Here is a 70,040-nt window from a genome sequence, read left to right as displayed (position 1 = left end):
TCACTGACTTAAAGGGTGGTCTTCCATCCCGTAAGGCTCACCTCTCCCCATTGTTCTTTTCATTAAAATATTTTTATATCCTTTAGTTATAAGGTGTAAAATAAGTTTTACGATCACTATAAGCTCGTCAAGGAGTCCCTTTGGGGTTGTTACCATGTTAGAGGAAGCCCTTTGCCCCTGCTGTGCCCTCGGCCAGGAAAACCAGTGTCAATCTTCAAACCTCTCGGGCTCTTGAGAAGGTCAGCTCCTCAGTAGGGCCTCTGTCCCCCACCTGGCGTGCCCTCTGTTTACCTCCTTCCTACCCTAAACCAGTGGTCGGCAAACTGCGGCTCGCGAGCCACCTGCGGCTCTTTGGCCCCTTGAGTGTGGCCACGAAGTTTCAATCGTACTGTACGTGCCCGCCCGCACGTGGTATTTTGTGGAAGAGCCGCACTCAAGGGCCTTCAGTTTGCTGACCACTGTCCTAAACCAAGCTGTCACTACATTCTTACATCTTTGTCACTTACAAAGACGTAGGGGTGGGAAGCCCGGGGTGCTGGGCAGGGTCTGACCTGTCTCCCAGGGCCTCCCGGGGCCTCACCCAGTAGATGCCCCATAAGTAGATGGACAGAGCAGTGAGAATTTATGAGCATTTCATCCCACCCACCCCAAAGTGGACAAAGCCTCCACTGGCTGAAATCTTCCTGTAAAGCTAGTAATGCAATTAGAAAGTCTCCTTTTATTGGGCCACACACATTGCGAATTGCCTGCTCCTAACGTTACGATGAGGATTGCGATTGTGGGTAGGGTCTGTTTGTTCCGCTCCATTTTCTGGCTGGGTGAGGGAGTGGGTAAGCGGGAGGGGGGGGGGGGCCTGTGTGAGCATGGCCCCCCAGGATGCACCATGCCTTCCCCTCCACCCATTAGCTCCTCATTCCTGGCTGCCCTAACAGCCTGGACCCTCGGGCATGCTCTACAAATGGCCCTTCTCTGTGGCCCTGTGGGCAGCTGGATGCCTGGTCGATTAGGGCTTCAACTCCAGGCTCCGTGCTGCCCAGCTGTGTGGCCTCCCTGTGCCTCAGTTTCCCGCTCTGTCAATAAGCTTCTGTGAGGACGAGTTAGCACTTAAGAGTGGCACCCAGACCGTGCTAGTTAGCTAGGACTCGCTGACATACCCCTACCAGAATTAAATAATGACCCCAGGTCCCCCCGACCAGTAAAGCAGATGTCCAGTCCTGCCCCCAGCGGCCAGCAGTGTCCTGAGTAGTAAGGGACGCAGAAAAACGGCCACTTGTGGATTCTGGCTCTGGTCTGAGCACCTGCCTCAGTCCTGGAACCGGCTGTGGATCCAGGTCCTGGCCTTGCTCAGGGTAACGGGGAAGTGACCCTGGTCACGGAGGGCCGAGTCAGCTACTGTCCCCTCTGGTCAGATGTCCAGGAACAGGGACTCGCCGACCCCCACAACACACAGACGAGTGACGAGGGCCCTCAAGAAGCAGTCCTCCCCATCCGTGTGCTGGCTGCTCAGGGCAGGCTGTCTCCTCAAGCTTCAAGCCTTGCCCATGGGGCTGCATTGGCCAGTTGCCCTGGGCAAAGGCGACTTCACTCTGTGATGCTAAACCTTCTGGAGCCCTGGACTGATCCACAGCTGCCCCTAGGAGCCAGGCTCAGACGCGGGGTCCCGGAACCATGAGGAGCTCGGGCCAGCTCCCCCTCAGCTGGAACTGGCTCTTTCTGTGACTTACACCTTGACCGTCATTTTCGCCAGTGCTGCCGTGTGCATACCAGATGGCAAAGCTTGAGAACCACAGCACCAGGTGAGCTGGACGGCTCCTGTGTCTGAGAGGAGATAAGCCAGGCCTCTCCACCCAGCAGCCAGGAGGTGCCAAGAGGCTCCAGAGCTCATCCATCCCCCCATGATAAGCCCGTGCCCTGTGCCAAGCCCAGCCTGTGCCTGCAGCCAGTGAGGGATCTTAACTCCGTGTGCAGACACGGGTGGTGGGTGTGCACGCATGCTCGCCAGGGAAGCCTCACTGACAGTGGGAGCAAAGTGAAAACTAAACATTCTTGTCCCGTGAGAACATCTGACTGGAAAAAATGCAACTGCGGGGGGCGAAGGTCGGCTTTGAAATGTGCAGCGTCGGCACGTTTGACGGCAAAACAGCTTCACGAACTTGGAGTCAGAGCCTCCTTGTTGTGGTTACGAACATATGGCCGTTCCCCTTTGAAACAAACAGCTGTTTTATTCCTGACTTAACTGTTCTTACATTTGTTTAGTGTTTTATTTTGCGATAATTTCAAACAAAGTAAATGAATGAAAAGGTACAAGAGTAGAGAGGGAACTTTCTGGATCGCCTACTCTGACTTAACTGATTTTCTACATTTTGGGCCATTTCCTTCATCTCTCTTCCTCTCCCTGTCTCTGAAGTGTTTTTAGAATTAATGGAAAGTAGGGGGCAGACATCCTGTCCCTTTACCCCTAAATACTTCAGGGTGCATCTCCTAGGGCAGTGATGGCGAACCTTTTGAGCTCGGCGTGTCAGCATTTTGAAAAACCCTAACTTAACTCTGGTGCCCTGTCACATATAGAATTTTTTTGATATTTGCAACCATAGTAAAACAAAGATTTATATTTTGATATTTATTTTATATATTTAAATGCCATTTAACAAAGAAAACTCAACCCAAAAAAATGAGTTTGCGTGTCACCTCTGACATGCGTGTCATAGGTTCGCCATCACTGTCCTAGGGGCACAGACATTCTCCTACAAATCCTTGTACAATTGTCAAGCGATATAATGCAATCATCTAACTGACCGTTCACATTCAGTTGTTGCCAAAATTGAAGGCCAAGGTAGGTGTAAGCCACAGAAAGAGCTAATGTTCCCTCCTGTCGAGGGTGCTGTCCAGGAATACACACTAAATGGAATCACCACATCCCCTTTAATACCCTGGTCCTTCTGTCCCTTTGGACTGCAACAGTCTCCTCTAGCACCCACTGGAGAGTGTAAACGTGCAGAGTGTGAGAGGGAGCTGCAAAGTAGAAATGTTTGCAATCTCAGCATCTCCAACCCAGAGCTGAGAAGAGAGGGCAGGTCTGGTGAAAGGTGCCTCTTAGTACCAGGCTCGCTGCACCTTGTAGGCCTCTGGTTTCCTAGTCTTGCCTTATTGCATTGACCACAGTCCCTAGCACTGTGTTGAACAGATGCGATTCGAGCAGACGGCCTACCTCGTTCCCAAACATAGGGGGTAAACAAACACACCTTATTTCATCATGAAATGTGATTTTGGCTGTAGACGGCTCGTGGATGGCCCATGCCAGAAGATGAATTCTCATTTTATTCTTAGTCTGTATCATAAATGGGTGCTGAATTTTTGTTGAATGACTTTTCTGCATTTATTGAAGTGATTGTACGTTTTATTCCTTTATTCTGCTAATATGGTGAATTGTACTGATTGATCAAATATTAAATAAACCAGTGGCCTGGTGCATGAAAATTGTGCACGGGGGGGGGGGGGCGGGGGGGGCGGGGGCGGATCCCTCAGTCTGGCCTGTGCCCTCTGGCAGTCCAGGACCCCTTGGGGGATGTCCACCTGCCTGCTTAGGCCCTCTTGCAGTCCGGGGCTTTCACAGTCCTGGACCCCTTGCTCCTTACCGCCTGCCTGCTGGGCTCCTTACCACCAGGGGACAGCTCCTGCATTGAGCATCTGCCCCTGGTGGTCAGTGTGCATCATAGCAACCGGTCTTTCCACTGTTCGGTCCACTTGCATATTAGGGTTTTATTATATAGGATCTTTCATTTTAGGGCTAAGCAGTGCTTGGTCACATGACATAACTTACCCTTTTTATATATTGTTGCATTTGATTGGTTAACCCTTTGTTAGGTGTTTCGTGTCCATGCTCATGTAGTACTACTGTCTAAATTCCTTTTGTTGCACTGTCATTGGTCAGTTGTTGTATCAGAGTTACACCAGCCTCACAGAATGAGTTGGGGATTGTTACCTCTTTGTCTTCTGAATGAGTTTGTGTCAGATTGGTAATATTTCTTTCCTACGTCTTTGATACAACTCAGTAGTAAAACCATCCAGGCATTTTATTTCTACAAAGAGTTTTGATGGTGAATTCAATTTTTCAAACTAGACATAGAGCTATTCATATTTTATATTAATTTTTGTTAGTTTTGGTAACTTGTGTTTTTCAAAAAAGTCAGGTACATGTGCTGTGCTTGTGTGTGTAAACTGCCCAACTCTACGTATAAAGGTTACAAGGTGAAGAAACAGCACCAACCGGGAGAACTCTGGGGCCAGGCAGAACTCTGGGTGCCCCCCCCAGGTGTTGCCCTCACTCACCCCTCCTGGAGGGGGCTTTCCCTTGGGGCACGGCTGTGGGTCACCCACCTACAGGTCTGCAGGGAGGCCCCACGGCAGGAGCCTGATGGTGATGCAGAGGCTCTGACGATGCTGCGATGCTGCCTGTGGTGAGCTGGAGGCCCACCCGGCATTAGGACAGAGCTGTGGAGCCGAGAGCCAGAGGCTGGGGAGAGGGGCCGAGTGGCAGGAGGAGCCCCGGGGGCACAGAGAGCAGGACAGCGGGACCATCGTGCAGGGTCTGGACGGCTGTCCAGTCTCAGGGGCCGGCCTCTTCTCCCACGAGGTTCTGGTGTGTTCATTTCTGGCATCTCCCCTGCAACAGCCCCTTCTACTTTGGCTCCCCAGTGTTTGTGGCCCCAGCACGGTGGTGGCCACTTTGGGGAGAAAGCAGTCCTGGCCTTGGGGGTTTCTGTGTGGGCTGATGGCGAGGGGCTTCCAGACCAGCCAGCTGGCCCCGACCCAGGGTGTGCAGTCTGGGACCAGCAGGAAATAGGTCCCAGATGCTGTGAGCGGGACCAGGCATGGGCCTCCCAATGGATGGAAAGAGGTCAGCATTGGAGCTGGTCAGACTTTCCAGGCTTTGCCCCCAGGTCACCTGTGTGGGAGGAAGGGAGTCCTCCTGGGAGGGGTCGATGAGCCCTCCTCCCCCACAGGAAGGGTGGGCCACACCCACTCATCTGAACCCTTCTTTCCCCGGAAATCTCGGCCCCGGGTGACCCCAGGCACCTGTAGGGCGGGGTGGGGGGGTCACTGGCTTGTGAAGGCCACACACAGGCCTCCCACTTAGGCCCCTGGTCCAGGGAAGAGAATAGGGATCCCCTTTGTGTCTCCAGTCCTGTCCCTCCAGCCTGTGGGCCACGCAGGGAGGCGGGAGGCGGGGAGCTGGCCCTGAGCCCAGCTGAGTGCACACCCAGCCTCAGGCTAGAGGTCTTTAACCTTCACCCAGAGAAGTTTGCTGAGTTTCTTTCTTCTTCAGCAGCAAAGCTTTCCTCAAAGTTTTGTTTTTTAAAAAATATATTTTGATTGATTTTGGAGAGGAAGGGAGAGGGAGAAATAGAAACAGCAATGATGAGAGAGAATCGTTGATTGGCTGCCTCCTACACGCCCCACACTGGGGCTCGAACCCACAACCTGGGCATGTGCCTGGACCGGGAATTGAACCGTGACCTCCTGGTTCCTAGGTCGATGCTCAACCCCTGCGCCAGCCACGCTGGGCTTTTCTCTGAGTTTGAAAGGCTGGGAGCAGAGCTGCCCTGAGGTGAGTGCTCCTGCCAGTTTTGTCCCCTGGCCCCGCCTGGGCCGCCTGCCCTGGTCCCGCAGTGGAAGGTTGTCTCAGCTTTTCCTGTTCCTTTATGTGTCCTACACGAACTTCACAATCAGCTGGGCCATTTCCCCACGGCACGTGCGCGCGCGCACACACACATGCACACGCCCCCCCCCCCACACACACACACACACATATACATTTGCTGGGATTGCCTTAAATCGACAGATACGGTTTTATGTCTTTATAATGTTTGTCTTTTAATCCACAATATGTTATCTCCCTGCATTTAATGAAGTCTTCCTTAATCCACCTTAATAAACACTGTGTAGTGGTCAGAATCCTGTTAAATGTATTACTTACTGGGCAGCTGAGACTTTTGAGGCTACCGCAAACGCTGTCATTTTAAAATTCTTATTGCCTAATTATTTGTTGCAGGTCTAGGTAAATACAGTTGACTTTTGTATATTATTGTGTCTCCAGTGTCCCTGCTAAGTTCACTTTTTAAAAGTAATAGCTTTATGGGGATATACTTTATGAGCCACACAGCTCACCTACTTAAAGTGTAAAATTTGTTTATCTGCAGATTCTTTTGGATTTCCTGTGTACACAACTAAATTCCTGCTGTGCTTGCTGTTAAGAAACCTCCAAGAAGGCATAAATAGAAAGTTGAATAAAACACACATCTGCTGGTGATAAAAAACAAACGGTGCTTAAAGCTGGAAGAGGGAGAGGCTGTTTGCCGATGCGCCGCGTGAGTGTGGAACAGCCAGCTCGAAGCGGGTGCCACCGTGTGTGCACACGTGTGCGTGTGCTCCAGGCGGCTCGCTGAGGTGTGCACTCTGATCTTAGGTGTGAGCTGAGAACCAGTCGGATGCCAACAGCACTGGGAGATTTTGGGGGATCCCAGTTTAAGCTCCCAAGGACCCCGCCTGCACCTTCAAATGCATCTCTTTCCCTCCCCAAATATTAAATGTGCCAAGTCCCTGGGGCAGGTTAAGAGGTGGGGTGGCCCTAGCTCAGTGGTCGGCAAACTGCAGCTCACGAGCCACATGCGGCTCTTTGGCCCCTTGCGTGTGGCCACAAAGTTTCAATCGCACTGTACGTGCGCGCCCGCACGTGGTGTTTTGTGGAAGAGCCACACCCAAGGGGCCGCAGTTTGCCGACCACTGGCCGAGCTGGTCTGGCTCAGTGGATAGAGCGTCGGCCTGCAGACTGAAGGGCCCCAGGTTGGATTCTGGTCAAGGGCACATACCTCAGTTGCAGGCTCCTCTCCCTGGTCCGGGGCGTGCAGGAGGCAACCAATCCATGTGTCTCTCTCACATCGCTGTTTCTCTCTGTCGCTCCCTCTCCTTTCCACTCTCTCTAAAAATCAATGGAAAAAATGTCCTTGAATAAGGATTAAAAGAAGAAAAAGAAAAAAAAGAGGTGGGGTGAATGTGACCAAACCTATCCCCTCACCTGTGCTGCTGGCAGGTTAAAGGTCCCCGGGCAAACCTTAGCATCTAGGGCAGTGGTTCTCCACCTCGGCTGCACATGAGAATCACCTGGGAATCTTTTTAAAATCCTGATTTCTGGGCCTCACCCTCCTGAAATTCTGTTTCTTTGTTATGGGGTGGGGCCACAACATGAGTAACAAAGAAACAATTTCCGGAGGATGAGGCCCAGAAATCAGGATTTTAAGAAGATTCCCAGGTGATTCTCATGTGCAGCCAAGGAGGAGAACCACTGCTCTAGTGGCTGTGCTCTGGGGCAATGCCGGGTGAGGGGCGGCCAGGTGTCATTCGCAGGAGTCCTCGGACAGCAGAAGCATCTGCCCTCCGGCACAAGGGCTGCTCCAGGTTAAGAGGAAAGAATCCTTCCTGTGGCCGCGATGTTCTCTGTGTCAGCCTCAGGTGCACTGGGGGAGGAAGGCGGAGAGAATTTCTGTGTGAATAAGGTACACAGCGTGTCACAGGGCATGTGACTGTCGGGGGAAATATTGTCAATTACAATGTGGGAATTTGCACCTACATGACTTCGCACATTTTATAATTTTGGTATTCACAACCCTACAAAATGTCAGCTTTGAAGAGCTGAAATTAAATTTCCAGGGACAGCTGAGCACACAGTCCCTGCCATGAAGGCAACTCCGACTGTGGGTCTCTCCCTTCCCTTCCCTCCTCCTCCCGCTCCTTTGTCCTGGAGCCTCAGAAACCAAGGGCGGTGGGGGTGGGGGTGTTGACTGGGGTCTGAGAAGTGCAATGAGCTCATCTCGACTTTGGTTTGTTTCAACAAAGCGGGTGATTTCTAGGAGGAAGAGATGACCTTGGAACCTCCGTTTGAGAGACTGATGGACTCCTGACAGAAACACGAACAACCGAGTGAACAAATGGGTAAATGAGTGGCTGAATATTTATAAAGGAAGAGATTATAAGTTCCACCCGCTTCCATACGCATCCCAACGAGTAAAACGAAAACATTCCCATGAAACTGAGCTGTCCTTTGAATCAAAGCTTCTGTGCTGAGTGTAAGCTTACACGCAGAAGAAAGAAGCCCAGCTTCTGAGCTACGCGTCTGGAAGTTGGCAGCACGCCGAGAAATAGATAAGATAACAGGCTCCTGGGTCTTCGCCGAAACGCAGAGCAGTGGCTAGTGATTGAAACGTTTCCTTCCAGGGCCAATATTTCCAGAAGGAACACGATGAGAAAAGTGATGGCCGCCACACGTTCACCTCGGGGAGGCCCCATTTGTTTTTAACCTGATAAGAAGGAGCCGAATTGGTGGACACGTGTCATTGCCCATTTGTCAAAACCCACAGAATGGTTGGCACGGAGTGAACCCTGCTGTAAACCGCGGGTTTTAGTTTATAATAATGTATTGAGCCCCGGCCGGTGTGGCTCAGTTGGTTGAGCGTCGTCCCATGCACCAAGAGGTTGCCGGTTCGATTCCTGGCCTGGGCACATGGCGGGGTTTGGGGCTTGACCCCCAGTAGGGGGCGTGCTGGAGGCAGCTGATGTTTCTCTCTCTCTCTCTCTCTAAAAATAAATAAAAAATAATTAAAAAATAAAGTGTCGATATGGCTTTCAGTGGCAGCAATGTAGCCCACAAATGCACCGATGTTAGTGAGTGGGAGCGAATGCGTGGGCCAGGGGCACCCGGGAACATTGCACTTGCCACTCAGCTTTTCCGTAAACCTGAAAGTGCTCCCAAACCGAAGTCTACAAATTTAAAAATATTTTAAAGAGAGTCCAACCACAGCCCCCGTTTTTGCTAAACTCTATGTGTTTTCCCTAATCATAATATGATCAATTGAGATGTCAAATTTGGAGTCTTTATCAACTTTTGAAGTGTGTGTGACATAAAAAGACTGGCATTTTAGTAATTTTCTGTTTGGTTGTTTCATTAACTGATCCTACACCTTAAACACTTGTAAATGACTTGTAACACGCACAACTGTTCTCTTTTATTTAGTTTATTAATACAAATCTATAGGCGTGCAGGTGATATTGTAATAGTATAAAGACCTATAACATGGCTTCCCCTGAGTTATCTCACTCTGTGTGGGCTGTTATAACAAAATACCGCACACGGGAGGTTTATAAAGAACAGAAATTTATTGCTATGGCTCAGGAGACCAGAAGTCCAAGAGCAAGGTGTTGGCACGGTGGGTGAGGACCCTCTCAACGAGTCCTCTCTGGGGAAGGGGCAGGGAGCTCACTGGTCTCTGCTTCGGGCACTAATCTCATTCTGGAGTCGCCTCTCCAAGCACCCCTCCCCCCCAAAGCCCTGCCGCCGCCCCCCCCCCCCAACGCCATCGCCTTGGGGGTTAGGATTCAACATAGGAATGTGGGGGGGAGGGACACAGACTTTCGGTCCATGACATGAACGTTCAGGGCAAAGTGCACAGGTAAATTCTCTAGTGATGTTCATGAGACCTGCACTGCTTTTTTAATCTGATGTCCTTATGATCTGTGACATTCTCGGGTGGCTTTGTACACACACAACATTAAAAAATAAATACCGGAGTTTCTTTAAAAAATCAGACGTTAACACCAACTTGTGGGCTATTTTAAAAAAATCAAAGACAAATTCCAGACACATCCCGGGCTGCCGGTCGGGCCGCTGTGTTGATCTTTTACATTCTATCGGACACAGGACCCGCCTGGCCCTTCTGAAGATAAAGGCTCTGCTCTTCAGAGGGCCGTGTTGTTCCAAATCCCACTTGCAGGGACCACCATCTCCCGCCATCTACTCGGCCTCTAATCCCAAGATATTTGGGCAAAATGCAGGGAAAGGGCTGGGCGCTGCCGCACGGTCCAGAGGGGACCACATCTCAATCTTCTGTCTGCACATCAGCCCCGGGGCCTTTTCCGAAAGTCAGAGCAAAGTGGCCTCGGGATCCGTGTCTACGGTGTCGTCCGTAAATGTGCTTACACCGGACATGGTTATGTTTTAAACCAGTGGTCGGCAAACTCACTAGTTAACGGAGCCAAATATCATCAACAGTACAACGACCGAAATTTCTTTTTTAAACTTAAACTACATAGGTAGGTACATTGTTATTCACTTAATTAGGGTCCTCCTAAGGCTTAGGAAGAGCCACACTCAAGGGCCAAAGAGCCGCATGTGGCTCGCGAGCCGCAGTGTGCCGACCACGGTTTTAAACTGGGGCGTGTGGACCACGTTTTGGTCTCATTTAAACGTGCTGTGTGTCCATACGTGCATGACGCGTAGAAGCCCTCGGGGGGGTTCCAGGCCGGGGAGAGGGCCTCTGACCTCGGTGTCTCCATCTGTGAAATGCAGGTGATGACGCCGGGCTCGCTAGCTTTCTCTAAGGACGATGTGGTTAAACGTGGCATGAGATACTGTTTCCGAGAGCCTGTGGGCTCACAGCAGGTTCCTCCTTGTTAGCGCCTTCCCCAACCCCCTCCACAGGCCACCGCACGTCATGTCCACATCTTGCACTGAGCCCTCAAGCCCTCGAGGCTGCAGCCGGCCCCTGTGTCCCTGAGACCCCGGCCGCCGGCGAGGCTCCCTGCGCTGCGGGCACTGACACCGTCAGGTGACCAGTGGCCCCTCAGGCCCAGCGAGCAGCGCAGACCGCCTGCGTGTGGCCGGGCCCAGGAGAGTTGGATTTGGAGAGATGGTGCGTCTTTGAGAAACAGGGAATCGAGAAGCATGTTTTGCCAAAATACAAAGACCCCATTGGTTTAAAGCATCGACGGTGACGTGTGAACCCAGCCCACAGAGGCATTGTGCTCCTTGAGGGACATTCCTGACGTCAGAGAAAAAAGTTACTCCCGGTGGCAGGGACTTCAGTGCTGACGAAGAATCACCTCATTGTTATGAAAGGCCAGGGAGTAGGAAATGTCCTCAGGTCCAATTGGCCGAGTCATGGCTCACAGCCCTTTCAAATGCGGATCTGAAACAGCCTCAGTCCACGGATGAGCCAGGACGTCACTTCAGCGTCACTGTCCCCATTGAGCAGGAACAAGTTAACTAAGAAGAGATCGTTTCCCTAAACATGGGCTGTTTGAGTTTTTAAAATCCTCACCCAAGGATATGTGGGTGTTTGTTTTTATTGACTTTAGGGAGAGAGTAAGGTGGGGAGGGGGGATGAGGGGGGAGAGAGAGAGAGAGAGAGAGAGAGAGAGAGAGAGAGAGAGAGACATTGATTGGTTGCTTCCAGTATGTGCCCTCAACCTGGGATCGAACCCCAAGCCTTGGTATGTGCCCTGACCAGGAATCGAACCTGAAATCGTTTGGTGTGTGGGTTGATGCTCCAAACAAGAGCTACCCGGTCAGCACAAAATGTTGTTTTTTTAAAACTTTTTACTTTGAAACAGTTTCAGCCTCACAGAAGAGCTTCCAGGGAGTTCCCGTCCACCCTCACCCCTCCCACGTAGGGACATCTACGTGACAGCACAGTGATGGGTGGCCCCCCAGGGAGCCCGGGAGGACCCCACGCCCCGCCCCTCGGCCCTGAGGAGGTGGGTCTTGGTGGGTCTCAGGGGCCCCACGCTGGGCGTCCAGGAGGCAGGCCCGCCCCCAGGGCTGAGGTCAGGCCCTGCCTCAGACCTTCAGGTCAGAAACCTGGAACTTTAGCACAGATACCTCCCCCGAGGGGCGGGGGAGCAGCAAGTGTCCTCTGGGCAGCCTTACATCTGTGCCTTGTCAGGGTTTCCTGGCAAGGAATCTGCTTGCCTCCCTTCGAGGCACCAAGTTTAGAAGGTTTCATGGTTGGTTTGCTTTTTAAAGATATCTTTATTGATTTCAGAGAGAAAGGGGGAGGGAGATAGGAATATCAACGATGAGAAACATTGATTGGCTGCCTCCTGCATGTCCCCCATGGGGGGATGGAGCCCGCAACCTGGACATGGGCCCTGACCGGGAATCAAACCGTGACCGCCTGGTTCACGTCAATCACGGAGCCGCACCTGCTGGGCGGTTTCGTGGTTTTCGCACCTGGGAAGGAAGCTGAACGGTCTCCCAGGTGTTTTCACTGTTCGTTCCGAAGAAGGAGCGCTGCCTGGCCACAGGTATGTCTGGAAACCCCGCGCCTGCACAGACGCCTGTGGAATCCGCCAGGAATGCTCCCCGGGGACAGGAGGCGGCCTGCTCCTCTCCCCAGAGGCTGCAGCAGAGCGAGAGCTGAGCTCACCGCCCTCGTGGGCGGAAACCCAGCCAGAAGGCAGACCTGGGCCAGCCCGAGGCGCAGGGAGGCCAGGAGGCCTCCCACCAACCACCAGCCCCAACCTGCCAGCCCCGGGCGTGAGTCACCTGGAATCCTGCACCCGGTTAACCCTGGGTGACATGCCCAGGGACAACCTCCTGCCACCTCGGGGCCAGGAGCACCCAGCCCAGGGGCTGTGCGGACGGGGAAGGGGAGGACAGGTGTTGTAAGGCGGCAACTTTGTCCGCAGCAGGAGAGAACTAGTGGACCACTGATGGGTGAGGTCTCCCCACCCCCGGGCTCAGCCCTCGCAGGTACGTTTAGTGGGAGGTTGCGTGACGTCTGCCAAAAAGATCTGCCGGAACCCCAGCCCCTGTGACCCCTGTGAATGTGAGCTCCTAGGGCACAGAGCCTGGCAGATGTAACCACGTGGGGGTTACCAATGGTGGACGGGGCAGATGTAACCACGCTGGGGTGACCAATGGAGGACAGGGCAGATGTAACCACGCTGGGGTGACCAATGGAGGACAGGGCAGATGTAACCATGCTGGGGTGACCAATGGAGGACGGGGCAGATGTAACCACGCTGGGGTGACCAATGGAGGACAGGGCAGATGTAACCATGCTGGGGTGACCAATGGAGGACGGGGCAGATGTAACCACGCTGGGGTGACCAATGGAGGACGGGGCAGATGTAACCACGCTGGGGTGACCAATGGAGGACGGGGCAGATGTAACCACACTGGGGTGACCAATGGAGGACGGGGGAGATGTAACCACGCTGGGGTGACCAATGGTGGTGGCAAGCAGGGGCCAAGGAGCTGTGTCTATTCCTTCTCCCTTTGTTTTAATATAAAAGCCTTTAAATTTATTGCTCTGACTTTTCTGATTAATCAGCCTGTTCTTCTCAGCCCCCTTGAACTGCTCACAGGCCCAGACACCCCACTGGACGTGCATAGAACAGATGCCCCATCTTTCCCCAGATCCTCTCCTGGGGGGGGGGGGTTCCTGAACTTCCACAGCCCAGACCTGGAGCCCCAGGCATGGCAGACACCCTTCTGAGGACACACCTTGGGCCCTTCCTGTGTTTCTCCCTAAGGACCCACTTTATCCACAGACACTTCTTCCCACCTCAGGACAGTTCCTAGATCCCCCTCCCCGCCTTCCTCTTGCTTTACCCCGGCCCCAAGGTCTCACCTGAGCATTCTCATGCTGACCTGTCACCTAGCCCCCCACCTCCATCTCCCTCAGTGCCCCAGGGAGCACCCCTCATGGTCTCATTGAGTAACTCCCCGGGCCTCTCAATTGGGTAGCGTCCGCCGTCTGCCCCATCTATGTGGCCTGTTGGAGAGGGCAGCTTCGTGTGCTCCCCACCCTTACCCATCCTCACCCATGGAATGCCAGGTGAAATGGGGGGACAGGGCTCCAACATGGCTGGTGGACTCCTACATCTTCCATCTTCCATCGAACCTCGATAGGGAGGATTCCTTTTCTTCCAGGCAGTCAGCGAGGCTTCCTGGAAGAAGTGACATGCAAATCGGGCTTTGAAGGACGAACTTATTTTATTTTTTATATGTTTTTATTGATTTCAGAGAGGAAGGGACAGGGAGAGATAGAAAGATCAATGATGAGAGAGAATCATTGACTGGCTGCCTCCTGCTTGCCCCCTAATGGTGATGGAGCCTGCAACCCTGCATGTGCCCTTGGTCAGAATCAAACCCGGGACCCTTCAGTCTGCAGGCCAATGCTCCAGCCACGGAGTCGAACCGGCTAGGGCAGACAAACTTATTTTGCCAAACCACAAAGTGTAAGGAAGCCCTCTTGAACAGCACCCACACAATCTTCAGCCAACTATTGCCGGGGGGCAGGGGGGAGAAACGAAGAGAGGGGGGCGAGCAGGCCCAGCTGGGACCTCGGTGCCCAGACGGAGTGTGGGACTGTCCCTAGCAGTGGGAGTCATCAGAGATGACTAAGAGAGGACGTGACCTGCATTTGGGCCAGTGTGGGCTGTGGACCAGGGTTCTGGGGACCCGGGGCCCTGAAAATGGCAGCTGTGACATTTCTGAGCAGAACTGATGGAACCATGTGTGGCCAGGGGCAGCGGTGACCTGGGGTTCAGGCGTGATGAGCGGGCCCGCCTGCTGATTTTTAGCTCTGCTTTTATTGCAAAGTGAGCATGTTCCTTGAAGAAGAATTAGAAATACTGACAACTGGGAAGTAAAAGAGGTGTAAGAGAAAGAGAAAGAAATGAAACCCTGACTCCTCCTCCGCCCCGCCTGCTTGGGGGGTGCAGGGGTGGGGGAGGGTGGCAGGGGGTGTGGGGCGCCTCTGACCTCCTCCCGCGGGCTCTCTGAGCCATCCATGCACGTGTTCTGTGCCATGTCTTGTCTTGGTCCCTCACCCGCTGACGGGCTGTGAGTCTGTGTGGAGAGTCAGACAGGCTCGGCCTCCACGCGGGGCTCTGGGGAAGGGGCGGGCAGGCCGACCTCCGGTGGTGACTCTGGGAGGCCCACTGGCCTGTACTTGGTCCTGAGAGGCGCGCCCTGTCCTGCCAGACAGCCCGTGGGCCCCGGCTGAAGGGGGGTCTTCCTGGGCCCCGGCTGGAGAACAAAGTCCCTTGTGTGCCCTTCTGGGGCCTAGGCCCCGTGGAGGACAGAGCCCCTTTCACCACCAGCCCAGCCCTTCCAAGTTCAAGGCCAGCGTGGCCTCCTGGCTCCTGGGGGCAGCTGACGTGGTGTCCACCACAGAGTCGCTCAAAAATAGCCCAAAAGGACAGCCATGACCGGTGGCCATCTTAGGGGATGGTCTCCGCTTTATCTAATCTCAGCTCCGCCTCCAGCTACCCACGCTCCATCCTCTCCCCCTCCACTCTCACCTCCTCCTCCCTCTACACCAGTCACTCTATCAGCAGTCCCTGGGGTGGAAGTCTCCCAAATCTTCCCAGAGTCTGACTGCCCCACCCCCACCACCCAGGTCCGGGCCCCCAGGACCTCTCCCCTGAGCCAGTCTCCCCCACCAGCTTCATGCTCCCCCCTCCCTTGCTCTCCTGTTTCCCCACCGGGCAGCCCTGTGAGCCTTCATTTAGAGCTGTTAAGGCAGAAAACCGGTTAAGGCAGGGACATCTCAGCTCTGCTCAAAGCCCCCCACAGTCCCCTCCCCTCAGTGGGAACCGCCAGAATCTGTGCCTTTCCTGTCCAGTGTAAGCTGTGACCCAAAGTAAGGCTGTTCCCCACTCATCCATCCAGTGTCTGCCCGCCCCCCCCCCCCCCCCCCGCCATGTCACCTTCTCTGGGAGTCCCTGCATAGGAAGGTGTCCAACTCCACGCTCTCCCCTGCCAGTACTCCTTGTCACCTGGACAGTCTGACCCCTGCATGCGGGCTCCCTGCTCTCTGCCTCTCCGCCCACTGGCCAAGGTTGGCCTGCAGGAGGTCAGAGCTCAGTGGTGGTGGTGAAGCAATGAGCCAAGTGCAGTAAGAGCAGGTCTGGAGGGAGCCCGCAGCCCGGGCATGTGCCCTGATCGGGAATCAAACTGTGACCTCCTGGTTCCTAGGTTGACACTCAACCACTGAGCCGCGCCAGCCGGGCCCAAGAGTCACCATTACTGGGGAGCCGGCACTGGACATGTCAAAGGTGCTGATTGAAAGGGGACTTCAGCAGAAGGTGAGTAAAGGGGTGGGAGGCCTGTTTCAGATGAGTGGAGGGTAGGAGGGCAGGGAGGCCCTGGCAAGGATGGAGGAAGCAGACCCTGGGAGCCTCAAGGCCCCGGAGACTGGCCGGATGGGGTGGGAGACATGCAGGCCCCGCACCAGGGCCCAACGCGTGGTCAGGGAAAGAACGAGTGGATATTCCTACAAAGAGCAGGTGAGAAGGCACCGCAGCCCAGGGACCCAGCCAATGCAGCCTCCAGGGAATGAAGCGAGGGCAGCGGAGATGCGGAAACAGAGGTGACTGAATACTCCCGAGCGTCCTCAGCCCTGCTGCCTGGCCAGGCCACCCGGGGCCCTGCCAGAGCCCTCTCGGCTGGCTTGGGGTTCCTCCAGGGCAGTAACTCAGGATCTCGGCTTGCAGGTGACCTCCCTGACGTGGGGGCTGGTCTGGCAGATGCTGGGGGACTGCCCACCCTATGTCTTCCCTCTGGTCATCCAGAAAGAAGTGGACATGTGCCAGGCCAGCCTCTAGCCTCTCCCCACGCTGCCCCGGCCGCTGCTGGTATCTGGGCTGGGCACTGCCACCTGCAGGACTGCAGACCGGATGCTGCCACCTGGAGCTGCAGCTGTGGGTTTCCTGAGATGCAGGCTGTGGCCTGTCCGCTCCATTAGACACAACACGCAAGAATGTGCAGTAGCTGGAAGGGCATCTCAAAGGCCAAGACCTTTGGAGCATTATTTACTGAGCTGAGGGGTTTGACAGGGAAGGCCCGGGGCAGGAGGGCGAGTCACACAGGAGGAGGGGCTGCCAGGATCCCCAGGCCCTGTGGGTCAGACAGGCCGGTCTGGTGAGGGAAGTCAGTGTTTGCAGTCGCATCAAAGATGGCACCACGGCGTTCAGGCACTTGTGAGGGTTTGCAGAGCCCTCTGCTGCGGGCCTCTGGCCTCTGACACGGCCGTGGGGAGGCGTCAGGAGCGAGGCAGACATGGTCCCCACCATACCAGCACTGGTTCCACGGGGAGCGAACAATGAGTGGCATTTCGTAAGGAGGTGACGCCTGCCGTGTGTTCAAGGTGACAGGTGCTGTAGAAAAGAGAATTGCAGGTAAGGGATCAGAGTGTGAGGGACCCATTAGGTCAGGATGGGCCCTGTCCAGAGGGTAACAGCTGAGCAGAAGGGAGCCAAGTAGGGATCTAGAGGGAGAGCATCCCAGCAGAGGTACCACTGGGAGAAGGCAGGAGGATGGCCATTGAAGGAGCATCGAGGGATGCAGGCTGGGTGGGCAGAGAGGCAGGGGGAGTGGGAGGTGGGTCAGCTATGCAGGTGGGACATAAATGAGGACAGAGAGGGCAGGACCCCAGGGAGCTCGGGGGAAACTCCAGGTGTGCTGGAGGCTTCCAGGTGTTCCCGAGTCACCATTCACTGGGGACCCGGCACTGGTGCTGGTCCAAAGGGGACTTCAGCAGAAGGTGAGCGAGGACGGGCCTGTAGAAGGGGGCTGGGCAGGCAGGTGCCCAGCTGAGCCTTGGAGGGTAGAGCCTTGCCAGAAAGAGGAGCAAGCGCTGCCTGGTCCAGAGGCCACGTTTCTGATGGCTCCTGGGATGCCCCGTGATCAGCCAGGCACCACAGGGCTCAGCCTAAAATTGGGGGCTGGTGCTTTTCATAGTGACAAAGGGGGGGACAACTCTTCCTTGTCACCGACTGCGTTCTGGGGACTTCCTAGCAATTCCTGCCTCAGTGAGTCCTTGTGAAAACACTTCGGGGGCGTCTGGGGAGGGGGTATGACTTTCCCTTCGTAGAGGGTAGGTCTGGTCTGGCCAAGCCATACGCCTGGGCAGCCAGCACAGCCTGCTGCCCCTCGGCCACTGAGGGACCCTGCTGGGTGACATGGGACGCTGGAGTGGAGCTGCTTACTCACCAGGAGGGTTTGAACATGGCCCGCTCGGTCATTCATCTACTCGCTCCTCACCCAGCGCCATCAGGGCGCCCTCGGGTTCCAGGTCCAATGCCAGGGGCCCGGGGTCCAACTATAAACCCCCTCGGGGAAGACGATTAAAATCTGCTCCCGGTTTCACTGCTCATTCTCCTGATTCCTGGTGGAAAGAACGGAAAGGATGGGGCTGCTGGGTACAGGTGTGTGTCCTCCTGGGGACACATCTGGATGGAGCCGGGTCCGCCCGGTGCCGGGACCGCTGGGTGAGGAGGAGGCTTAGCCCGTTCGTCTCAGGAAACGCCTCGTTGAGCTCACCCATTGTCCCCGCTTTGGATGACTTGGAACAGCGTTATTTGATTTTTTTTTTTTTTGAACCACTAAAATGCTTGTATTATTTGGGCCCAACCCAGGTGTTCCGGTAAAAGCCTCTAAAAATAAGCCAAATCACTGGCTCCCACGGCCCCGCCTCTCAACGCCGTGACTCAGCCAGGACCAGGCGCTTTATCATATAAGGATGTGGAAGCCAGCCCGCAGCTCCGCTCCCCACGTCTGTCCCAAGTCCCCCCAAAGCCGAGAGGTCGGTTACGTCGTGTGAATCTCAGGAGAACATCATGGGAGACAGGAGAGAGTCTGGACCCCGGGAGGAGGCGGGCTGAGGGCAGGGGGCCGCTGCAGGCCGGTGGCAGGGCAGACCGGGGGTTCCGTGGCATCATGCTGCTGGACAGAGCCTTATAAGGAGCTCCCTGCGCCTCTGCACCAGCTCCCAGAATAGCCTCCGGGTTGGCCTGAGCAGGGCGCCAGGGCCACCAGGGCCGCCAGGGCAGCCAGGGCAGCCAGGCCAGAGGCTGGCCAGGCCCACTGGGACAGGCTTCCTTCCTCCGGCGCCTTCAGGAAAGGGGAGAAGGGGAGGCATTGGCCTCTCGCGGGTGCAGCCCAAGCTATTGTCTTTTCATGGCTTCATAGCTCATTTGTTTGTTTGTTTTTTAAAAAATATATTTTTATTGATTTCAGAGAGGAAGGGAGAGGAAGAGAGAGCTAGAAACATCAATGATGAGTAATTGATCAGCTGCCTCCTGCACGCCCCCTACTGGGGATTGGGCCTGCTCCGGGGGCATGCGCCTCATCTGGATGGAATCATGACCTCCTTCGTGGTCGATGCTCAACCACTGAGTCACGGCAGCCAGGCATCACTCATTTCTTTTTATCAGCAAATAATATTTCATTGTCTAGACCAGTGGTTCTCAACCTTGGCTGCACATGAGAATCACCTGGGAATCTTCTTAAAATCCTGATTTCTGGGCCTCATCCTCCGGAAAGTCTGTTTCTTTGTTACTCATGTTGTGGCCCCACCCCATAACAAAGAAACAGAATTTCCAGAGGATGAGGCCCAGAAATCAGGATTTTAAAAAGATTCCCAGGTGATTCTAATGTGCAGCCAAGGTGGAGCACCACTGGTCGACGGACCAGTTTACTTACTCACTCACCTACGGAAGGACATTGTGGTGGCTTCCAAGTTGGGCAGTTGTGAATAAAGCTGCTGGATCCATCCATGTGCAGGCGCTTGAGTGGACATGATTTTCAACTCCTTTGGGTAAACACCAGGGAGTGTGATTGCTGGATAAGACAGATGGGGCAAATGTGGGCTTACAGTTGTTCCCATGGAAAACAATACAATAATTACTACCCAATAAGACAAGGATAAACTCCATGTTTTGCGTGCTCACCACTGTAAGCCTGCCTTTGCCTGTGTGGTCAGAGTATTTTCGTTTTGTCAGAAGCCACTGAACGGTGTCCCACGGGGGCTGCACTGTGTGCCGCCACCAGCAGCGCGAGCTCCTGCTGCTCCCGCCCTCACCCACACGCGGTGGTGTCCGTGTTCTGGATTGTGGCCATTCTGATAGGTGTGCGGTGGCTTCTCATTGTTGTTTTTATTTGCATTTCTCTGGAGCATTTTTTTAATGTGCTTATTTGTCATCAGTATATCTTCTTTGGTGAGGTGTCTGATAAGGTCTTCGGTCCATGTTTTAAATTGTCCATTTTCTCATTGTTGAGTTTTAAGCGTTCTCGTATATTTTGGACAACAGTCCTTTATCAGACACATGTGCTGCCCATATTCTGTCCCGATTGGTGGCTTGTCTTCTCATTCTCTTGACAGCGCCTTTTGCAGAGAAGTTTTAAATGTCGATGAAATTGAATGAAGCCCAGTTTATCAGTTCCTTCAGGGAGCCTCTCCATATCCAAGACCGCGTAGGTTTCCTCCCGTGTTATCTTCCTGAAGTTCCATCGTTTTGCCTTTTACGCTTACGTCTGTGATCCATTTCGAGTTCATTTCTGTGGCCGTTGTGAGGTCTGTGTCTACATTTTTTTTGTCCCACCGTTTGGGGAAGAGGCCGTCTTTGCTCCATCGAGTAGCCTTTGCTCCTTGGTCAGAGGTCAGCCACTGCCGCTTGTGGGCCTGTTCCTGGGCTCTGCTCTGTTCCGTTGGCCTCCTAGTCTGTTCTGCCGCCGGCACCACGGGGCCTGGATCGCTGTGGCTTTAGGGTAAGTCGGCATCAGGCAGTGCCAGCCTCCAGCGTCGTTCTCCGTCACCGCGTGGCAGTACCTCGGCTGTCTTCCAGAACTGCCCTGGCTCTTCTTTACACTGACTGCTTCCTAGCGTCCGGTTCCATCAGAAATCGGTGGGGATTTGGCTAAGGCTGCTTCTGACATGTGTCAATGTGGGGGAACAGACATCTTCACATTCGTGCGAAGGGAGGTGTATCTGAGAGCCTGCTGTCTGACCGCCCCTCCAATGAAGGAAACAGCACGCGGAGGGGGTCATGCAGAGCCGTCTTTGGGGGAGGACGCGGGGCTCGTGCTCTGAGCTCACAGGGCCATTCCGCATTCTCCCCCCTTTGGCTGTTCTGCCTCTGTCTCTGAGCCGACCCGTGTTTCTATGGGCGACAGAGCAGCTGATCGACATCTATTTATTTTGGCCGAAAGGGTTTTTCGGGAAATGAGAAGTGGATGATGTTGTTTAGTCTTCCATCTCTCTGCTGGCTCTGGGAAACGCCGGGGTGCCCGGCCACGAATCGGGAGTCGGGGGGCTGCTGGAAAGGGCGTTCCCAGCGTGTGGGGACCACCATCTGGACTCAGGGCTGGTCTTTCCCCTACAGTCTCTTAGCCAGCCCCTCCCTACCCGCCCCCTCCCGCCGGCCGGCAGCACCCAGGGAGTCCTGTGCCCTTCTCTCTCAGCCTGGGATGCCCTCGCCACTCCCTCCCATCTGTGGGCACACTGACTGTGCTGCACCTGCAGGCGTGTGGAGGTGTGTGAGTGCCAGCACGTGTGCAGGTGTGGCTGTGGGTGAGCACGTGTGCTTGTATGTGTGCATATGCAGAGGTGCATGTGTGTTCCTGGAGTAACTCCGTCACCCAGGCCAGTGCTGGGCATGGGAGGCCAGTCCCATCTCTAAGGAGGGGCAGCCCCTCCAGTCCGTGCTCAGGGCTGACGTCACTGGTGGCCGGGACATGATGGGGTGCAGGCGGCCCTACAGGTGGGAAGTGGCTGGTTTCCCTGGAGCAGCTGTTTGGCCTCAGCCAGGTTGTTGCCCCACTTCAGGACCCATTTTCTCCCAGCGTCAGGGCAAGCAGGTGTGGGTGTGGTGCTGCCCGGGCAGGGACTCAGTGAGCCCGGGGTCTGCAGCCCGGGTTTACGGTGAGCTGGGGCTCCCTGGCCCAGCCGCAGGGTCTGTGAGGAGGTAGGCGTCACAGGTCGGTCCTGGCGCCCGGCACCCGGCTCCCAATCCCCGGCCCTCCTCCAGCGCTGGCCCCACCAGAGCGGAGCGGTGGCTGCGGCTGCTCACGCCTGGCGGTTTTAATTTTCTGATCAGTGCACAGAGGATTAAACGTCCAGGGAAAACAGATATTTCTGGAACTTTCAAGTCATGACTCATTATCTGCAATTAATTTTCTTGCAAAAGAGTCAGGTGAACCTCTCTCTGGGCAGCCTGATTGTGCCCAGGCCTGCCCCCTTCCTTGTAGAGCAGCGGCTCTCAGCCTGTGGGTCGCGACTTCTTTGGCGGTCGAACGACCCTTTCACAGGGGTCGCCTAAGACCATCCTGCATATCAGGTATTTACATGACGATTCATAACAGTAGCGACATTACAGTTATGAAGTAGCAACGAAAATAATTTTATGGTTGGGTCACAACATGAGGAACTGTATTTAAAGGGCCAGAAGGTTGAGAACCACTGTTTTAGAGGAACGTGAACAAGGGGCCCTGCGGTTCTGAGGGGTCCACCAATGTCCCAAGGTGGCCGCGACGAAGGACCACAGACTGGGGCTTGACCAACAGAAATGTATTCCCCAGAGTTCAGGGGCTGGAAGCTCCCGCTGAGGACCCAGGGGAGGCGCCTCCCTGGCACTCAGTTCCTGGAGTGCATATGCACACGTGCACACATACAAGCACACAGGCTCACACACAGCCACACCTGCACACGTGCTGGCACTCACACACCTCCACACGCCTGCAGGTGCAGCACAGTCAGTGTTCCCACAGACGGAAGGAGTGGCGAGGGCATCCCAGGCTGAGAGAAGGCACAGGACTCCCTGGGTGCTGCTGGCCGAGGGGGAGCTGCATTCCTGGGCTGGTGGCCACGCTGCTCATTCTGTGTTTGTGGTCACATGGCCCCCGCCCTGTGTCTGTCCTCTCTTCTCTCTTTGCGCGTTAAGGGCCCACCCAGCTAATCCGGATGGTCTCCTCTCCAGGAGTCTTAACCAGATCACAGATGCCCTTTCCTTATTAGGCCACATTCACGGGTTCCACGGACTGAACATGGATACGGTGTGTGTGTGTGTGTGTGTGCGTGTGTGCGCGCGCACACCTGTATCCATGTGGCCTTGATGCTGGTAGGTTACAAGCTTCTCATGAAAAGGGAAAGGAGAGGCCTGGCCAAGGCCACCTGAGGGAGGGGTCTCGGCTGGAAGCTAGGTCTCGGCCTCTCTGCCCACTAGGCTTCTCTCTTGGCCCCCTGGCCGCAGAGCAGTGGCCGGTGTGTCTGCAGATGACAGCAGCCCCGTCAGCGTCCCGAGGGCCACCCACCAGCCTGCCTGCAGAGAGGCTGCCCCAAAAGGCTCAGGTCCCCAGGGCCCTTGCACGCCATGTGACACCCACTCCACATTTTGGACTCCAAGGACATGTTGCAATTCTGCAGTGTTTACAAGAGCCTCTTTCCGTTCCCCCGCCACTGTAAACACGCAGGCCAGCTCCGGGCCCCATAATTGCGGTTTGGGTGGACAGTTCCAACAATGCGCTCCAGGCTCATGGTTATCCTCGAGGGCGCCAAGATCAGCACGGAGGGGAGCACAGCCCTTCACCGAGCTCCGCCTCTCAGCCTCCTCTGGGGGCTGTGGGACGGTCCTTCCTGGCCCTGGGCAGTCAGCAGCAGGAAGGGATGGGGACATCAAGCCCTGATTCCACTGAGAGTGCAGCTCAGCTGGGGCTGGTGGGGTCCAATGTGTGCTTGTGAGTGTGCAGATGTGTGTGTGCCAGTGTCCTTAGGGAATAGACGGTGCACTCCTCACCACTGTATAGAAGGTGTTTCTGCTGTGTGTGCATGCAGGCATGTGTGTGCTGCTGTGTACATGCAGCATGTGTTCTTGCTGTGTGTGTTCCTGCTGTGCGTGTGCATGTGTTCCTGCTGTATGTGGGTACATGTGTTCCTGCTGTGTGTGTGCATGTGTTCCTGCTGTGTGCGCGTACATGTGTTCCTGCTGTGTGTGCATGTGTTCCTGCTGGTGCGTGTGCATGTGTTCCTGCTGTACATGTGCATGTGTTCCTGCTGTGTGGGTACATGTGTTCCTGCTGTGTGTGCATGTGTTCCTGCTGTGCGTGTGCATGTGTTCCTGCTGTGTGTGCATGTGTTCCTGCTGTGTGTGGGTACATGTGTTCCTGCTGTGTGTGCATGTGTTCCTGCTGTATGTGGGTACATGTGTTTCTGCTGTTCGTGTGCATGTGTTCCTGCTGTGTGTGGGTACATGTGTTCCTGCTGTGTGTGCATGTGTTCCTGCTGTGTGTGGGTACATGTGTTCCTGCTGTGTGTGCATGTGTTCCTGCTGTATGTGGGTACATGTGTTTCTGCTGTGCGTGTGCATGTGTTCCTGCTGTGCGTGTGCATGTGTTCCTGCTGTGTGTGGGTACATGTGTTCCTGCTGGTGCGTGTGCATGTGTTCCTGCTGTGTGCGCGTACATGTGTTCCTGCTGTGTGTGCATGTGTTCCTGCTGTATGTGGGTACATGTGTTCCTGCTGGTATGTGTGCATGTGTTCCTGCTGTATGTGGGTACGTGTGTTCCTGCTGTATGTGGGTACATGTGTTCCTGCTGGTGCGTGTGCATGTGTTCCTGCTGTACATGTGCATGTGTTCCTGCTGTGTGGGTACATGTGTTCCTGCTGTGTGTGCATGTGTTCCTGCTGTGCGTGTGCATGTGTTCCTGCTGGTGCGTGTGCATGTGTTCCTGCTGTACATGTGCATGTGTTCCTGCTGTGTGGGTACATGTGTTCCTGCTGTGTGTGCATGTGTTCCTGCTGTGCGTGTGCATGTGTTCCTGCTGTGTGTGGGTACATGTGTTCCTGCTGTGTGTGCATGTGTTCCTGCTGTGTGTGGGTACATGTGTTCCTGCTGTGTGTGCATGTGTTCCTGCTGTATGTGGGTACATGTGTTTCTGCTGTGCGTGTGCATGTGTTCCTGCTGTGCGTGTGCATGTGTTCCTGCTGTGTGTGGGTACATGTGTTCCTGCTGGTGTGTGTGCATGTGTTCCTGCTGTGTGTGGGTACATGTGTTCCTGCTGGTGTGTGTGCATGTGTTCCTGCTGTGTGTGGGTACATGTGTTCCTGCTGGTATGTGTGCATGTGTTCTGCTGTGTGTGGGTACATGTGTTCCTGCTGTGTGGGTTCATGCAAGCATGTGTGAACTTGTGCCCCCGCTTTGGGACTCACCCCCTCTGGAGCACGGGGGGCGGTGGCAGTGGCAGACTCCACCTGTAGCAGGAGGGGCACAGAGCCATGTCCTCTCTGCCCCCGCCCGCCCTGAGGCCATAGGGGACCCCCACACAGATCCCCACTGGCCTGCATTTCCTCACCTTTCATTTCCAACTCAGAGCTTGGGACTCAGCCCCAGCCACAGCTAATTTAAAGTATCTACTTCCAATTGTCCTAGCAGCTCCGAGCAGCCATCAGAATTACCATATATTTATGACTATCTTGGCCTGGGAATTTTCTGCTGGGAAGAAAGTGGCCCTTGACTGCCACCAGTGTCCTGGGCTCCCCTGCAGGTCCAGGGACAGGGCTCGGCCTGAGGCCTGACGAGGCCTCAGACACTGATGTGACAAGGGGGTAGAACTCTCATCCCTGGGGCAGCCAGGCGGCCAGACGCCTGTCCATTCAGCCTCGCTGCTTGGCTGCAGCTGCCCCAGCGCACAAAGGGGCCTTGTTCGCACCCACCATGTGCTCCCAGCCTCGCTCCCGACCCCTCTCTGGACATGATTAGGTGTGGGAACTATTTCCCCTGGGGCTGCCTTTGACCTTTGCCATTCATCTCAGAGGAGGCATCTGGACTGAAGGGGCCTCCCCCACCTCCCCCCAACTGGCTCCCTGCAGCGGGATCAGGAGCAGGCGGCCCTGGCGCCCCTGCTAGCCGAGCAGGTTGTGGGTCGGCCTTCCTTCCACGTCAGAACGGGCAGGGCTGGTCTGGGGGTGGGGAGTGAGAGAGCAGGAGGAACAGGGAGCCTCCGGCCTCCCCTCCTCTGTTGCTGAGCCTGACCATGGGCTGCCCCAGGACCAGCAGAACTTGCCCCCTTGAACCCAGAGATGGTGTAGAGTGAGGCCCCCATCTTCCACATGAGGGTGTCTAGTTAGAAGACACCCGCCCTCCTTCCCACACAAGCAGATGAGAGAAGGGGGTGTTGCTGAGTAACTGGCAAATGTTTGGGGACTAAAGGCAGCCCAGTGTCTGGTAGTCTCGGCAGAGGTGGGAAGTCCGTACATCAAAGAGGGGCCTGAATGTACTGAGGGTTGGGTGTGGAGCATAGCAGGGGTGGGGGGTGGGGAGGAGAGCGGGGGAGGCGTAAGGTCATGAAATGCTTGAAAACATTGGTGCTTATTGAAGAGACACAAAACCAGCCAGAAGGGCTCCCGCTGTACAAATTCGAGCATCAACATAAACTAAATAAGGGCATAAACTGGGACTGTGTGAGGCTCTATTGACATAAAGAAATGTAAGTGATAAATGGGGAAAAGAGAGCGCTCTTCCTCACATAGAACTCCAACCGATAAGTCATGGGAATAGAAGTCATTATGTACTTGTCAGCCATCACAGTGACCATTAACTGAGGCAATGAGACCCCAGGAAATGCTAGCTAGTGAAAGGGGAACGGAACCCCATAAAATGTGTACAAACTGCAACTAGCACTGACATTCCAGGGGAGACCCCTGCAGACCCTCTTTCATCAGATGGCCAAGGTCAGCTCCTCCAGGGGTGGACTCGGGGACAGGCCATGTCCGACGAGTGGCAATTCCCGGTCAGGGCATCTGGGTCTAATCAGACAAACCCAAACTGGGCACATTTCACTCTTCGATGTCGCAGTCACGACAGTCAGGAAAGACAGGAATGTTCCAGGCTTCGGGGGATATGGAGACACGGCGACGGGTGGCATGTGACCCTAGATTGCATATCTTGCTGTCAAGGACATGATCGGACAATTGGCAAAACTCGCATAGGCCCCTGGCTGACGCATATGCGGGTATTCTCTGTGCTCTTTACTCTTGCAACTTTTCAAAGTTTGAAAATCGTTTGAAATAAAAAAATTTTTAAAAAGCAATTCCTCGTGTGACTGGTTTCCGCTCTCTCCTTGCAGCTGCTGTCATCTGGGGGTGCTGGCTGGGACCTGCCTGTCGTCAGGGCCCCCAGGGAGGTGGGGCTGGGACCCCACCCCAGGCCTCTGCCGACCTGGCACAGTCAGAGCCACAGCTTGGGACCCTAGATCTATAGGTGGCTGGTGGGAGGCCAGCACCCGCTGCTCTCACCCAGGTCCCATCTGAGGGGTGGGCAGAGCACGGGAAACTGAGTCAGCCTTACCATGAGCCTCTTCCGCGCCCTTCCTCCCACTCATGAAAGCCCACGTGAGCACCCACCTGAGGCCCCTGCTCCCCCCAGGCTCTAGGTGCTGCTGGGTTTTAGCCCTGACATTGTGCCCTGCACTAGAGGCCGCCCTGCCCACCAGGGCTGGGTTCTGGCTCCCAGGTCCACACCCTAAAGGCCAGGTGGATGCATGGGCCACAGTCCACAGGCCACCTGCCGCTGGCCTTCGTCACACAGCTGAGCTGAGCCAGATGATGGAGTAGGGCCCAGGGTCACTGGTACGCCAACCCCCTGGACCCAGGGGCTCATGGGCTGGACATGGGGTGGCCTCAGAGCTCCAGGAGGGCCCCTAACCCACTTCACTAGGTTCCTGTTTCCCTGGTGCTCAGATTCTTCCAAGGCACTTCTTTAAAATATCTATAATAATAAAAGGGTAATATGCTAATTAGACTGGACGTCATTCTGGATGACCTTCCTGACAAAGCCAGGGCTGGAGGGAAGCCATCCCGGGTCCCGGGTGGCAGAAGGAAGCCGGTGTTGGCAGCCAGGGGGAAGGAAGGTCTACTCTTGCATGAATTTTTGTGCATTGGGCCTCTTGTGTGTGTGTGTGGTGTGTGTGTGTGTGTATTGATTTCAGAGAGAGGAAGGGAGAGGGAGAAAGAGATAGAAACATCAATGATGAGAATCTCGATCAGCTGCCTCCTGTACGCCCCCTACTGGGGATCAAGCCCAAAACCTGGGCATGTGCCCTGACCGGGAATCGAACCATGATCTCGGTTTGATTGGTCGACCCTCAACCATTGAGCCACATGGCTAGGCAAGGCAAGGCACTTCTTAAAAATCCACACTCCCAGGCCCCTCCCAGAGCCCTGACCCAGAGTCTCTGGGGAGTGGGCAGGAGGCTAGGTGGGCCCCACCTGGGGAGGTGGGACCCGAGTGGTTAGCGCCTCCTCCTCCTCCTCTCTTGGGAAGTCCTGGTCCTACTTGTCTCACATCAGCTGTGACAGGGCCCAAGCCCACTCACTCACTCCCTGAACCACAGCCCCCCAGTCCCCCAGCAGAGCCTGGCCTTGGCCAAGCTCTGCTCACCTTCTGCCTCCTGGAGGTGGCATGTCTCCTGTCCTGGGCCCTTCTGGGCGTGGTGCTTCGGCCGCCCCGCCCACAAGAGGCGCTGCCCTCGGAGTCCCCTCCGTCCTCGGCCCAAGCTGTGGGTCCGGCCCGGAAAGGCCCCAAAGGACAGTTCACAGGTGCCTGTGACCAGCACCACGGGCCCTTCTGATTTCTGTAATCCAGGTGGTGGTTCTGCCCATCTCATTCTGTCCTTATTTCAGCAAATACAGTGGGGCCTTGACTTACGAGTGTCCCAACTAACGAGTTTTTCGAGATACGAGCCATCTCTCGGCCGATTTTTTGCGAGCTAAAATTCGGGTTACGAGCCAGCTTCAGATACCCCCACCGCTAGTTGGCGCAGCGAACGTCACAGTGAACGCCACATCATCAGCCCACCATCACGTGTCTCACTCGTTCACGTTAATGATTTGACATACGAGTAATTTGAGTTACGAGCTCCGTCACAGAACGAATTAAACTCGTAAGTCAAGGCCCCACTGTAGTGGCCGAGCACCTTTTGGGAAAGGGCAGTCAGTGAGGCCCAACCCTCCCGGGGGGCCTGCTCCCGAGCCGCGAGCCAGCCTGGGGCGCGGTACCCGTCCCTCACAGACAGCCCAGCCTCCCCCGCTGCTGGCCAAGACCAGGGACAGGAGGAAAAGCCATTCAGCCTCTGGACTCCACACAGACGCTAACGGGTTCCCCACACGCGGGGCCCTGGAGGCTGCAGCTGGCTCTGTCACAGGCCCTGTCAGAGCGGCGATAACGATGATAACTGTCTCCCTTCAGAGGCCGGAAGGGCCGGTACCGGCTCCAGGGTGTGAGGCCAGTGTTTGGGGACAGTCCCCGGGGCCACATTATGGCACCCGGGCGAGGCTGGGGGACAGCTCCCCTGCCAGCCTGCCCAGGGCCGGCCACTTCCTCTGCGTGGGAGGGTGGCGGCTTCCAAGATTACTTTTGGGATAAAACCACCTACAAGTGCTTCCAGCTCCCCCGCCCGCCCCCCTCTTCTGGCTGTTGGGAAGGTGAGCTTCAAAACTGCAGCTTCTCCACCGAAATATTTAACTGCTCAGCGCAGCAGCGCTGCTGGGACTCATTACAAAACCATTCATTTGACTTCATGTCAACACCCACACTCCCACCCCTCCCGGCCCATCCGTCTTACCTGCATCACCCCCTGCCCCTTCCCCGTCCGAGCACATCCGACCCTTCTCCGCGGGAAATGCCAGCGGCCAGGGCAGGCCCCTGACAGCCCAGTGACAGCCCTGAGGCAGGACTCGAGGTGCCGGGCACACGGTGGGTTGACGGTGCCAGCCCTGCTCTGCTGCGCTGTCTGTAGTGTGGGCCCGAGCTGCCTGGCCACTCGGGGGTCACGGACCTGAGGCTGGTCAGAAGAGCCTGGTTCCTCTGGGAGAGCCAGTGTCACGGCCCCGGGGCACTTGGCTGACACCGTGACCCAGAACGGCAGGCAGCACGGGCAGCACCCGCGGCGATCTGGTCCAGGCTGCACTAGGCTGCTCGGCACCGCAGGGTCCCAAGAAGGGTGCACTGAGGCTGTCCTGGCCTCGGCAGCTTTGTCCCAGGAGGGTCACAGGCACACGGGTGTCAGGGAGAGGGTCAGCCTGCCCTCCCACCAACCACAGGCTGGGCTCCCGCTGCCACAGGCCCTGTACCTGTGTTCATGGTCCCTGCTGGGGTGGTGACCACCTGGGCCAGGCCACCTGCCCCTGAAGGTCCGCACTGTCTGGCCTCCGCTGTCAGCTGCCTTTGGGCATCCTCAGGAAACCAGGCCAGGCCTGACCGGGGCCCTGACTTCCAGGCCGGCTCCTGGCAGGACCCAGAGGAAGACATTCCAATTGGCCAGCCAGACTTGGGTGCAGTGTCTGCCAGGGGGACACTGCGGTCTGCGAGTGGGTGTAGCGACGCCCGGAAGGGCAGGCAGGTGCTGGCAGGGAGGCAGGCACGGTGGGCGAGAGGCCGGGGCCGAGGCAGCATCTCCTAACCTCCTCTGGGTGCCGTGACCCGGGGAGAGAGGCCCCGCCCAGGCTGCTGTGCAGAGGGAAGAAGACACGCTCTGGGCAGCACCCGGCCGGGGGGAAGCGGCCCACGTGCGACCCCCGCCCGGCCGCTCCTGCAGGGCAGAGCGAGAGGGTCCCTGGGAGGCCGGTCCCACAGGTCCTGCTGGGTGGACACTCGGGCCAGGCTATTCCCTCCCCCGTTTCCAACAACATCTACAGAGGCCTTAGCATGTGACACGAGAGGGCGGCCATGGGAGAGACCGATGTGAGGGGACAAAGACGCCCCCAACCCGAAAGCAAACCCAGCGCAGGGGCCAAGGGAACTATGGCGTGCGGGTGGGTGAAGTCACAGGATTTCCCAGGTTTGAAATGTGGAGGTGGCCACTGGCCTGGGCCAGGGCAGCAGGGGTGGCCGGTAGGACAGGAGGGGCAGCACAGAGAGGGCGGCACAGGGCTCCGCCTCCAGCCCCCCGCCTCCCGCCCCCCGCCTCCTCCCGCCTTCAGGTGGCACCTTGTGTCGATTACTTTGGTTTAGGCCGCAAAGTACTTCAGGGACTTCAGGGTGCACTTGTGCTGGGGGATGAACCAGTCGGGGCGGGTCAGTTGATGAGGGACTGGTGGAGGGGTTGGACCTGGGGCAGGTATGGGTGCGGGTGAGGCCTGGGACAGGGCTCAGTGTCCTTGACAGCTGTTCTGAGATTCCCCAGAGCCGGGGGCTCCCTGAGAAGGAAGCAAGGCGATGAGGATGAGGATGAATTTGGGCCGAGGACAGGGGGTGCCTGCATGAGGCACAGATGGAGCGGGCCTCAGGGGACACCATCCTGGGACAGGGGCCGGTTAGACGCCTAGGCTGGCGGGGGTGGGGGGTTGAATTCAGGGCCAGAGGAGGTTCCCAGGACCCTGACCATCCCTCAGCCACCAGCCCAGCGCCTGCTGGAATTCAAAGGAATGCTTCTGATGTTCTCATGACCTGGGCTTTCCCAGTTCCGTGAGATTAAGATAGAAAGCTGCGGTTTGCAGTAAGCTGTCCAGTTACAGGACGGACATTCCACCCTGCATTTTGATGGGCCGATTCTCACAGGCCTCCAGGGGCTCGGATGAACCGCTGCTCTGGGAAATCTCTCCCAGACCTGGACCGTCCCTCCGGGACCCGCTGGGGGATGGGTGGTGACGGTGCAGGCATCATCGCTGGGCCCACACTTCCCAGGGGCCCGGGGCCCAGCTGTCTGCCTCCGGAAACTTCTTGCATCAGAAAACATGCTGCTTGCCCAGTGGACACTGGGCTGGGGTCAGGGCTAGAAGTGCCTGATTATTTCACCAAATGTTTTGTGCCGGGAGCCGGTCCATCCTTGCTGTTTCAAGGGACCTGGCATATATGGCATACTGTTCTTAATATGTTTGCTCACCTTCTTGGCACTATGTGTTTTAACCAAGGTCACCTCTCTGAGAAAGGTTGTTTCCCCAGGTAGGGATTTTCCCCTGAAGTTAGGGAGGGAATAAAACCCATTAACTAAGTGCCAGGCGGGTAATTAATCACTTTAACTATGAACAATCATGCTTAAGCTACATAATCTTTACTCCCTAGAATGGAGATAAGAAACGCCCTAACCTTTGGAATAGAGATTGATAGGATTGGAATCAACTGGTATAAATATAGATGTAACAAAACAACTAGAGACAGAACCTAGACACGGAACCTACACAGAACCTAGAGACAGAAGAACTTCGCTGGAGAGAACATGGCAAAAGATCCTGGACAGAAACTGGCCACAGAACCTAGAGACAGAACCTGGCTACAGAACCTGGATAGAACATGGCAAGAGAACCTGACTAGAACCTGGTGATTGAACCTGGCTGGAGAACCTGGACAGAACCTGGCTACAGAACCTGGCTGGAGAACCTGGAGAACCTGGCTGGAGAACCTAGCAAGAGAACATGGACACAGAACCTGGCTGGAGATCCTAACCAGAACTTCGCTGGAGATCCTGAACAGAACTTGGCTGGAGATCCTGGCTAGAGATCCTGGCTAGGCCGCTGATCAACTGAACGCTGTCTCCGTGTCATTCCTTCTTCGCCAACTCTGTCCACACCTTTGGGGACCCCTGGACCTGCTGGGGTTGGACCCCAGCAGTTTTGTATCTGTGAAACCAGTGATTTCTGATGCCCACCTAATTCTAGCATCTCCGCCACCCGTCGTCTATGGCAGCACCATACTTATGACTCCAGGGCTCCCTGGTGCCTCCGGCTCTGTGCCAACCCAACTTTCTAGAAGTGTGTTCTGCCAACTTACGTGGCTGCCCCCATGAACAGTGAGTGCCCACAAGTGGAGAACAGAAAGAGAGGCGACGAGAGAGAGTGCGCTGGAGAGAGAGAGAGAGAGAGAGAGAGAGAGAGAGAGAGAGAGAGAGAGAGAGATGGGTGAGGGGAAAGGAGGAAGGGAGGAAGGGGTGCGGTGAGGAGAAGATGAGTAACAATAGAGGCACTGAGGGCCAGGGAGCATGAGGGGCCCTGGTTCACTTGTCTCCCCCTCTGAACTCCAGCGCATTCTGCTCTTAGCACGAGCTCCTGGGAGTTCAGTTCTGTCCTTGTGGCCCAAGGGTCCCCACCAACATATGGGGGTGCCCACCTCCAAGGGGCCACGGAGGCCTGAAGAGCCACCGCACGTGGGCAGCAGCCCTTGGTCCCTGGGCAGGCCTTCAGCCCATGTTGGCTTTCATCATTGTGCTTCAATATTCGATGTTTGACAACGATTCCATTTGATTGTGAAATCGCTCACCATCCCACGTCCTCAGTGATGCTCTGGGCTCTGGTTCTAAGCCCCTTTGGAGATACTGGCCCAGATGTGACTCCCTGGTCTGAAGGTTCGCATGCAGAGCCCGGCCCGCCTTCTCCAGCTCCGACTCTGCCCCAGCGGCTTTGCCAGGAGGGTGTTCTCTCTCCACAGTCTGCAAACCTGCGTCAGCCCTGCACGCTGACCACAGCTGAGCCCACGCTCACATCACTCTCTCACCCTCGGAGACGTCTGCAGCAGGCTCGCAGCACGTTAATGTCACCCCTTAGCTAGGTGTCTCCCAGATTCTGAACTGGGATTGGCAGATGCCACACGGCCATTCGTTTCTTCTGGTATGACCCTTTCTCAGCGCATATCCCAGTGGTGGGATCACACACACACACACACACACACACTGATGAGGACATAACATCAGTTTATAACAGGGACATAATTACCCTAAATAAATGCACTGACAAACAGAACCCAATGCATCGGGGGCAAGCAAAGCTCATCTCAGGAATGCAAGGATGAATCAACAATATAAAATCTGTGGGTACAGTTCGCTACATTAAGAGATTAAAGAGAGGAAAATCCCTGATCATCTCGAAAGATAGTCGGTCCCCCCAAAAGCACCTGTAACATATAATACTGACTACTGAGTTTGACGCACACCCACCAGACCTTCAGGAAGCTCAGAATGGCAGGAAAATTCCTTAGCCTCCAACGAGCATTGCACTTCATACATTAGAAGAGGGGTCAGCAAACTTCTGCAAAGGGTCAGATAGCAAATATTTTAGTTTTTCCGGCCATATGGTCTCTGTCCCAACTACTTAACACTGATGCCACAGTATGAAAGCAGCCAATCAGAAAACATGTAAACAAACAGGCCTGGCTGCCTGCCAATAAAACTTTATTTACAAAGAGAGACCACTGTGGGCAGGGTTTGGCTCCCAGCCATGGCTTGCTGACCCCTGCATTAGAGCCATTCACTTTATAGTCAGAAACAAGAGAAAGATGCCTGATTTTATATTTGAATCCTAGCGCATGTAATAATACAAGGAAATATATGTGAAGTACAAATACTGTAAAGGCAGAGGTAAAAATACAATCATTTGTATAATTATATGACTATTTGCCTAGGAAATCTAAAATAATCAACTGGCACACCATTCGAATTAAAAGCGGCCAATTCTAGGGTCAACACACAAATATAATAGCACTTATTAAAGGAGCAATATCTATATATATAAAAAGCCAGTGTCCAGGATGACCAAACAACCGGTCACCATAAGGTGGCACTGACCACCTCTTGGTCCCTCCCAAACCCCACCCACAAGCGGGGTGGGATGGAACTGGGGACTGGTGAGCGGGCTGAACGGCTGACCTCTTGTTCCCTGCCCCTGGCCCGCAGGCTCCGATGGATCAGCGATGGTGAACGGGGGAATAGGGGTGGGTGGTGGGAGGACCAGGCTTGGCTGTCAGACCGTTGGGATCACCAGCTCATCCCCGGCTGCTTGGGGGCTCAGGCCTGTGGGAAAGCAGGTGCCAGTGACTTCACCTCCATACGCGTGCACCGGGCCGGCCACTGATGGAACAAGCTTCCTGCTCGGGGCCACTCACGCCGAGGCGGGTAGGTCGCGGGTGCGTCACGCAGCGTCCATCAGCGCCTCAAGCCCCAACAGCAGTGGCAGCAGTAGCAGCGCCCACGTGAGTGGCTCCAAGCAGGCAGCATGTTCCATCAGCAGCTGGCCCAGCGCACAAGCATGGAGGTGAAGTCGCTGGCAACTGCTTTCCCGCAGGCCTGAGCCCCCGAGCAGCCGGGGATGAGCTGGTGATCCCAACGGCCTGACAGCCCTGCAGCGGAGGCAGCAGAGGACTGGGGACTGGCGAACGGGCAGAAGATGGCCCTGATTGCAGGAGGCTATGCCTAAGGATCCTATCCGCACAATTTCATGCGCTGGGCCTCTAGTCTTATATAATAAAAGCCTAATATGCTAAGTGTCTGGCTGACCAGTCGGCCGTTTAACCAATCAAAGCATGATATGCTAATGATATGCTAAGGCCGCTCAATGGCTTGCTATCATGAGCAACCTCCCACGTCCCTCCCCGGTAGGGTCCCTCGGCCTGGCCTGCACCTTCTCACAATCTGGGACCCCTCAGGGGATGTCGGAGAGCCAGTTTCAGCCCAATCCCACTGGCCAGGCCGACGGACCCCTTGAATTTGTGCACTGGGCCTCTAGTATAATGTTTCATAAGCAAAAGTGCCCCATTCATGACAGCAGTAAAACCCAGAAATAAATGAAGAAATAAATGACTGTGACATGAAAGAAAACTAGAAAACTTTGCTAAAGTTTAAATAAGTCCAAGTACAGACCCACCTGGGAGCCAGACCAGATCACATCGACATTAGCTTCCCAAGTGTGCCCACATACTCGGTGCAATCCTGATAAAATTCCCAACAGGACTGGCTACAAGCAATGGATTTTAAACTTTATATGGAGAAGAAAGTGTGCAAGCTCAGCTGAGAAATGCTTTGTAAAGGACGTGGAGAAGGGATTTGCTGTAATGCCACCATAACCAATGCACCGCTGTTGCGCAGAAATTGACAAAGAGGTGTGAGGGTCAGGACTGGAACACCAGAGACGGCACCATATATTTGAGGGAATTTAATTTATGATGAAAGTAGCAACTCCTGTCAGTGGAGAAAGGATACCCTTTTCAATAAATGACGATGTGACAACTGGCTGTGCATTTGAAAAAGAACACATTCCACCCACCAACACACACTCTCCCTTCCATGCAGCGGCAGCGGCAGCTTCTCTCCCAGCCCGAGTCAGGCCGGCTGCTCCCCACTCACAGGTGAGGACAGAGCCCCCAGCCACGCATGCTGGGGGCGTTGCAACTCAGCTACAATGTATTTGGCTGTGGAGAATCTGGATAAAGGACCCTCCACCCCTTTCTAGGTCCTTATGGGCTGGATCTAAACGACCCCCCTCTCCGCCCCCCGGAGGTCCATCCTCTGCAGTTTTGGAGACTCCTCTGGAAGAATTTGCATTCCTGGCCAGATACAGACCCCAGAGCAAAGAGGGCAGGGGTCGTGGGGAGCCGTTACCCGCTTGAGGTCTCCTTTTGAATCAGCCCCGGTCCCTGAACATCATTCCAAGAAGGGACATCCCCCCGCCCCAACCCCATCTGTTTGTGGTTCTGTTGATGCTATCATCTGAGAGGGCTGAGCTGAGTCCTTGAAACCGGCTCTCCAAACATAAACAAACAGCCTGTTTAATGAAACAAAGTGCGCACTCTTTGACATTTTCGCGATGATCTCAGATTCTCAGCCCATCCTCCTCTTCTCCCTGCCCCGCCCCAACCCCCATCCCCACCTCAAGCGTTGTGACTGCTCATCAGGTCTCCCTAAGGATGGACACCCTTTCCCTCTCCTCCTCCCCAGAGTCACCTCCAGGTCGACTGGAAGGTGTTGGTGAATGTGGCTGCAACCTAGGGACAGCTGAGCAGCAGGGGCAATGGGCTCCCCTGGGAACAAGGTCTGCTCCCCTCTCTGAAGAGGACCCCCCCCCCAACACACACACCCCCAGCTCTGCAGGTGTTTGTCCTACCCTCCTTTCTTGTACTCTGCTTGAGACACAGCCGTCCCTACTGTGGAATCCCAGCTTCCAGAAGAATCTCTGTGTCTCTTCAGAGACTCCTGGGCTCAGTTTTTCCCATGTCTCTCCCACCCCAAGGTTGGGGTCCGGGTGCCCTGGAACTTCTGAGTCCAGTGGGGATAGATGAGACCCCAGAGCCCATCACCGGCTTTAACAGGGGTGGCCCCACAACTCACAGACCGCAGTTGCCTGGACCCCAGGCCAAATGGGTGAGGGTCCCGCTGCTCCTCTTTGGGGAAACTGGGCCAGGATGGGGAGAAGCAGACGGAGTTCCCAGGGCAGGAAAGACACAGGCCCAGGTCTGAGGCCCCCCCAGCTCCCTTGGCTAGTCTGGGGGTTCCTCCTCCTTTCCCAGCCCAGGGCCTCGGGAAGGGCTCTTCTGCCCTCTCGTGGCCAAGTGGCTGCTGCAGGCGTTTCTGCACACCCAGTTAATACCAGTAAACCTCAGCCATCAGGCTGGGGTGCAGAAGGAAGCTAGTTCCAGTTTTTTGTATCAAGGTTTCTTTTTTCTCCTAACGAAAGACGCGTGAAACCTCTCCCCTGGTAAGGACCACACTGCAGGGGTCTATTAGCAGAGGCGGGAGAGGAGAGGGAAGAAGCGGGAGGCACCCCTCCCTGGCGTGACGACCTGGGGGTGGGGTTACCCGGCGTGGAGAGCCCTGAGCCTTTCTCCGGGAGGTGTTCCCGGAAGAAACTGGTGGAAGGGCCGCAGAAGGCTCCTCGCCTCCAGGGGAAGTCACCATGCGGGGCCCGGGGTGTGGAGTAAGGCCGGGCAGTGCCCACGCCCCGCCCCACCAGCCAGCGAGGGCGCAGAGCTGAGGCCGAGATCCCCGCAGCCCGCAGAGACCACGTTCGCGCTCCCGAAGCGCGGCCCCGCCAGTCCCGCGCTGTCCCCCGATTTCCCGCGCTGTCCCCCGATTTCCCGCTGTCCCCCGGCCCAAGGCCCGGAACTCCGCAGCGGGACGGGCTGCCGCGCTCCTAGGACCCTGGAGACGTCCGGGCTCGGGAGGACGCACCACGCACGTGCGGGGCGGGGCGCGCGGCGTTGCCGTGGTTACAGACGACGCGCCCCGGCGACTAGCGGGCGGGCGCTTCCTGGGCGGGACTTGGCCGCCGGAAGTGCGTGGCCGTCCGAGGCCATGGCGGCGCTTGGCGTCGTCTGCATGCTGCTCGGGGCAGCGGCCGGCCCGTTCGCCCGCGCCTTGAGCGAGGAGTTCTGGGTCAGCCAGTCGCCGACCCACCTGCTGTCGGACAGGGCGAGCTACAGACGGTAAACGCGTGGCCGGGCTGTCGGCGTGGCTCCCTGGTGGCGGCGGGGGCGGGGCGGGGCGGGGCGGGGACACGAGCCGGGGTGGCCCGAGGCGGATGCGACCCCGGAGACCCCTGGAGGGCTGGCTGTGCTCCGCGTGGAGGGCAGGCTCGGGACCTGTGAGCTGATGCGGGTTCCTGCCCGAGTTTCCTGGAGCCCCAGACTCGGCGGTTCGAACGGGACGGTTCTAGGAGCGCAGCTTTGTTTGTGTGCGCGGGGCCTTCAGTCTCCACACAGATGCTGATGCTCACGTGTCGGGCCTGAGAAATGAGGGTCCGTGCGGGTCATCTTCGAACCAAGTAGACCTGTGCGGGGTGAGAGGCGCAGAGGTGGCAGATGGGCCAAGCCCTGGGCGACGCACAGTCCGTCCATCTGTAGTCACGGGACCTGTGGGAACACAGCGTGGAGAAGGGGGATGAGGATGGGGATCGGTTGCCATAGACGCGCAGGGCCCGGGCCTGGGCCTTCGTAGCAGATGGGGTCGCTTTGGAGAGGGCAGCGGTTCTCAGAGTGTGCCCAGGGACCCCTGGACGTACCATTTCAGTGGTAATACCGGAGTGGGGGTATTTGCCTTTTCACTCTTTCGCCCACCCCACCCCCGCTCCAGACCACCTGTGATATCACAACACATTGAATGCAGCAGCAGATGGAAAAATTTACAAACATTGCCACTCTTCTCACCAGTTACTTTTGTTTTGAAAAAATATATACTTACTTTTTATTGGAAAAGGTTAATAATATGTAGTGGATGTATTCCTTTGAAGTGAATTGATGCATGCTTTTTAACGTTCTTGCATTCACTTTTAATGCAGGAATTATTTATAGATTCAACCCACGGCCCTGCCTTGTGCTCTGAAATCCTCCTGGAACAAGTGCTGAGACTTGTGGGTGCCTCTGCAGAACCACGAGGACCCCTCGCATCCAGGGTCAGAACCAGCAGCGAGTCCCCTTCACTTCAGGGGTTGGTGGGCCCCGTAGCATGTCCCATGGTATCCCCCCACTGAGCAGCCACAAGGAGGCAGAGATGCCCAGAAAGCAGGAAAGACCTGGATGGAGGGAGTGATAAGATGGTGCAGAGGCCTGCAGCCCCATCCCAGCAGTTCCAGTGTCTGATCCTGACCCCTGGGCACATTTCTTTAATCAGTAACTGGACGGTCTTGAGGTGTAAACTGGGGAGAAAGGTTAATACCTGACAGAGGACCAGATGGTAGCTTTTGAAATTGTCTTTATTTCTGATCATTCCTTTACAACCATCCACCCCAGGATTAACTCCCACACAGGCACCTCGAGCCCAAATCCTGCGTCCCTGCCCAGGCAAATCAGATTCATGTTTCTGATTGTAGGACACTTTGCCTTTGAGGTCCCATGAACTCCCCAGCCTTTGTCCCTGCAATCCTGTACCTGGGCTGGGTCCATCCCTTTCCCCATTCACACTGAGCATGAACCTGAAACGTGGGTGCCCCCTGCATAATGCACCCCGGCCCCAGGTTTCAGCTTCCAAAGGCCCAGAAAGAAGCCTTTGCTGGGTGCACCCAGGGAGCAGGGGCACTACAGGGGCACAGCACGGGCTCCATGGCATGAAAATGCCACGTCATAAAACTCACTATAGTGCTTGGTCGCAAACAGGATGGACTTGGGCTGTCCTAACTCCCTCGGTGTCCCTGTCAGCTCAGCCCGGATCAGAGCAAGTCTCTCCTGGTTGACGGTCCCCTGAGTCCTGTAACACTCCAGGGGGACAGAGCGCAGCTCAAGCTCTAAACTGCACAGCCCGGCCGGGTGGCGCAGCAGCTTCTCCACGGTGGCCACAGGGAGGTTGTTCTCAGGGATGGTGAAGACCCTGAGCTGGTGGCAGCAGCTCAAGACAGGCAGGATGGCCTCGACTTGGGAGTCCGCCATCCCACAGCTATCCATGCTCTCCTACCGCAATTAAGCCTGATCTTGTAGCCCTCCCTCATTGCTTCCTAAGTAGCTAATGTGCTGTCGGAGGTGCAGCAAGTGTTGTCAAACAAGAACATTTGTATACATGTTAATCTACTCTTATTTTAATCAGACTATAAAATAAAGCATAAGCTTGCAGGATGGGTGTTTTGTGTCCTCATCCAGGCATGGGAGATCCACTAAGCCCCAGCTATGTTCTCTTGTCTGTCTTTTCTTCAATCCTTCACTGCCCTTCCTCAGGTTCACCCTTGGCTGTGCTGGTGAGGCACACCTGAGATATGCAAGTTTTTTTTCTGGTAACCACCAGGGATGAATCCAATCTTTACACAATAATCCCAGTCCTACCCATCACTCCCCACCTCACAACCCGTACCCCTATCCCTGGGCTGACGGATACAGCTGTTTGGGTGAAGCAGGATCAGGGAGGCCTCATGCAGAAGCTAAGTCCCAGTGGGTGGCTTGTGCTGGGCTCTCTTCCCTGACCTCAGGAGTAGAGCATGAGACTGAGGGGGAAGAATGCTGGGGCTTCTGCTGGAGGAAAAAAGGAAACACCCATTTCTTGAGCTCTTCCTCTAAGCCAGGCCCAGTGCCAAGCCCTCAACATGCACCATCTCTGGATCTGACAAGCATCCACTAAGCTGGGTGAGCACCATGATCCTCATTTTGCAGGGGAATTGAGCTTCTTGCCTAAGGTCCCCGTACCCAAAAGCACCAGCCTCTGAAACCTCAGCTTGGAGTCTTCATTTGGGTGCCCTTTGATTAGGGTCACTGTGAAGGGTTAATTTTCTGTGTCAACTTGACGCTAAGGGTTGCCCAGGTAGGTGGTAAAACAACGCTGGGTGTGAATGGATGGGGCTAGCTTTTGATTCAGTGGATGAGTAAGGAGATCTTAGAGTGCTGGGGGGCTTCCTCCAAATTCTGGGGGAACAAGAGGAATAGAAAGAGGAAAGAATGAATTCTCTCTTCTTTGGCTGAGATGTCCATTGCACACACACACACACATCTTTGATTTCAGAGAGGAAGAGACAGGGATAATAGAAACATCAGTGAAGAGAGAATCACTGATCAGATGCCTCTTGCAACATAGACATGTGCTTGACAGAGAACAGAATCGTGACCTGGTTCATAGTTGAAGCTCAGGCACTGAGCCTTACCAGCCAGGTATGCGATGGCTATAAATATACCTGCCCGAGAACATTGGAGTTCCTGGTTCTCAAGACTTCAAACTCCTGGATTTCCACCAGCTGCCCTTTATTCTCAGGCCTTTGGCTTCTGAGTGGGGGTTATTCCATGGGCTCCCTGGTTCTCAGACCTCCAGATTTAGACTGAGTTATACCATTGGCTTTACTGGTTCTCCAGTTTGCAAAGCACAGATAATATGAGCCTAGTCCTATAAATGTCTTAGAAAGGTCCATGTAGACCCTATTGGTTAGTCCGGAGAACGCTGCCTAGCAGAGGCAATACCTCACCCATTTATCCAGTTCTTCTGTCACCCGTCCTAACAGGATGACTTCAAAACATGATCCTCTAGGCTTCCTCCATAGAGAGAGGTTATGAGAATAACGCCAATTCCCCATGAATATGACCTTTCTTCCCCCCCCCCCCTCACCAACTTCCCCTTCCCAGGGTTATATTTCAATGTGGTATAAAAATACTAAGGAAAAGTCTTATGTTCCTGAATAATTTTAGTATGATGTTCAAAGAAATTTGGATGATTTTCCTGGCGGCAAGCAGGTTAATTCCTGGGACCGGGCTGAAAGGCATGGGCTGGGAGGCCCAGTGACTCCGTTCCTCTGCTGTGTGGACAAGCCCTTCTGGAACTGGAGACCCTTCTGGCACAAGTCCTGAGATTTGTGGGTCCACCTGCAGGATCAGGAGGAACACTGGCGTCCAGGTTCAGAGCCAGCAGCGAGTCCCCTTCACTTCAGGGATTGGTGGGCCGCATAGCATGTCTCATTGTATCCACCCATTGAGCAGCCACAAGGAATCAGAAGGAAAGGCCTGGAGGGAGTGTTAAAATGGTGCTGAGCCCTGCAGCCCAACCACATCCCAGCAGCTCCAGTGTCTGCTCCTCAGCCCTCAGCACCTTTTTTCATCAGTAACTGGAGGGACCTGAGGTGTAAACTGGGAAGACAGATTAATACATGACAGAGGACCAGATGGTGGCCTTTAAAATTGTCTTTATTTCTGATCATTCCTTTGCAATCATCAACCTCAGGATTAACTCCCACACATGCAGCTGGAGCCCAAATACCTCTCCCACCTCCCCATGCAAATCAGATTCATATATCTGATTCTAGGACACTTGCCCCCTGAGGTCCCACGAACTCCCCAACATTTGCCCCTGTAATCGGGGACCTGGGCTTGGTCCCTTCCTTCCCCCATTCACAGGAGCATGAATCTGGAACGTGGGTGCCCCCTGCATAATGCACCCAGGTTCTATATTACAGCCTCCAAGGGCCCAGAACAAAGCTTTTGCTGAGTGTTCCCACTGAGCAGGGTCATTGCAGGGGCACAGCACAGCTACACGTCATGAAAACCCCACGTCATAAACTTCACTGTTGCCACATTTGTGACAGCACTTGGTGCCAAGAAAGATGGTCCTGGGCTGTCCTAACTCCCTCAGTATCCCCACGAGCTCAGCCCGGACCAGGGCGAGTCCTGGTTGACGATCCCCTGGGTCCTGTAGCACTCCAGCGGGACGGGGTACAGCTCGCGCTGCAAACTGCGCGGCCCGGCCGTGTGGCGCAGCAGTTCCCCACGGTGGCCAGGAGAGGGGGTTCTCGGGGATGGTGAAGTCCCTGAGCTGGTGGCAGCGGCTCAGGACAGGCAGGATGGCCTCGACTTGGGAGTCCACCATCGCACAGTTATCCAGGCCCAGGTCCTGGAGGGTGGGTGCCACTGCCTCCAGCAGAGCTCGGAGGGGCTCGGGACTAAAATCCACGAGGCTGAGACCAAATCGACGCAGGGACTTCAGCTGCCTGAGGTTCGGGCACTGGAACAGGTGTGTCAGGTCTGAATGCGTCAGCCTCTGACAATTCGTTACGGAGTTTGTTCAAGGGGTCTGCAGGCACCTGGGGAGAGAGGAAGCGGTTAGTGCCTGGGGACGGGGGCGACAGGTAGAGGGGGGCAGCAGGTGGCAGAAGATGGATTTCCCCATGCCCAGGGCTGTCTTCACAATCTGATGAAGGCCAGCAGCCAGGACACCCGGTCTCCTTTAGGCTGGGTCAAGTTCACGACATGGCCAGAGCTCCTGTCCTCAGCTGCCAAGCAGAGCACTGCCGTCTGAAGGGGGACTGGACATAAGGGAAACCCCGGGAACCTGCTCGGAGAGCCTCACAGTGTCTAGGTTAAGGGTGGGCATCACTTGAACCTTAAGTTTGGGAGACAAAACCGAGAATGCTCTGAACGCAGGCTTCCTTCTGTCCACTGCTTGGGCTCCAGGCACCGGATATCTGGGCAACATGAGGCTAGTTCAGTGGTCGGCAAACTGCCGCTCGTGAGCCACATGCGGCTCTTTGGCCCCTTGAGTGTGGCTCTTCCACAAAATACCGACCTCTGCGCATGGGCCACGAAGTTTCAATCGCACTGTACATGCGCGCCCGCACGAGCCACGTGTAGTTCACGTCCACCTCCTGGAGGCAGTCCAGCCGCACCCCATCCAGGACCTTGCTGACCCTCTGGAAGGGCACCTCGGAAATCCTCAGCGTCGCAGCACAGGTGTACCAACCCTTCCCTCTGCTGGGCCCACTGGGTGATGAACTTGAGAAACTCATCCCCGTCCCTTTCATTGAAGTCAAGGTCTAAGAACACCTCCAAGGGAGCCAAGGGGTGCTCAGTGTTGGGGCTGGAGCTGTGCACAGCCACTGGTCCCGCAGGTGAGCCATTCCGGGTGCTGTCTCCACACCACATTCTCCAGAAGTTGGCTCCCGTGTTCCTTAAATCCAGCACTCACAATTCACACCTCCTGTGGGGAAAGCAGGACATTAGCTGAGATTCTCCCAGATCAACAATGCATTGACTGAGATGCTTTATGGACAGTGTGGCTCAGTGGTGGAGCATCTACCTATGAACCAGGAGGTCAAGGTTTGCTTCCCAATGAGGGCACATGCCTGGGTTGCAGGCTCAATACCCAGTGAGGGGGGAGTGTGTGTGTGTGTGTGTGTGTGTGTGTGTGTGTGTGTGTCTAGGAGGCAGCCGATCAATTATTCTCTCTCAGCATTGATGCTTCTATCTCTATCACTCCTTTCCTCTCCGAAATCAATTAAAAAATTTTTTTTAAAAAAAGATCAACAGGAGGAGGGCAGGTCAGAATGAGACTGACATTCTGAGTTGAGGCAACAGTCAGACTCCACCCCCACCCTGAGCTTCTACTTTGAATGCCAAGGTCAGCTTCTCCCTTACCCTCCTCTTCCCTGTGCTTTGCTTTGCTCATCTCCTTCCCTTCCATGCCTTCTGCTCAACACTTCGTGTACCTTTCAGTACCACTGGGAGGAGGCAGGGCAGGTTTTGCAGGTGGCCCTGCCCAGTAGGCAGTCCTCCACTTCCCACAGTGAGCTTTGTAGTGTGCAAGGGCTCCCTGAGCCCCACTGGCAGCGTCAGAAACAAGGGTCCATCCTTGTTGCCCTCCACATGCCCTGACCCACCCTGTCTCTGGGATGCCCAGGACCCTACCAGGCACCTGGAGCCGCCTTACCTGGGGCAATCCTCTTGGGCAAGCAGACCGTCAGGCCCCTCCAACACCGCTTTTAAGACCATGACTGAAGGCAGCCTCATCAAGCTCCCCAGAGGGAGGGCAGGGAAGGGCCAGGCTTGCACCAAAACCTTCAGGGGCTTCCGCATTCTCCTCCGGCAGGCCTGAATGAACAGCGGAGGCGGGAAGAGCTCAGCCGGCAGGTACTCCAGAGCTGTGATGGCCGATGGCCGAGGCCTGGTCCCTCAGCAGGCTCTCTCCTGCCAGCCACAGGAGTGTGGGTGGGGTCCGGATGCTCATCTTCAAGGTGCTCAGAAAAAAATCCTGCAGAAACGTCTAGGGAACAAGGATCACTGTCAGGCCAAGCGTTTGAGCCCCATCAACTCACTCCTCATCCACCAGAGGAATCAACTCAGGGCCAAAGCCACTGCCTGGCACAGTGAGAGCCTCAGGTTAGTGAGTGCCATTCATAGCTCGCCCCTGCAGCCCCAGGACAAGCATCTCAGAAGCACCCACATCTTTCATTCCAGTCTGACTGGGAAGTGGTTCCTCAGAAACATGAAAGCTGACCCCCACCTTTTTTGGGGAAGAGTTTCAGACCAATAAAGGGACACAAACTGAATATTTAAAAATTTCAGAAATAAAACCACAGTTAAGTTTTCATTAAGAAGGAGGGTTGGTCACGGAATCAGCTTGGTTAGACATTTAAAAATAAACCAAAGCACAAATCCAAATGTTTGAAATTCAGGCAAAATTACACTTAGAGGCAAAATCAAACCCTTAACTCTGTTTGTATGTGAGTGTGTTGGGGGGGGGGGGGGAGGCACCGTGAGGCTGGCTGCCTTAGTTAGCTGAGGTGGTTAACTCACCTGCTGTGACCGGGTCAGCTGGGGCTCAGACCTCAGACCTGGTGGAGAACCAGGGCACTGACTGCAGAGCTGGAGAAATCGCAATCTCTCCTCTGGTGCCTGAGGTTTTTATACACCTTCTCAAATGCTACCAGCCAACCAGAACCCTCAGTCCCCATCCCCTTATTCTAAAAAGATTATTGCCTCTCTCCAGATTAATGGATTGAGAGAAAGTTAGGGAGGGGCAAGGTTGAGGCCTGGCTCATGGATTCCTTTCACAGACACTGACTGAGGGTGACTGACGGCCCATAGTTGTCATCCTCGGTGTGAGACAGTGAAGGATGTAAGGGGTTCCTGACCTTAGAAAGGAAAGAACACAACCTGAGAGCATGGTTGCTGGGAGTGTTTGGCCACATCAAAGTTATCAGAACGTTACAGAGTTAAAACAGCCTGGAGAACACAATGGCGTCATCCCCAAGAAAAGAAACAAAATGGGTCCATGCATCACGTTCGGTTTTTGTCAGGTGACATAGCAGACCATGAGCTACTCAGGGAGCAAGGGGTGGGCAATTGAGGATGTAGCTGTCCCTCCAGACCACAAGGCTTCTCTGAGGGAGGTGAGGTCAGAATCACCATGAGAAGCAGGGTCAGGGCTGGGCAGGGTGGGGGTGGGCCATCCTAATGGAACTCTGTGAATGACCCAGGGCCATGGATCATTTTTCTTTTTTCTTTTTTTTAAATAAAATCTTTATTGTTCAGATTATTACAGTTGTTCCTCTTTTTTTCCCCCATAGCTCCCCTCCACCCAGTTCCCATCCCCCTCCTCCGCCCTCACCTCCGCCCCTGCCCCCCCCCCCCGTCCTCATCCATAGGTGCATGAAATTTTTTTTTAAATATATTTTATTGATTTTTCACAGAGAAGAAGGGAGAGAGATAGAGAGAGTTAGAAACATCGATGAGAGAGAAACATCAATCAGCTGCCTCCTGCACATCTCCTACTGGGGACGTGCCCGCAACCCAGGTACATGCCCTTGGCCAGAATCGAACCTGGGACCTTTCAGTCCGCAGGCCGACGCTCTATCCACTGAGCCAAACCGGTTTCGGCCATAGGTGCATGATTTTTGTCCCGTCTCTTCCCGCGTCCCCCACACCCCTTTCCCCCCACAAGAACAGTCAGTCCGCTCCCTTTCTATGCCCCTGATTCTATTATAATCACCAGTTTATTATGTTCATCAGATTATTTATTCACATGATTTTTAGATTACTTGTTGATAGATGTGTATTTGTTGTTCATAATTTGTATCTTTACCTTTTCCTTCTTCTTCCTCTTCTTAAAGGATACCTTTCAGCATTTCATATAATACTGGTTTGGTGGTGATGAACTCCTTTAGCTTTTCCTTATCTGTGAAGCTCTTTATCTGACCTTCAATTCTGAATGATACCTTGCTTGGTAAAGTAATCTTGGTGGTAGGTTCTTTGTCTAATCTCTTCCCACATCCCCCACATCCCTTCCCCCCCCTCCCCCCCCCCCCCCCCCCGCCAGTCAGTCCATTCCCTTTCTATGGGACCTACACTGCGGGGTAGGGGAGGCCAGGGAATTGTTAAGGGCGGGGGGGGGGGGCGGGGGAAAGGAGACATATGTAATACTCTTTGTAATACTTTAAGCAATAAAACAATTAAAAAAACAATTAAGCATATCAATGATTAAAAATGAAAATATCATATGATCATCTCCAAAGATGAGGAAAAGCATTTGACAAAATTCAGTTAGCTATTCAGGATATTTTGAAAACTCTCAGTACAAGGGGATATAGGATAATTTCTCAATATGATAAAGGCCATCTCAAAATATCCTAGAGCCAAACAGAAACCCAAAAAGAAAAAGAAAAAAGATCCTAGAGCCAAATTCACACTTAACCAGGAAGGATGGAATGCTTTCTCCTTGGATCAGGCACAAGGCAATGCAAGAAAGAAAAGGCATACAAATCAGAAAGAAAGAGAGAACTGTCCATATTTGCAAACAATATAGACATTTCTAGAGAAAAGCTTACAGACTGCACACCCACACCCCCGGAACTGCCTGAATTCAGCAGAGGAACAGCATAAAGATCAATATCTAGCCCTAACCGGTTTGGCTCAGTGGATGGAGGGTTGGCCTGGGGACTGAAATGTCCCAGGTTCAATTCTGCTCAAGGGCATGTACCTTGGTTGCAGGCACATCCCCAGTGGGAGGTGTGCAGGAGGCAGCTGATCGATGTGTGTCTCTCATTGATGTTTGTAACTCTATCCCTCTCCCTTCCTCTCCATCAAAAATCAACAAAATATATTTTTTAAAAAAGATCAATATCTAACAGTCCCTTGTATTTCTATGCCAGCTCTGAGTAACAATCAATTGCAATTGAAATTAAAATTCCATTTGCAGCAGCATCCAAAACCATGATACCTAGGGATAAGTGTAATAAAATATGGTCAAGACCCGTACATTAAAAACTATAAAACAGACTGACAGAAGTTAAGGAGGACCTACATAAATGGAGAGATATCGAAAGGCTTGATATGGTTAAGGTGTCAATTTCCATAAATCTACAGATCCCATCCCAATCAAAATTCCATTAGCCTTTTTATTGGTAGAATTGAGAGTCTTATTTTATTTGTGCTTGGTCTTTTATGAGAACTTTATAAGGACTGTTGATGGCCCCGTTTTCTTTGTGTGTGTTTTTAATTTATTAATTTTATCTATTTATTATTTTTTATTTATTGAATTTACTGGATAACAGAATTATACAGGCTTCTGTTGCACAAATCTACAACACATCACCGGTCCACCATACTGTGCGTTCCCACCCCAAGCCAAGTCTCCGTCCATCACCATTTATCGCTTTGGGTGACAAGGCTCTGTCAGTACAGGTCCATCCGTTGTAACAAAGGTACCGCCCAGTGGAGGGTGTGGGGGATGTGCGGGCTGTGGGTGGTGGGGAAGCTGTGAGTGTGGAGGAGCAGGGGTCTTAGGGCAGTGATGGCCAACCTCTGAGACATGTGTCAGAGGTGACGCGCGAACTCATTTTGGGTGACAGGCATCGATAGAGACAAAAAATTGCATAATTCAAATATTTGTCTCGAAATGGCCAGAGTTGGGCATCACTCGAGCAATATTATTACTCATGTTACTCATGATCAATAATGCCATTCTAAAACCGGATGTAAACATGCACATCGGTGTTGCGTAGCAAAGACACATAGTGAAAACATCCAAGAGACATTGTTCCGATATTGACATGAATATAAAAAGGTTAAGAATTGCACTATAGCCCTAACCAGTTTGGCTCAGTGGATAGAGCGTCAGCCTGCGGACTCAAGGGTTCCAGGTTCGATTCTGGTCAAGGGCATGTACATTGGTTGCGGGCACATCCCCAGTAGGGAGTGTGCAGGAGGCAGCTGATCGATGTTTCTCTCTCATCGATGTTTCTAACTCTCTATCCCTCTCCCTTCCTCTCTGTAAAAAATCAATAAAATCTATTTAAAAAAAAAAGAATTGCACTATAAAGAGATTAATCTTTACTCATGACATTTTATTTTTACTAGCCTGATAAAATGCCCAATTCTGGAAACGGCCTCGTTATTGTCAACATGTGCCCGGGTAAGCTTCTCGTGCGTTCGGGTGCATTTGGCAAACAGACGCACTTGATCGCCATGTTCCTTAAGAGACAGGAGTGGGAGGGTTAGAAGAAAAAGATATACAGTGCAACAGTGCTCGACCAGACATTCTGCGTGTCGGATAATTGATTACAGCACCATATATTTGTTGGTTATACATACTACCTCTGAATTGTTTTGCACCAGGAGTCAGTGCAACAACACTGCAAAAAGTTAATAGGTAAGAAACCTATCAACCTTTTATAAAAAAAACGCCGTGATTTGTATTTATTTATTTTTACAGTCTTGTGATGGAGAATCAAAAAAAAATAAAAAAGCCGGATTGAATGATAAAGGAAGTGGAAGTAGCAGTAGCCGACCCTTTCAAGACATATGGACCGAGATGTACAGGATTGTCGACAGAAACTACAGATCATTGTGCATACTGTGTAATGAAACGGTAGTAAGCAGAGAATGGAATGTAAAGAGACATTCTGAAACTAATCATTGTCAGCTCTTTAAAAAAAAGTATCGATGAAAGGAAGGAATACATTTCTAGGCAGCTATACCTCTATCTATAATAGTCAATCAAATTCCATCATTAACTTTGTAAGCTGCTCTATAAATTTAATATCAACAAGTTACTGTATTGCTCCTCCATAGCTCAGCATGGAAATGCCCTCAGTGACAGAGAATTTATTAAGGAAACATTTCTATGACGTGTACCAACTCTATTTCACGATATGAAAAATAAAGATGATATTATTAAAAGAATTTCTGAGTTACCACTCAGTAGAAATACTATCAAAGACAGAATAATAGATCTTAACAAAAACGTACAACATCAATTAAAAACAGACTTAAATAGTTGTAAATATTTTTCAATTTCTCTTGATGAAACTACTGATGTCATCAAATGCACGGTTGGCCATTATTGCTAGATATTCTGATGGTCTCACAATGAGAGGAGAGTGGATAAAGTTAGAATCAGAGCCAAAAAGTACATCAGGAAACGAAATATGTAAGGTCGTTATAAAAACATTCAGTGACCTAAACATTGATATCTCTAAAATTGTGTCAGTCACGACAGAAGGGCACCAAACATGGTGGGGAAAAATGTGGGATTCCTGAAATTGTTTATGGAAGCCATTAGACATCCACTTGGACCTTGTCATTACATTATCCACCAGGAGGTGTTGTGTGCCAAATCGGGATTCTCAGAATTGAATGATTTCATGTCAGTTGTAACAAAAATTATGAATTTTATAGCTTCTCGACCCCTTCACAGGCGAGGATTTTCTGCACTTTTACAGGAAGTTGATTCAACCTACAATGGACTACTGATGTTCAATAATGTGAGATGGCTGAGTCGAGGTAAAGTACTTGAGTGATTTGTGGAGTGCTTTGAAGAAATTACAGTATTTATTGAGAAGAAGGATCTGGCAAACTTTCCTCAGATCAATGATCAGAAGTGGGTCAGCAATTTGATGTTTTTCACAGCTCTCTCTGTTCATATGAATGAACTGAACTTAAAATTACAAGGTTTTGGAGTAAGTATTGACATAATGTTCAAATTCTTTGAAAGTAAACTTAAAATTTTCAAGGGAGACATTGAAACTAAAACTTCTAAGTATTTTCCTCGGATAAAAACGTATTTCAAGAAGGCCACTACCACGAGTGTAATTGAGTCCATACTTATGTACCAGAATATAGTAAACGCGTAATTTGAACAGTTCAGCGAAAGATTCAACCAATTTAGAAGCCTAGAACAGACCATTAAAATAATTAAGTATCCGCATGTAGTTGTTTACAGTACTTTGAAATTACAGAATTTCCAATGGATGCAAATTGACGATTTAGAGAAGCAACTTGCAGATTTTCAAGGTAGCATTTGGACTCATGTGTTTGTCAACTTAAGATCGAAACTTGAAAATCTGGAACGAAATCGTTTGACTAAAGAAGAGTGCAACTATGAACAAGAAACTTTGAGTGCTTGGAACAGAGTACCTGACACTTTTAGCGACATAAAAAATCTAGCGATGGCTTTGCTAACAATTTTTTCATCAACATATTTTTGTGAGACTTTGTTCTCAGCATTAAATAATATTAAAACGAACAAAAGAAACCAGCTAACAGATGAAGTTACTGGCGCTTGCTTGGCCTTTAAGTGCACCAAGTATGAACCTGAAATCAAAGAATTAGCAGACAAACTTCAGCACCAAAAAAGTCACTAATTTCTAGTTTTCCTACCATTTGATTATCATTGTTTTTATTATTGTTTTTTCCTAAATGTACATTGTTTTTCTGTTTTTGTTCATTTTATACTTGTTTTTGGTTGATTTTTCTTTGTTAAATGGCATTTAAATATATAAAATAAATATAAAAAAATATTTTTTTACTATGGTTGCAAATATCAAAAAAAAAATTAAGAATATTTCTATATGTGACATGGCACCTGAGTTAAGTTAGGGTTTTTCAAAATTTTGACACGCCAAGCTCAAAAGGTTCGCCATCACTGGTCTAGGGGAACTCTCTACCTTCTGCTCAATTTCACTGTGAACCTGAAACTGCTCTGATAAATAAAATCTAATTTTTAAAGCATTTGTATTGATCTCATAGAGGAAGGGGGCGGGATTAGAGATAGAAATATCACTGAAGAGAATGAATCATTGATTGGCTGCCTACTGTACGCCCTACACAGGGGATTGAGCTGGCAATGGGGATATATGCCCTGACCAGGAACTGAACCATGACCTCCTAGTTCATAAGTCATCGCTCAACCACTGAGCCACACCAGCTAGGCAATAAAGTCTACTTCTATTTTTTTATTAAATATTTATTGTTCAGATTATTACAGTTGTTCCTCATTTTACCCCCCATAGCACCCCTCCACCCAGTTCCCACCGCACCCTCCGCCCTCAATTCCCCCCACCCGCCACTGTCCTCATCCATACGTGCAATTTTTGTTCCATCTCTTCCCGCCTCCCCCACACCCCTTCCCCCTCACCAAAAATAGTCAGTCCACTCCCTTTCTATGCCCCTGATTCTATTATAATCACCAGTTTATTCTGTTCTTCAGATTATTTATTCACTTGATTTTTAGATTGACTTGTTGATAGATGTGTATTTGTTGTTCATAATTTGTATCTTTACCTTTTTCTTCTTCTTCCTCTTCTTAAAGGATACCTTTCAGCATTTCATATAATCATGGTTTGGTGGTGATGAACTCCTTTAGCTTTCCCTTATCTGTGAAGCTCTTTATCTGACCTTCAATTCTGAATGATAGCTTTGCTGGGTAAAGTAATCTTGGTTGTAGGTTCTTGGCATTCATCAATTTGAATATTTCTTGCCACTCCCTTCTGGCCTGCAAAGTTTCTGTTGAGAAATCAGCTGACAGTCGTATGGGTACTCCCTTGTAGGTAACTGACTGTCTTTCTCTTGCTGTTTTTAAGAGTCTCTCTTTGTCTTTTGCTCTTGGCATTTTAATTATGATGTGTCTTGGTGTGGTCCTCTTTGGATTCCTTTTGTTTGGGGTTCTCGGTGCTTCCTGGACTTGTAAGTCTATGTCTTTCACCAGGTAGGGGAAGTTTTCTGTCATTATTTCTTCAAACAGGTTTTCAGTATCTTGCTCTCTCTCTTCTTCTGGCACCCCTGTAATTCAGATGTTGGTATTGAAAACCTATTTGAAGAAATAAATATTCAAATTGATGAATGCCAAGAACCTACAACCAAGATTACTTTACCCAGCAAAGCTATCATTCAGAATTGAAGGTCAGATAAAGAACTTCACACATAAGAAAAAGTTATAGGAGTTCATCACCACCAACCAAGTATTATATGAAATGCTGAAAGGTATCCTTTAAGAAGAGGAAGAAGAAGAAAAAGGCAAAGATACAGATTATGAACAACAAATACACATCTATCAACAAGTGAATCTAAAAATCAAGTGAATAAATAATCTGATGAACAGAATAAACTGGTGATTATAATAGAATCAGGGGCATAGAAAGGGAGTGGACTGACTTCTTGCGGGGGGGGGGGGAGGGATGTGAGAGATGCGGGAAGAGACTGGACAAAAATCATGCACCTCAAAACAACAATGAGGTACCATCTCACACCTGTCAGAATGGCTATCATCAACAAATCAACAAAGGACAAGTGCTGGAGAGGATGTGGAGAAAAAGGAACCCTCGTGCATTGCTGGTGGGAATGCAGACTGGTGCAGCCACTGTGGAAGACGGTATGGAGTTTCCTCAAAAAACTACAAATGGAACTCCCATTTGACCCCGTGATCCCACATCTAGGAATATATCCCAAGAAAACAGAAAAACCAATCAGAAATGATATATGCACCCCTATGTTCATGGCAGCACAATTCGCCATAGCTAAGATCTGGAAACAGCCTAAGTGCCCATCAGCAGATGAGTGGATTAGAAAACTGTGGCCTAACCGGTTTGGCTCAGTGGATAGAGCGTCGGCCTGCAGGCTCAAGGGTCCTAGGTTCGATTCCGGTCAAGGGCATGTACCTTGGTTGCGGGCACATACCCAGTGGGGAGTGCAGGAGGCAGCTGATCGATGTTTCTCTCTCATCGATGTTTCTAACTCTCTATCCCTCTCCCTTCCTCTCTGTAAAAATCAATAAAATATTATTATTAAAAAAAGAAAATGTTATTAAAAAATAAAATAATAATAATAAAAAATAATAAAATATTATGAAAAAAAAGAAAACTGTGGTACATCTACAGGATGGAATACTATGCTGCTGTAAAAAAGAAGGAATTCTTACCATTTGCAACAGCATGGATGGAACTGGAGAGCATTATGCTAAGTGAAATAAGCCAGTCAATGAAGGAAAAATACATGATCTCACTCATTTATGGATAATAAAGACCATTATAAACTTATGAACAAAAATAGATACAGAGGCAGAGCAGCCTCGAACATTCTGTCAAACTAGAGCGGGAAGGCCGGGCAGGGTTGGGGGGCAGGAGGGAGGGGGGTAAGAGATAAACCGAAGGACTTGTATGCATGCATATAAGCATAACCAATGGACGTAAGACACTGCGGGGGAGGGAAGGCCAGAGGATTGTCAAGGGCGGGGAAAAAGGAGACATATGTAATACTCTTTGTAATACTTTAAGCAATAAAACAATTTAAAAAAATCGTGCACCTATGGATGAGGACAGTGGGGGCGGGTAAGGGCGGAGGGTGGGGTGGGAACCGGGTGGAGGGGAGCTATAGGGGGAAAAAAGAGGAACAACTGTAATTATCTGAACAATAAAGATTTAATTTAAAAAAAGAAAAGAGAAAAAAAAATAAAGTCCTACAATTGGCTCCTCGCTGAGGGGCGTGGCTAGGCCCTGGGGGCGTGGCTGCACTCTAGGGCGGTAAGAGCCAGTTTAAAGCCTGGCTGAGGCTCCGTGGCCCACGCCGCGGCGGCTGTTACCTGTGGAGGCATGGCGGAGCGCGCTTGCCTCTGCGGCCTGGGCTCCTCGCCGGGATGTGGGTGTCGTCAGAAGCGCCAGCGCACATCTGAGACTGCAGTCGCCGATGGCAAGCAGGCCCAGGAAGTAAAGCACGTGGAGGGGGACGCGGCGGCGCGGTGCTGCGCGGGGAGTGGAGGAATCCCCAGCCCCACGCCGCCCCCGCCGCCCCCGCCGCCCCCGCACCGCTCCCTGCAGGGCCTGCCCGTGGAGATGCTGGTGGCGATCTTCGCCTGCGTTCCCGGCACCGACCTGCCCAGCCTGGCCCAGGCCTGCACCAGATTCCACCGCATCCTGCACATCGACAGCATCTGGAGACGGCGCTGCCGCGAGGAGTTTGGCGTTCGTGAAAACCTGCAGAACCCGGAGACGGTCGGTATGTCCTATCGGGAAGTCTATGCGAAGCTGTTCCCGTACAGACAGATTTTGGGGTTGTGGCAGCTAGATACCGAGCACTACAGAACACTAGTGAGTGTCGCGGTGGACGGCTTAGGCATCACTGCCTGGAAATACAGGCCTTCCCTTCACACCCATGCGGGCGGCCCCATACATTTCAGGCCCTCGTTCAGAATTCGCCTGACGAAGAGGAAATCAGCCAAGGTGGAGTGCCTGGAGGGCCTCGACAACAGGCCCCACCACCGCCACATGCAGATTCGGAAGGACAGGTTCACGACCCAGTGCAAGAACACAGACCACGGAACGCATTTACCCAGGCGGCTTAGGGAAGAGGGGGGGCGGGTGGTGGAGGAGAGACAGCGGTATAACTGGCTGACCTACCGCCGCCTCTACCTCCCGCCGAGCCACCCGGACGACCTCATCAGGCCGGGCCTCTTCCAATACTACTACGATGCCTTCCACCTAAAGATCGCCATGCTCAGCTTCCATGGGAAGTACGCCAGGGTCACCAAGATCACGGGAGTCTCCAAGAAGACGGTAGAGATCCACCTCACGCGCCGCATCCAGCTGCGAGATGGCGAGTTCTTCCGCAACTTCGATGAGCTCTCCCGCGTGGTCCAGGAGATTGACGAGCAGGTGACCCGGGAGCAGCAGCAGCAGCAAGAAGACGGGACTGAGGAAAGCCAGGGCCATGGCTGGCAGAGCCCTGCCCAGCCCAGCGAGGGGGAGTCCGGGGCTGCAGCTTCGGAGGAGCAGCCTGTCCCGTTTGTTCTGCCTGTGGGCGTGCGCTCCATAGACCAGATCTACCCCGCCACCTGCAGGGTGTGTTTCTATGTCGTGGACACTGTTACCTTACCTGGCTTCGCCTACCCCAGGCGCTTCCCTGGAGTCTTCATCCTGTTCGATGAGAACCACTTTGGGTTCATCTGGCTGGAGTTGAAATACTTCTTCCTGTACAGCAGAGTCCAGAACACCTTCCAGAATGTGGAGGCACCGTCCCCGCAGGCTTTCCTGGATATGCTCAAGAACATTCAGTACATGCCCTAACTGGTTTGGCTCAGTGGGTAGAGTGTCGACCTGCGGCCTGAAGGGTCCCAGGTTCGATTCCAGTCAGGGGCATGTACCTTGGTTGCGGGCACATCCCCAGTAGGGGGTGTGCAGGAGGCAGCTGATCGATGTTTCTCTCTCATTGATGTTTCTAACTCTCTATCCCTCTCCCTTCCTCTTTGTAAAAAATCAATAAAAATATATCTTTGAAAAAACAAACAAAACCCAGGACCCTTCACTCTACAGGCTGACACCCTATCCACTGAACAAAACCGGCTAGGGCATTATTCTCAATGTATTTAAAGAAGAAGCAACTCGTGGTCACTGATCTTTAAAACCAGGTTTAAAGTTTAATTTGGGTCTCCCAACACAGTTAAACATTTGTAAAGTAATGTCCACATGCATTTTATAAAAGTAACAAAATTCTGATATCATTTTAAAAGGCACTTTTATATGAATCACCTAACATTTACATAAATCACCACAAAAATATTTATACATAAATAGCATCTACATAATAGCAGATTTAAAAAATGCTCAATAGTACAGCCCTGCTTGCAACACTAACATGCCATCTGGTCTAAACAGCCAGTGGCATAGGTATCCTGACTGTATCGAGTGGGTATAGGGTCAGGCCTCAGGCTTGTGGCAGGGCCACAAACAAGTCCCAGCCTGGAGGGCAGAGCTCTCCTACCGCAAGTAAGCCTGATCTTGTAGCCCTCCCTCATTCCTTCCTAAGTAGCTAATGTGCTGTGGGAGGTGCAGCAAGTGTTGTCAAACAAGAACATTTGTATACATGTTAATCTACTCTTATTTTAATCAGACTATAAAATAAAGCATAAGCTTGCAGGATGGGTGTTTTGTGTCCTCATCCAGGCATGGGAGATCCACTAAGCCCCAGCTATATTCTCTTGTCTGTCTTTTCTTCAATCCTTCACTGCCCTTCCTCAGGTTCACCCTTGGCTGTGCTGGTGAGGCACACGTGAAGTCTGCAAGTTTGTTTTTTTTCTGATAAACACCAGGGATGAATCCAATCTTTAATCAATAACCCCACTCCTACCCGTCACTCCCCACCTCCCAACACCCACCCCTCCCCCTGGGCTGACTGCTACTGCTGTTTGGGTGAAGCAGGATCAGGGAGGCCTCATGCAGAAGCTAAGTCCAAGTGTGTGGTTTGTGCTGGGCTCTCTTCCCTGACCTCAGGAGTAGAGCATGAGACTGAGGGGGAAGAATGCTGGGGCTTCTGCTGGAGGGAAAGAGAAGGAAACACCCATTTATTGAGCTCTTCCTCTAAGCCAGGCCCAGTGCCAAGCCCTCAACATGCACCTCTCTGGATCTGACAAGCATCCACTAAGCTGGGTGAGCACCATGATCCTCATTTTGCAGGGGAATTGAGCTTCTTGCCTAAGGTCCACATATCCAAAAGCACCAGCCCCTGAAACCTCAGCTTGGAGTCTTCATTTGGGTGCCCTTTGATTGGGGTCACTGTGAAGGGTTAATTTTCTGTGTCAACTTGACAGCGCTAAGGGTTGCCCAGGTAGGTGGTAAGCTAAGGGTTGCCCAGGTAGGTGGTAAAACAACGCTGGGTGTGAATGGATGGGGCTAGCTTTTGATTCAGTAGATGAGTAAGGAGATCTTATAGAGTGTTGGGGGGCTTCCTCCAAATTCTGGGGGAACAAGAGGAATAGAAAGAGGAAAGAAGAATGAATTCTCTCTTCTTTGGCTGAGATGTCCATCTTACACACACACTCGCACACACACACACTCACACAAGTCTTGGATTTCAGAGAGGAAGAGACAGGGATAATAGAAACATCAGTGATGAGAGAGAATCACTGATCAGATGCCTCTTGCAACACAGTATGTGCCTTGACAGAGAACAGAACCGTGACCTCCTGGTTCATAGTTGAAGCTCAACCACTGAGCCTTGCCAGCCAGGTGTGCGATGGCTATAAATATACCTGCCCGTGAACATTGGAGTTCCTGGTTCTCAAGACTTCAAACTCTAGGCTTTACAGCAGCTGCCCTTTATTCTCAGGCCTTTGGCTTCTGAGTGGGGGTCACTCCATGGGCTCCCTGGTTCTCAGACCTCCAGATTTAGACTGAGTTATACCATTGGCTTTACTGGTTCTCCAGTTTGTAAAGCACAGATAACATGAGCCTAGTCCTATAAATGTCTTACATACGTCCATGTAGACCCTATTGGTTAGTCCGGAGGACGTGCCTAATACAGGGATCTAGCACAGGCAGTACCTCACCCCCGCCCCGTCCCGCGCTGTCCCCCGATTTCCCGCGCTGACCCCCGCTGCCCCTCGGCCCAAGGCCCGGAACTCCTCCGCGAGACCCAGCTACCGCGAGCGTAAGACCCTGGAGACGTCCGGGCTCGGGAGGACGCACCACGCACGTGCGGGGCGGGGCGCGCGGCGTTGCCGTGGTTACAGACGACGCGCCCCGGCGACTAGCGGGCGGGCGCTTCCTGGGCGGGACTTGGCCGCCGGAAGTGTGTGGCCGTCCGAGGCCATGGCGGCGCTTGGCGTCGTCTGCATGCTGCTCGGGGCAGCGGCCGGCCCGTTCGCCGGCGCCTTGAGCGAGGAGTTCTGGGTCAGCCAGTCGCCGGCCCACCTGCTGTCGGACAGGGCGAGCTACAGACGGTAAACGCGTGGCCGGGCTGTCGGCGTGGCTCCCTGGTGGCGGCGGGGGCGGGGCGGGGCGGGGACACAAGCCGGGGTGGCCCGAGGCGGATGCGACCCCGGAGACCCCTGGAGGGCTGGCTGTGCTCCGCGTGGAGGGCAGGCTCGGGACCTGTGAGCTGATGCGGGTTCCTGCCCGAGTTTCCTGGAGCCCCAGACTCGGCGGTTCGAACGGGACGGTTCTAGGAGCGCAGCTTTGTTTGTGTGCGCGGGGCCTTCAGTCTCCACACAGATGCTGATGCTCACGTGTCGGGCCTGAGAAATGAGGGTCCGTGCGGGTCATCTTCGAACCAAGTAGACCTGTGCGGGGTGAGAGGCGCAGAGGTGGCAGATGGGCCAAGCCCTGGGCGACGCACAGTCCGTCCATCTGTAGTCACGGGACCTGTGGGAACACAGCGTGGAGAAGGGGGATGAGCATGGGGAACGGTTGCCATAGACGCGCAGGGCCCGGGCCTGGGCCTTCGTAGCAGATGGGGTCGCTTTGGAGAGGGCAGCGGTTCTCAGAGTGTGCCCAGGGACCCCTGGACGTACCATTTCAGTGGTAATACCGGAGTGGGGGTATTTGCCTTTCCACTCTCTTTCTCCCACTGGTTTACATCGTGTGTGTCTCCCCCCTCCCACCCCCATGCCACCTGTGATATCACAACACATTGAATGCAGCAGCAGATGGAAAAATTTACAAACATTGCCACTCTTCTCACCAGTTATTTTTGTTTTGAAAAAATATATACTTACTTTTTATTGGAAAAGGTTAATAATATGTAGTGGATGTATTCCTTTGAAGCGAATTAACGCATGCCTTTTAACGTTCTTGCATTCACTTTTAATGCAGGAATTATTTACAGATTCCACCCACGTAAACAACAGCCTCCTGGGGTCCTCGGTAATTACTGAGAGTGTAAAATGGGCTGGAGGCTAAACAGTTTGAAAACCACGGGAGGACTGATTCTCGGGTTCTGCTCACCGAGGCGGCCGGGCTTCGTTGTCAGTCATTGCCAGTTGTTAAGCACATGGTGCTCCGACCTGCGGGCTCTGTAAGCCTTCGGTCAGACGGTCAGATGGCCAGATGGAAGTGGGTGGGCCGCTGGCTCCACCTCACAGACTAGAAGCTATTGGACGCATCGGGGTGGGTGATCACCTGTGGCTCTCTGGTGCCTCCGGGTTTTCTGTCCAGAGCCCTCCACACTGAGGGGCCGCTGTCCTGCTCCCCCCTGCCAGGTATCTTCTGTATGACGTCAACCCCCCGGAGGGTTTCAACCTCCGCAGGGATGTCTACATTCGCATGGCCTCCCTCCTGAAGATCCTGATGAAGTCTGAGGAGTGGGTGATGGTGCTGCCCCCCTGGGGCCGCCTCTACCACTGGCAGAGCCCCGACATTCACCAGGTCCGGATTCCCTGGTCCGACTTCTTTGATCTTGAAAGTCTCAATAAAAACATCCCCGTCATGGAATACGAGGACTTCATTGCAGGTGAGCGGTGGTTCTGGTGTGGACCAGCAGGCCAGGCCCGCGGGCCGTCTCATTGGGTCTGTGGTTGTACATCTCGTAGCCTTTGCTCGGTGGAGGGGCCCTGTGTCCTTCCGTTTCCCACACGACCAGTGACCTTGGTTTTGCCTTAATTTTTCTAGGGAAGTAGATGTGAAGTGTTATGAGCTCTGTGCCTCCTCGCCTCTGACAGCCTGGGAGTCAGGGAAGTGCAGTTAGAGAGCCGCCGCCACGGAGGCCGGGGCTGTCCTAGCTCCTCTCAGCTCCGTGCGGAAGAGGCCATTTTACCAAAACACCACGTGTGTGTGGCGCTGACCTTGCGATGTCCACCGCAGTGCTGGTGAAACTCGTGACGATGCGTCATTTATTTAGTCCTGCTTGAAGATTTTCTTAGAGTAAAGGTATTTAGAGCTTACTGTTGCTTTGTTTAGAAGACATAAACTTAACATATCAGTGATCTGTCTTTTCTGCTTCCCTAGAGAGGCCTAGGAGAGCCAGTCACACTCTTTAAGCCCCTGATACACAGTCGAATTAATGATGAGTCATGGTCTTTAAGCTGCTGATACTTGTAACAGTTACTGGTGGGCACTACTCTGTGATGTTGCTTGATTTCCTACTCTGCAGGGATCTGGGCAGCTTAGAATCGGGGCTCACACTGAGGATGATGGCTTGCACATCTTCATTTTTCAAGTTCTATGAACGCTGCAGGCCTGGAACGACATAGTGTCTTCTCAGAAGAGGCAAACTCTGAGACTGTACAAAGCATTCTTGGAACTCTCCCTCCCCCAGTGCTGGGGTCCAACCCCAGCAGGTCCAGGGGTCCCCAAAGGTGTGGACGGAGTCGGCGAAGAAGGAATGACACGGAGACAGCGTTCAGTTGATCAGCGGCCTAGCCAGGATCTCTAGCCAGGATCTCCAGCCAAGTTCTGTTCAGGATCTCCAGCGAAGTTCTGGTTAGGATCTCCAGCCAGGTTCTGTAGCCATGTTCCCTTGCTAGGTTCTCCAGCCAGGTTCTCCAGGTTCTCCAGCCAGGTTCTGTAGCCAGGTTCTGTCCAGGTTCTCCAGCCAGGTTCAGTCACCAGGTTCTAGTCAGGTTCTCTTGCCATGTTCTAGCCAGGTTCTGTAGCCAGGTTCTGTCTCTAGGTTCTTCAGCCAGGTTCTCTTGCTAGGTTCTGTCTCTAGGTTCTGTGGCCAGTTTCTGTCCAGGATCTTTTGCCATGTTCTCTCGCTAGGTTCTGTCTCTAGGTTCTGTGGCCAGTTTCTGTCCAGGATCTTTGGCCATGTTCTCTCCAGCGAAGTTCTTCTGTCTCTAGGTTCTGTGTAGGTTCTGTGTCTAGGTTCTGTGTCCTGTTGTCTTGTTACATCTGTATTTATACCAGTCGATTCCAATCCTATCAATCTCTATTCCAAAGGTTAGGGCGTTTCTTATCTCCATTCCAGGGAGTAAAGATTATGTAGCTTGAGCATGATTGTTCATAGTTAAAGTGATTAATTACCTGCCTGGCACTTAGTTAAGGGGTTTTATTCCCTCCCTAACTTCAGGGGAAAATCCCTACCTGGGGAAACAACCTTTCTCAGAGAGGTGACCTTGGTTAAAACACATAGTGCCAAGAAGGTGAGCAAACATATTAAGAACAGTATTCCATATATGCCAGGTCCCTTGAAACAGCAAGGATGGGCCGGCTCCCAACACCCCAGCCCAAGAGGGGAGATGTAGCGTGGTGCTTAGTCCGACTTGACTTAGCCTGGTTTTGAACCTGGGCCACGGAGCTTCCCAGAGAACCTGCCCTTCGCCTTCCTGCAGGGTGGGGTGTGGGTTTCCCGACAGACGGACACAGAGACTGGTCTGGGCCTTAGCCATTTGAATTGTGCTTAATGACTGGAAACTGCAGGTGTGTGGGGACAGGAGACAGGAGTCCTCCCTGCTGCTGTCCAGGCCCCATCCCTGGACCTAAAGCCACCAGGGGGAGGGAAGATGGAGTGCCCTGGGTGAGGCGCTTGGCTTTGCCTCCACCCTATCTGACGAGCTGACTCTGCTCGGCTGTTTCCTCCCCTACAAAAGGGGACAGACACGGGCCCATCCTAGGATGGAGTTCTGGGGGGTGCAGTAGAGCACCTGGCCGCATACCAGCCTCTCGGTATCGGATCACGGTCCCTCACTGTGAGGGGAGCCCTGGAGCTCAGCGTCAGGTGCCCCGCCGTGCAGATGTCAGTGCCCCAGTGAGGCAACGTGGACAAGACACCGGAATGTCACTTGCTGTGGCTCTCTTGTCACTGGCTCATTCCTCCCATCTTCGAACAAATCTTTGACCACCACAGATGTGGGGGACACACCTGGGTGTAGGTGGGAGCAGTGGGTGGGGACACAGGCCCCTGCTCTTCTGGAGCTCCTGTGGGGAATGGGGAGCAGAAAATAAAGAATGTAAATGAAGCTGCCTGGGCTGGGTGGCTCGTTGGTTGGAGCATTATCTGTGCACCAAAAGGTTGTGGGTTCAATTCCTGGTCAGGGTACATACCTAGGCTGTGGACTCGGTCCCCATTCAGGGTGGGGCGGGGCGTGTACGGTTGGCAACTGATCGATGTTTCTCACATTGATTCCCTCCCTCCCCCTTCCTCCTCTCCCTCTTTCTAAAATGAATAAAAACATATTCTCAAGTGAGGATTTTTAAGAAAGAATATAAATAAGCCCTTGGAACCGGCAGTGTTTGAGGTGGTGAAGGTGCGTGGAGAAAGGAAAGCTGGAAGGGTCCACAGTGTTGGAGGGGCAGGTGGCCAAGGCCCTGAAGGGCACCTGAGGGATGTAGTTTGAATGGCCTCACAGAGGTCAAGAACAAGCCCTGGGCGATGGCTATTCAGAGGCCCCTGGGAGGGAGACGCTGATGACTGGAGGCACAGTGGGGAGGCCAGCCCCAGGGGGAGCCCCCGGAGAGGAGGGTGAAGGAGTGAGTGGGGCCTGTGGCCGGCAGGAGGAAGAGAAGAGGGGGAGCAAGGCCAGGTGCCGTAAGAGGCCAGGGTGATGTGGCCTGGACAGCTCCACCCACCCAGCCCACCCATCCCTCCAGGGACCCTGTGCCCGACGTCATTCGTTCTGTCAGAAGCCCCACTTTGGAGGCCGCCTTCAGTCCTTGGAAAGAAGGGGCCCTGCAGTGATAATCCTCTGCCGGTGCTTTGGCGACGATTTACCGTCAGCTCTTGGTCTCTTCCAGAGAACGGTGGGCCCTTCATTGACCAGATTTATGTCCTGCAAAGCTACGCGGAAGGGTGGAAAGAGGGCCCCTGGGAGGAGAAGGTGGACGAGCGGCCCTGCCTCGATCCGCCGCTGTACTCGCAGGACAAGCACGAGTACTACAGGTACGACGGCGAGCTCTGCCTGTCGGGCGGAGGTCATCCCGGCATCTGGAGCCCACGTGGGGCCACGTGACCACACTCCCCGCGTGCAGCCAGCCGCCTGGCCCCCGCCCACAGATGCCTCAGGTCACCTGGACACCAGTGTTTACCTTTCCCCACGTTGTTTATGGCGTGTGAACCAGGTCCTGGGAGTGGTCTTGTCACCCCAGTCCTAAGGGGCCCTCGGAAGACCTCCGCCCCATCGGCCCCCAGGCGGGCGCCCAGGCAGAGTGACACGGCAGCTCTAGAGGAGTGTTGTAGGGACCGTGACATCAGCGCGGGCGCTGAAGCCTGAAGGGTCGCTTCCATCAGGTTCCCTCTGGAGGGCCCTGCTCTCCCGGCCTTACGCCCGATTCCTGAAAAGAGCTCCAGTGGTCACACCAAGTCAGAGAAACGCACGTTTCTCTAGAAATCCTTCCCACAGCATCACTCCCTCTAACAGGGACCTTCACTGAGAGTCCCTGGGTTTATTGAGGCTCAGGTGTGCGTGCACATCCAGGTGGTACTGCCTGCCTCTGGGAAACAAACTGAGCTGAGGGGTCCTGTGGCTCTTCTTTTCCAGGGGATGGTTTTGGGGTTATGAAGAAACAAGGGGGCTAAACGTTTCCTGTCTGTCTGTTCAAGGATCGGCTTCTGTCATTGCACCTATGCTTTTGAAAAACACGCCAGCACGGTAGGTGCCTGCACCGTCCTGGGTCAGTGAACGAGAGTGTGCATGTGCATGTTCACGTGTGAATGTGTGTGGCGGCGTGCATGCATGCACATGCATGGGTAAATACACGTGTGAATGAGTACATATGAATCTTTGTGTGGGTGCATGTGCATACGTGTGTGCACGTGTGCATGTGTATGTGCACATGTGCACTGTGTCCTGGTGGCATTGGCATGCCTCCTGGCTGTGGCCTGTGTGGGGTTGCTGGAAAGTTAGACCTGGCCTCCGCCCCCACACTCACTCCGCAGCGAGGCAGGACGGCCCTGGGATCCAGGAGGAGGCTCCGTGTCCCTGGGGAAAGGCCAGGGAAGGGCCCCAGAGCTGGCTCAGCAGCACCCACACCCTGGGCTCTGCGGCGGGCAGTCTGGTCCCCACGGGGTGCTCCTCGGAGCCACTGCTGCTCACACCGTCTTGCATTGTTAGTCACCGTGGGCTTGGTGACCCGGGTGCAGTAGCTGGGACAGGCGAGACTCCATGGCCGCCTAGAACTGCCCAGAAATGAACCCTCTCGGGAGCATGGTGTTAGGGGCAGCGGTAGTGCCCTCTCCGAGCTCGCCCCTGTGCCTTCTGGCCCTGGGCCCGCTCGGAGGCTGCCCTGTGGAGCGCGTCGGTAAACGTGGTTAAAGTTAAGCTTTCTTTCCTGTTTAAAAACAGGTCCGTGATGTTAGACAGAGCAGAGAACCTCCTCCACGACCACTACGGGGGAAAGGAGTACTGGGATGTGAGTGCTGCCTGCGGGCCTTGCTGCATGTTCTCCGTCGTTTAGTTTTGAGCAGTTAAGACCGTGGTGGTCCGGGTGGGGGTGGGTCCGGGTGGGGGCTGAGCTGGGCACCCGCCTGGGGGCCGATGGGCGGAGCGCTCAGCTGCCCTGTCTGCACCCCCAGACGCGGCGGAGCATGGTGTTCGCCAGGCACCTGCGTGCCGTGGGCGACGAGTTCAGGAGTAAATATCTCAATTCCACCAACAAGGCCGACAGGATCCCCGACGAGGAGGACTGGACCAAGCTGAAGGTAGTTTCTGTCTCTCTCTAATTAGAGGAAATGTAAGTCAGCTCTAGAGATGCGTAATGACAATCCCTTAATTTACAGCAGGGGGTGGCAAGATTGTCACCTTCACTGTCGCCCCCTTAGCGCAGTCCTCGCTCGCTACTGTAACGACCGCGGGTGCTGGTCATCGGGACGCTCCCCCCCCCCCCCCCCCCCCCACGCACGCGCTTGGTCCTGGTGCAAACCTAGGGAAATTGCTGGGAGAGTTTCTCTTCAGTGAAATGGACGGGAAATGACGCAGGTTCTAGACCAGGGGTGGGCAAACTTTTTGACTCGAGGGCCACAGTGGGTTCTTAAACTGGACCGGAGGGCCGGAACAAAAGCATGGATGGAGTGTTTGTGTGAACTAATATAAATTCAAAGTAAACACCATTACATAAAAGGGTACGGTCTTTTTCTTTTTTAGTTTTATTCATTTCAAATGGGCCGGATCCGGCCCGCGGGCCGTAGTTTGCCCACGGCTGTTCTAGACGGTTGCTGTTAGAGTAAAATCAGGTCACAGATATGCAAGCAGATGGTAAAAGATGACCAGTTACGTTCAGTGGTGTCTTTATAATACAAGAGCAATAAAGGAAAAATAGCAGAATTCATCCAACCACACAGAAGCACCACTGACGCTTTCCGTCCAGCATCATCCCTTTACACACTTTCTTTTCTGAAAGGTTGGGTTTTCCTATAATTTAATTTTAAGAAATGTTATGTTGCTTTTTCACATTGACATAGTTTTTAAGTATAACGTAGTTCTTTGACCTTTCACTGTGGTTTTTAAGAGCAGACTATTTCGTAGGCAGGAACACAGTTTCACCTGCTTATTCTCTTACGACACATGTGGCTATTTTAGAATGGAATGGCATAGGTATGTGGGTAGTCTTTACTGGAAAAATACAGTGTTAAGTGGAAGGCTTTATTTTAATTTTTAAAAATGTTTTTTATTGATTTGAGAGAGAGAGGAAGGGGGAAGGATATAGAAATAGAAACATCGATCTGCTGCCGGCTGCCTCCTGCACACCCCCTACTGGGGATCAAGCCCACAACCAGGGCATGGGCCCTGGCTGGGAATCAACCGGTGACCTCTTGGTTTACGGGCCAACACTCAACCGCTGAGCCACACCAGCTGGGCGGGAGGTTTTTATTTTCAATTAATTTGTATGTTTCATTTACCTGTTTCCTTGCACTGAGATCAGAAGGTACGGTAGTCACTCCAGGGCCTTAGGGAGCATCCTGTCCGCCTGAGGGTCCCTCAGACAGACACACGGTGTGGGACGCTGAGTTTGGAGCACTGTCCCCTCCGCCTCCCCTGAGCGGCAGCGCCTGGACGCCGCCCCAGCTCCCAGGCCCGCCCAGCATGTCCCGCCTCTGCAGGTGGAGCTGGGCTCCTCGCTGGGGGGCCCCTACCTCGCCGTGCACCTGCGGAGGAAGGATTTCATCTGGGGCCACCGGGAGGACGTGCCCAGCCTGGAAGGAGCTGTGAAGAAGATACGCAGCCTCATGAAGACCCACGGGCTGGACAAAGTGTTTGTGGCCACAGACGCTGTGAGGAAGGGTACGCAGCCCTGGCTCTGTCGTCCTCACCCCCGTTGTGTCTGGGCAGACCCACATGCATGCTGACCCTCGGCTGTGCTGCTGGGAGGGCGACCTGAATTTTGTGGTGTTGTCCTCTCCGCCCTCTGCTAGCTCCTGGAGCATCAGCGTGTCACAGAGCGTGCGTGTAATCCTGGTAGGCAGACACCAATGGCAGCTCAGATCCCCATTCAACAGCCGCGCCTTTCAATTTGCAGAATATGAGGAGCTGAAGAGACTGTTACCCGAGATGGTGAGGTTTGAGCCCACGTGGGAGGAGCTGGAGCTCTACAAAGACGGAGGCGTGGCCATCATTGACCAGTGGGTCTGTGCGCATGCCAGGTGCGTGAGCGACCAGGTGCATGAGTCTCCACAGTCACAAGAGAGAGTCCTGCGTGCCGTGCGTGGGCCACTGCCCAGCCCCCTGCCCCCCGGGAAGGCCCTGTCACCGGCACTCCCTAGGCTGCTGTCAGGTATTCGTCTCGTCCCCGTGGCCCGTGCTGTGCTGTCGTGATTGCTTCCCCGCCCCCTCCTCTAGCTGCGGGAGGATGAGTGTGGGGCAGCTTCATTCCCAGACCTGCCCCGCCTGCCGGCCAGGAGCAGCCCCCGGCCTGGGACTGTCCTGGGGGAGGCAGCCGCGCAGGGTGGGTCCCGGGCCTCCCTGTGGACTCCTCTGAGGACTCTGTGCCCGCTGGCACTGGGGGAAGGCCAGAAAGAACTTTTGGAGTAAAACGGCAAGTAGCCGTGGAGCAGCTTATCTCCTTCTGCGCCAAGATTCTCGGACTCCTGGGTGGAGGCCATTTGGTTCTGATGGGTCAGCGTGTGCATCTGCCCTTGTGTGTGCCGGGCGCTCCCCCGGGTGAGGGCCCGTTTCCTCCGCCGAACTGGGGGGCGGGGAGCAGGCTCAGCCCCAGTGGCGGGGATGGCGGTGCTGGGGCTGAGAGACAGCCTGCAGCTCGGCCACCACCCGGGTTCTGAGTGAGGGCCTGCCAGCTCTGTCCCCTCCGCCCCCAGAGCCTGTGGAGATTGTAGGCGAGGGCTACGAGGCCGGTCTCCCGTAGACCCACGCCTGGCGGACCTGCAGGGCAGACCTGGTGCGATTGTGCCCAGGCTGCCATCCTGGGGCTGGCGGCTGCAGGCGATGGCCCCCCGCCGCCCTGGCCGTGGGGACAGCCTCGGGCCCAGGGCCTCAGGCCGGGCAGGTGTCTGCGGGGTTGTGCTTGTGACCGGTGAGTTCCGTGCACGACTCTGGTGACCCCTCTGTTGCTTTGCAGGTTCTTCATCGGCACCTCTGTATCCACATTCTCTTTTCGGATTCACGAGGAAAGGGAGATCCTGGGGTTGGACCCCAAGACTACATACAACCGGTTCTGTGGGGACTTGGAGAGAGCGTGTGAGCAGCCCACGCACTGGAAGGTTGTGTACTGAGCTGGCACTCGGAGGCCCGTGCCCTGCACCCATTGTACCCGCGGTGGACTCAGGGCTTCCCCTAACGTCACATGTAGCTGTGGTGTTGCTCCTGCCCTTGGCTGGTGGCTAGACAGGCAAACGTCATGTCTCGGGGTCTCAGGCCCAAGGAGGCCACACACACATGCACAGCCCATGGCCACATGAGCACAGCGGGAGCTGTGCTGCGCCTGGAGCTGTCCCTGTTCCTGTGTCTTCTAGCTTCGCTGCCCATGCAAAGGCACTGCCACTGGGGGCTCTGGTGGTCTTTTCTGTCAGGATCTGAAGCCGTGTGTCAGCCACAGCAGGGCCCGCGGCATGCTTTCCTCGGCCGTGCTTGGCTTCTCCAGGGAGTCGGCAGGCGTGTGCAAGCAGCTCCCGTCTTGGGGCCGCAGAGCTGGCCGGGCCCTGGGGCTCAGTGTGATTTGAGTCTGTGGGTCAGTCATTGTAACTCACTGTTGCCACAAAGCACAGTATAGTTCTGCCCTTCGCCCTGAGCGAGACCTCCTGCGAGCTGGAGGGAGGTGAACGGCTGCCTGCAGGGCGGGTGGGAGGGGCCTGAGACTGGTCGCTCTCCCCCTGTCTGGGCCAGGAAGTTACACTCAGGTCTTGAGCAACTTGGCCTGTGCAAGCGGAGAGAAGCGTCCTCCCCACGCCCAGCTGCTGCCTCTGCATCTGTGGTTGTCACTCAACACCCCGACCTGTGTGGCGGGAGGGGCCTAGCAGGCCAGCTGTCCTCGGCTGTCCTCCAGGGGCCCTTTCTGAGGCCTCGGAACTGCTACCCGGGGCTGGGGGTGGGGGGATGCCCCCGGGCATGTGTGTCGGCTGTGGAACACTGCCAGGGGCCCGCCCTGTCCCCTCTGTAACTGGGAACCCTGACTTCAGGGACACCTGGGTGCACAGCCAAGGGCACATGGCCCTTCTGCTGAGCCGGCAGCCAGGACATGGGGTCGAGGCACGGCCTCCATTCTCCGTCTCCTTCCCAGGCTTCGGAAATCTGTGAACACACAGGGCCCTTGGTGTCAGCTGTGCAGGCTGAAGTGATGATATATTTATTCTATTCCATTTGTACATTCACACGTTATTAATAAAATAAATGTTCTAGAAAGCAGAATCCTAGAAATGGCGCCTTTTCTACGCTGGAGCATCCTTTAGGCTGGAAGCTGGATGAAGCAGTGTGGGCTGTGGTCACCCCTTTTTAAGGGAAAATAGTGCTTTGTCATCGTGGTGCTGCAGGAGGGCATGTGCCAGCGGGAGTGGGTGAGCCATGTGCGGAGGCCGCCTGCCTCCTGTCCATGGTGCCATCTGCTGCCCAGCTCGTGAGAGAAAACTCCACTGTTGGAGCGACTGAGAACGTCAGCCTCAAGCCTGCGGAGGCAGCAGCGTTGTCCTGGGTCTGCATCCTGGTGGAAAGAGCAGCGAGAAATCCCACATTGGAGGGTGGGAGACACTTGGGGGAAAATGGCAGGAGGGGAGCTCCGGGCCCAGGGCCGAGTTCCCCAAGGACCTGGGACATGGCCTCCCTCCATGGCCCAGCACACTGGTCATGGTTACCCACCTGGCATCAAGTCCCGGGACCAGCGGGCAGCTTCGCTGGTGTGAGAGGTGGCACGTTGTGGCCCTGGCCAAGCCCAGGAGGGGCAGTCGGTGCCGCTGGACGGGGCCATCAGGGCGCGCAGGCACTGCTCCCCGGGGCGGGACTGCTTGGGTGACTTTACCTGGGACGTGGCACCTTATGGCATCGGCCTGCCCAGCTCTGAAAGCCCGGCCACCTCCGGGGCCTGTCCCAGCACGCCATCTTCCCTGGAGGGGAGGGGAGGAAGCGGTCCTTTATGAATAGC

The 70,040-nt window shown here is 53.8% G+C and overlaps 2 protein-coding genes and 1 long non-coding RNA gene across 3 annotated transcripts; all 3 read left to right on the top strand.

Annotated features, from left to right (window-relative positions):
* The first annotated feature begins 37,635 nt into the window (after nucleotides 1-37,635).
* LOC308516652 lies at nucleotides 37,636-39,912 on the top strand. The gene is made up of 3 exons (XR_013995771.1): nucleotides 37,636-37,797; nucleotides 38,649-38,762; nucleotides 39,463-39,912. It is a non-coding gene; the product is annotated as an uncharacterized lncRNA (long non-coding RNA).
* Nucleotides 39,913-54,248: 14,336 nt separating this feature from the next.
* Nucleotides 54,249-55,874, top strand: LOC308514936 (F-box only protein 31-like; the record flags this gene model as incomplete). Its single annotated transcript, XM_081085278.1, has 1 exon — nucleotides 54,249-55,874. Exon 1 carries the CDS (start codon nucleotides 54,405-54,407, stop codon nucleotides 55,872-55,874), a length of 1,470 nt encoding a protein of 489 aa, XP_080941404.1. The 5' UTR covers nucleotides 54,249-54,404.
* Nucleotides 55,875-58,369: 2,495 nt separating this feature from the next.
* On the top strand, nucleotides 58,370-69,311 carry POFUT2 (protein O-fucosyltransferase 2). Its single transcript, XM_081088217.1, has 9 exons — nucleotides 58,370-58,525; nucleotides 59,783-60,033; nucleotides 63,255-63,399; nucleotides 63,998-64,108; nucleotides 64,802-64,868; nucleotides 65,032-65,157; nucleotides 66,556-66,736; nucleotides 66,972-67,095; nucleotides 68,028-69,311. The coding sequence occupies exons 1-9, from the start codon at nucleotides 58,395-58,397 to the stop codon at nucleotides 68,179-68,181; spliced, it is 1,290 nt and encodes a 429-aa protein (XP_080944343.1). The 5' UTR covers nucleotides 58,370-58,394; the 3' UTR covers nucleotides 68,182-69,311.
* The last annotated feature ends 729 nt before the right edge of the window (nucleotides 69,312-70,040 follow it).

This window comes from Myotis nattereri (assembly GCF_964212035.1).
Source record: "Myotis nattereri genome assembly, chromosome: 3".
NCBI classification, from domain to species: Eukaryota; Metazoa; Chordata; class Mammalia; order Chiroptera; family Vespertilionidae; genus Myotis; species Myotis nattereri.
Note: the sequence above shows the minus strand (reverse complement) of the source record. Positions and strands in the feature narration are given on the sequence as shown.

What these genes read in the sequence shown, in the direction of transcription:
- POFUT2 (XM_081088217.1), top strand. Translation starts at nt 58,395, where the DNA reads ATGGCGGCGCTTGGCGTCGTCTGCATGCTGCTCGGGGCAGCGGCCGGC. An exon ending in GACAGGGCGAGCTACAGACG is followed by an intron (nt 58,526 to 59,782) that starts GTAAACGCGTGG and finishes CCCCCCTGCCAG; the next exon opens with GTATCTTCTGTATGACGTCA. An exon ending in GGGGAAAGGAGTACTGGGAT is followed by an intron (nt 64,869 to 65,031) that starts GTGAGTGCTGCC and finishes CTGCACCCCCAG; the next exon opens with ACGCGGCGGAGCATGGTGTT.